At 40.1% G+C, this 72,089-nt stretch overlaps 2 protein-coding genes across 2 annotated transcripts; both read left to right on the top strand.

Annotated features, from left to right (window-relative positions):
- Positions 1-14,831: 14,831 nt before the first annotated feature.
- On the top strand, positions 14,832-41,041 carry LOC149846065 (serine/threonine-protein kinase PEPKR2-like). Its single transcript, XM_089997836.1, has 5 exons — positions 14,832-15,289; positions 15,446-15,557; positions 15,790-16,858; positions 39,690-39,986; positions 40,358-41,041. The coding sequence occupies exons 3-5, from the start codon at positions 16,078-16,080 to the stop codon at positions 40,786-40,788; spliced, it is 1,509 nt and encodes a 502-aa protein (XP_089853962.1). The 5' UTR covers positions 14,832-15,289; positions 15,446-15,557; positions 15,790-16,077; the 3' UTR covers positions 40,789-41,041.
- A 9,090-nt stretch (positions 41,042-50,131) lies between these two features.
- Positions 50,132-52,209, top strand: LOC149846064 (uncharacterized). The gene is made up of 6 exons (XM_089996147.1): positions 50,132-50,476; positions 50,607-50,705; positions 50,852-50,893; positions 51,070-51,199; positions 51,781-51,882; positions 51,971-52,209. Exons 1-6 carry the CDS (start codon positions 50,228-50,230, stop codon positions 52,066-52,068), a joined length of 720 nt encoding a protein of 239 aa, XP_089852273.1. The 5' UTR covers positions 50,132-50,227; the 3' UTR covers positions 52,069-52,209.
- Positions 52,210-72,089: the final 19,880 nt, after the last annotated feature.

Genomic DNA, 72,089 nt, shown 5'->3' with positions numbered 1-72,089 from the left:
CCAACTGCAACAAGACTCGACAAAGCTTCAGGTATTGTGGAGGTGAATCATAAATCCAGGTTTGTAACATATGAACCATTCATATTAGCCTCGCAAGCTCAACAAGTTTATTATACTTCATATTCGAGTATAAAAAAGTCAGATAGAAATGAATGGTGGGCAGTTTGCAAGGTGAAGTCCAAACTATACCCTGAGTATGATCAGTTACAGGAAGATGAGTTAGCTGAAGACAGCGATTACTATCAATCAGATGATGTCTATGACTTCGCTTATGGTCACGATGTTGCGCATGATATGCATGTCATATCTCCATTGGCCGATGAAACATTCATAGAGGAATGTGATACAAATGATGTACCAAGTGGATGGGCAAACAATGAACAAGAAGAAGAAGAAGAAAAAGAAAGTCAAACTAGTGACGAGGAAGAATTCTCAAGCTAGTGAGCAAAATCTTATACTACAAACCTCTATTTAAATGCATTGTAATACTTGATGTGAGTTGTATTGCAATACTTGGTGTGAATGATTAAAAATTGTATTTAAATGTATTGTAATACTTGATACGAATGATTCGAATGCATTGTAATACTTGATGTGAATGATTTCAATTATCTGAATGTATTATAATTTATGCAACGAATGATTTGAATTAGTGCAATACTTGATGTGAATGACTTGAATGCATTGTAATACTTGATGTGAATTATTTGAATGTATTGTATGACATATGTTATTTGTTAGAATATGGTTTGTGGAGGTTATAGTGGTCGCTCATCCAGTAGTAGCCAGGCTCAGCCTTCATCTTCACGGGCTCCTGTGATAGGTATATCATATAACTAATTGGATGCTTGATTAGTTCAAATGCGCATTCTGAGAAGTTCTAATATATTTTTTTACAAATGATGTTGCGTTTGTACACGACCCACCTACACCAGTTGATCACACAAGTCAACAGCCAACACAGGAAACAGGGTCTTCTTAGGCTGGCACAGGAAGACTCATTCGAATAGTGTATATCGATAATCGACCGTAAGTATTTTGTTTTCAATTATTGCATATCTTTTAAATATTTTATATTGATATTTACTGTGTAACAATTCATGTGCAGCACGAGGTTTGAGCCATAAGAAGTAGTACGGGAGATTAGGAATTCACTTCTTCAATATCTACCAGGACCAGTTGCTCAATGAAAAGAGTATCCAAAGGAGGTGTTAGACAGATTGTGGTCCTTATTCATGGTATATAGTTGTTCCTCATAGTTAATGTGTTTCATATTTAATTTATTTAAGCAATGTCTACTAACTTTCTGAAAATATTTGTAGGCTTCGAATCGCTTCGCAACTACGGTGGAAGAAAATGATGCAAGGAAGGTGTGGCAGAAGGTGGCTGTCAATCGATTTGCAGACATGCTGCACACTATGAAGATTGCAGCAAAAAAAGCATCTGGCGTAGTAGATGATCCATTACTGTGGAAGGGCCATGGTCCTATTACTATCAGGAGAGATTACTGGGATGAAATGTGCGATAAGTGGGCGGAAGATGCATTTAGAAATCGCTCTGCGAAGGCTGCACAAAATCGATCGAAGATGCCCGAAGCCCATCTACACATAGGTGGATCTAAAACATTTGGGAGCCACCTAAAGAAAATGGTAACTCATCAATATATAATATTAATTTTATAAGTATTGTTGCAAACTTGTGTACTAAATCTTTTGTCATTTAACTTCGCAGGAAGCAGAAAAAGGAGGCAGTATACCATATAAGGCTGTGTTTGTAAAAACACATAAACGGAAGACCACGGAAGTCTTCGTATCAGAGAAGGCGAGAACGACAATGGTATGTATTAATTCTATTAATAATCATTGCAATATATATGCAAGTTATCATAATGTTATCATTAATTATTAATGAATACTTTAAACATTATTTTGTAGGAGGCATATGAGCAACAGATGGTAGAGCGATATGGCGATGACGCTACTCAACATCCATCATTTGATCCTATAGCATGAGTGACTGCAGCAGGTGAACCCAAAAAAGGTCACGTGTTCGGGTTTGGGAGTAATATGAACACTTCACCAGTTATTGGTTCTTCCAGTTACGGCTCACCGACTTCTTGCGCCGACATAAGCTCCAAGCAGCCGACTATTCTTTCCGGTGATGATGTACGCCATATCATTAATGAATCACTGAATAACTACTTCCAATACACCGTCGCCCCCTTTCTCCGAAATGAGATCAAGGCCGCTGTTCAGGATAGGCGATCTTCGATTCCAGGTCCCTCTGAGGTATAATCACATATTCAGTTTTTTGTCTGCCTTAGAACAATATGAGCATAATCGAATCACATATATAACTTTTTGCCTGCCTAAGAACACATATGAGCATGTTATAATCACATATTCAGTTTTTTGACTGCCTTAGAGCACATATGAGCATGCGATAATAACATATAGAGTTTTTTTATTGCATTAGAGCACATATGAGCATGCTATAATCACATATAAAGTTTTTTTGCCTGCCTAAGAACACATATGAGCATGATAGAAACACATATAAAGTTTTTTTTACTGCATTAGAACACATATGAGCATGCTATAATCACATATTCAGTTTTTTGACTGCCTAAGAACACATATGAGCATGTTATAATCACATATTCAGTTTTTTGACTGCCTTAGAGCACATATGAGCATGCTATAATAACATATAGAGTTTTTTTATTGCATTAGAGCACATATGAGCATGCTATAATTATATATAAAATTTTTTTGTCTGCCTTAGATCAAATATGAGCATGATAGAATCACATATAAAGTTTTTTTGACTGCATTAGAACACATATGAGCATGCTATAATCACATATTCAGTTTTTTGACTGCCTAAGAACACATATGAGCATGTTATAATCACATATTCAGTTTTTTGACTGCCTTAGAGCACATATGAGCATGCTATAATAACATATAGAGTTTTTTTATTGCATTAAAGCACATATGAGTATGCTATAATCACATATAAAGTTTTTTTGCCTGCCTAAGAACACATATGGGCATGATAGAATCACATATAAAGTTTTTTTTACTGCATTAGAACACATATGAGAATGCTATAATCACATATTCAATTTTTTTACTGCCTAAGAACACATATGAGCATATTATAATCACATATTCAGTTTTTTGACTGCCTTAGCACATATATGAGCATGCTATAATAACATATAGAGTTTTTTTACTGCCTTAGAACACATATGAACATGCTATATATCATTTATGATAGAATCACATATAATTTTTTTTGCTTTGCCTGCCTTAGAGCACATATGAGCATGCTATATTCACATATTCAATTTTTTGACTGCCTTAGCACACATACGAGCATGATCGAATCACATATATAGTTTTTTGCCTGCCTTAAAGCACATCTGAGCATGGTAGAATCACATATAGAGTTTTTCTAAATGCCTTAGAACACATATGAACATGCTATAATCACATATTCAATTTTTTGACTGCCTTAGCACACATATGAGCATGATAGAATCATATATATATATATATATATAAAACTTTTTGTCTGCCTTAGAGCACATATGAGCATGATAGAATCACATATAGAGTTTTTTTATTGCCTTAGATCACACATGAGCACATGATAGAATCACATATAGTGTGTAATTTATTTCATTATATTTTGTTTATCAATACTGACTGTTCTTTTCTTGTGTAGGCTGCTAGCGATAATCAACGTAGTGGAGCTGAAGGGACAGATAAAGACAATGAACAAGAAGACACACAAAATCTTGGTGATGATTAGAGGACTGCGTTGAAGAATATCTATTTTTTTATGTTTCCTAATTGTAATTGTTGAATTGTAAATAATTAAACTTCTTAATTTTAAGGCGGAACGATTAATTGTTGTAGATTCTTGTTATATGAAATTTTTTGTGTGGTTTGTTTTTTATTTACAGGAAATATAAATTGTACAGGAAATAGAAATTGCTCGGTATTTAATTTTTAAATAATTTTTTTTTAATTTTTTTTCGTGTTTGCGACGGAACCATCCGTCGCTATTCATATTAATCTAGCGACGACATAGCGACGGAAGTAAATCCGTTGCCAAGACGTGGTCGCCGTTTAGTACCGGCGGATTGGCGACGGAATATATCGCTCGTTATTCCGTCGCAATTAGCGACAGACCTGGCGACAGAATAATTCCGTCACCAGTTAGCGTCGAAATATTCGCGACGTAAGTATACTGTCGCCTCGTTGTCGCTAATCCGTCGCTAACCATGTTAGCGACGGATTAGCGACGGAATGTGGTCGTCGCTAATCTACTGCTTTGTTGTAGTGATAATGTCTTCTTTGAATTTCATGCTAATCGGTGTTTTGTGAAGGATCTTTGCACCATGAACTGTCTTCTTCAAGGAACAAGTAAAGAGGGCCTTTAGAGGATCAATATTAATAAAGCAACTAAAGAATCTCATGTTGGTAAGAAAGCATCTGTTGGTCAGTGCCACAGATGATTCAGGCACCTAGTTTTACGTGTGGTTCAATACATTTTAGCTAAGTTTGATTTGTCATATGATTTTTTTTTTAATAATGATGTTTGTGAGGCATGTGTAAGAGGCAAAGTTCATAAATTACCTTTTAAACAAGCCTCTAACATTTGTTTTGGACCTTTAGATATTATTTATGTGTGGGGTCGAGTCTCGATGACTGGTAATAATGGTGCTAGATATTATGTTACTTTTATTGGTAGTTATTCGAAATTCATTTGACTTTATCTACTTAAGCATAAATCTGACATTGCTAATGTTTTCAATTTTTTCAAAATGCTTGTTGAAAATCCTGGAAAAAAAAGTATTTTCATACTGATTGGGATAGAGAATATCAGGCACTCTCCAAAATTTAAGTTCAGTATGGAATCAATCATAAAATATCTTGTCCACATACTCATGAGCAAAATGGGGTTGCTGAACGAAAACATCAACAATATTATCAATATTGGATTGGCTATGATGGCCCAAGCTAAAATACCAAACAAGTACTGGATATTTACTTTTAATACTACAATTTATCTCATAAATTGAATTCCCTCTAAGACTGTTTCTGGTATTTCACCTTTGAAGGAATTGTTCAATCATGATCCTGATTATATTTTTTTTTTACTTTTTTGATATGCTTGTTATCCCAATCTCAGGCCCTACAAGAAGCATAAGTTAGACTTTAAGTCTAAAAAACGTGTGTTTATGGGTTATGCTCCTCCTCCTCATGGATATTATTTTCTTAGTTTAACCTTTGACAAAATGTATACATCACACCATGTTATATTTGATGAAAATTTGTATCATTTTTTGACATATAAATCCAATATATCTCAAAAAAAAAGAGTTCAATTGTGTGTACCCATTCTCAGAATCCCATTATTATTTCATCACCAAATCCTATATATATAAACGTCCCACTATAGTCCTTTATAGGTGAACCACTACCTAGTTCAGACCAACAGGCTCTCGTGCCCCTATCCTCTCCTTACTCAAGTCATCAACCTTAGTGCCCTAGTCCTAAACCAATCCCACAAGACCAAACAATTAAAACTCACCTAATGATCACCAGGTTTCAAGATGGAACGTTAAAACCTAAATTTTTTCATGCCTCTAAATACCCTATACCATTTTCTCTCCTTACTCTCGTACAAGATCAAGAACCTATTTCATTTAAACAAACTTTTTAAAATACCAAATGGTGTGATGCTATGAAAAAAGAATATGATGCCCTCATAAAAAACAATATGTGAAATCTAGTGTCGACAGATAGAGCTCTGCATATTGTAGGATGAAAATGAATTTATAAAACTAAACATAGATTTGATGGTACTTTGAAACAATATAAAGCTAGACTTGTTGCAAAAAGCTTCAGTCAAGAAGAAGGTATAGACTATTTTGAAACCTTCAGCCATATCATTAAGTCTATTACCATTAGATTGATCTACTTGCTTGCTATTCATCATGGCTGTCAGACAATTGGATGTGCAAAAGGCCTTTTTATATGGCTATTTTTTTGAAGATGTTTATATGCAACAACCACCTAGGTTTGAAAGTTACAAAATTTTTAGATATGTTTGCAAACTTCAAAAGGCCTTGTACGACTTTAAGCAGGCTCTTAGGGCCTAAATTGCCAGGTTGAGTTATTGTCTTTAGGTATTTGGATTCAATGGTGCCAAGACAGATACATCCTTATTTTTTTGCATGACTGATGAGGGTACAATCTATGTTCTAATATATATAGATGGCATTATTGTTACGAACAACTATTCAGTTATGGTTTAAGGTCTTATCTCTAAACTTAGTGATGAATTTGCTGTCAAAGATTTAGTACCTCTCCATTATTTTTTGGGCATTGAAGATATGTTTGGTAAGTATGAACTCATTTTATCTCAATGAAAGTATATCCATGATCTTCTCATTAAGACATCTATGCAGGCTGCCAAACCGGTTTCCATGCCTATGGCCCTCTCTCCTATTTTGTTTGCTAACACTGGTGTAAAATTCCATAAGCTTACTATTTACACAAGTATTGTCGGAGCATTACAATATGCTATCCTGATTCGTCCGTATATATCATTTGTTGTTAACAAAGTTTGTCAGTTTATGCACGATCTATCAGATATTCATTGGGCATTAGTTAAACGGATCCTGCGATATTTAAAGAGGACCATCCATTACATCTTCCTATCTTCTTTGGATCAAATTTAATTCCAAATATAAAGCCATTGTTAATGCCACCATCGAGCTAACCTGGATCATATATCAGCTGCAAGAACTTCATTTACTATGCAAGTATCCACCCACAAGGATGCACATGAGTCGGGTTTGAGCCGAGCTTGGGCTGGCTTGACTCGGCTCGTGAAGGAAAACAGGTTGTTCAAGCTTGACTCGAGCTGAAAACCTTTAATTTAAAAATATTTGAAAGAGATGCAAACAATGAGATTTGAAATCACGTCTCTTCCAAAGATGACAAATGAGTTGTCTACTAAGGTAAGACACATCTTTGTGTTTAGATTGTGCACAAAATATATAAATATATAAATCTAATTTTTTGTATAACTATATGAACCGAGCCTAATCGAGCTTACAGAGTTGGACTGCGAGTTCTAAGCACGTCTTGTTTATGTGTTTCGAGTCTGAAACCATGTTCAAGCTTAGCTCATTTATTTTTTAAACGAGTTTGAGCCGAGCTTAAACAGGTCGAGCTAGAGCTAGCTTGGCTCGTTGTGCATCTCTATCTGCCCACACTAAGGTGTAAAAACATTGAAGCCACATATTTATCCACTTATCCGATCGTTCATACTAGCATTAAATACATTGAAATTAATCTCCATTTTGTTCCAAAAAAGGATTGCTTAAAAGACTCTTTGTATTAAGTATATTTCTACTTAATTAGGATCAAATTGCATACATTTTGACTAAACCTCTTTCTTCACTACATCATCAATAGTTGTGCTGCAAGCTCAATGTGCTCTCTGCCCCCGTTGAACTTGAGGAGGGCTGTTAAGATACAAGATCAGGACTCTCTCAGAAGAATTGACTTGGAGAAGATAAACGGAGTCCATCAGGACTCTCTCATGAGAATTGACAGAAAAGGAAAAAAACCAAGTCCATCAAGACTTTCTAAAGAGTCAGCATCAATAATGCAAGACCCTATCAGGAGACCCATCCTAAAGAGTCCTCAATTATTATCTTGTAATCATTCCAAATAATATCTATGAAATTCATGGCTCTCACGTTCGGTGTGAGAGTGATAGCCTTTTTTGCCCATGGACGTAGGCACCTCAAGTAACCCAACCACATCCCGTGTGATTATGTGTTCTTTTACACAGAAAACAAGTAAATTTGAGGCTTTGTCAACCATGTACGAGGAAAAATCAGGAGGTAGCAGGGAAGGGAGTTCACGTGATGTTGGAGATGTGGTGTTCTCTCAAGGAGGCCAGCAGGGCACAAGCAGGTTTGAATGGGGGTTAGACATCAGGGAGGGGTCAGGGTGTGACCAAGAAGGAGGTGGGAAGTGCTAGTGAGCTAGGGAACAAGACATACTAGACGGATAAGGTGAGGGATGTGACCTAAGAGCAGGAAGTAGGCTGGTGGTTCTGATTCAGCCTCTCACGAGGGAGCTTTGTGGTTAGGGAAGATGATTCAAGGCAAAAAACCGCGAGGGATGGACTTGACAGATCCGAGTCTTGAGATGGGGGCTCCTCACCCGAAGAACATTACACCTGGAGACGTTATGTGCACTTTGGCAAACATGTAGAACGGACTTGGGGCCTTCCAGACGAAGCAGGTTAACACACACCACCCTCTTCCAGACTGCTGAGCAATGATGAAGGTACGAGTCTGGCAACAACCTATTTTGATGGAACCTCAAGCTCCTGTAACCCGCATACAGAGGAAAACATGAGAGGGGGAACCTTAAGAGACCAGGAACTAACAGAGAAAATTGCCCCCCCGCTCCCTCCCAAACGCCCCTCCTTAAGGGAATTGAACTCGAATATGAGACATGGTGACAGCCATATCTAACAGTCACCTTCTCAAAAATGGCGCAACCAAGGTGCAAGCACGAGTGACAAGAAGGCTCAAAAGTAAATACTAAACCTCAAGAGGAAGGAGATGGAGGTGGGTAGAATTATATGGAAGTCAGAGAAGGCTCTGGACGATAGCGGCGTCCTGCTGGTCGGCTTGGCCCAGTGAAGGTCATAGTATGAAACACACGTGGATTGATGTGTACAACAACCCAAAGGGAGCATAGAGGGATTTTACAGGTACATAATCTGGAGTTTTTTTTGTGTTTGACTCGATGATCAGAGTGGAGATTCTCTCATCTGCGATAGTGGAAGTCACATCTTCAGTTGCTTGTCCAATGTGGAGGCATCAGAAGGCATAGCCGATTTTTTTTGCTACTGAGACGTTGATCGCATTTTTTTGAGGCTGATCTGCAATGACAGATGTTGGATCTTGGCCCATTTTTTGTTGTGAGGATTCAAGAGAGAGGAGTTTGCCATTGTAGGTACGTACGTACCCTGTTGTTGGCATGAATTCCCATGTGCAGTCTTGCCTAAATTTTTAGAGTTCTATCTCGACATGCAGACTAAGTGAAGTTCGGGACTCGTCATGCCCTTTCACATGGTCCAATTATAGGAAAAGATAAGAGTTGGTTCCAAGTAAAATAGACTCCTGCTTTGTCAACTAGGATTGGAGGGAGAGGTTTGGGAACTCGAGTCTACGAATATTGTTGAAGGGTACTTCTGATCACATCAACCACGTCCCTTTTGATTTTTGAATATGTGGACCCTTCAAACATATCACAGGCGCATTGTTAAAGAGAATTGGGCAATTCCAACGTTGGGTGCTCCATGCTTAGAGTACCGCAAAAGCTTGCAGAAGTCAGGAGGAGAATTTCTCGTTTGAATAAGAGGTCAGTTGATAACATAAATCAAAGGGTGGCTCGTCTAACCAGCAGCCTTCAAACATTCCAGTCCGAGCTGAATATGGGCATATCAGAATTAGCAGAGGATGAAAATGGAGCTTAAGCTGGAACTAGCAGAGAGGCACTTAGATTAATGGACGAGGTTCTATGACAACAAAAATCCACATTGATCTGGATGAGAGAAGGAGATGTGAATACAAAGGTTATTTCATGCCTCTGTAAATGAAAGACTAAACCGGAACACCATTTATCACCTGCTCTATGAGGGGCATAGCCTAGAGGACTTCCACAACATTCAGGAAGTGTACGTATCGATTACTTTGGTAGATTGCCAAAGAGAACTTTGGAGGAGCTGCCCACTGGTCTAGCTAATGAGTCGGTAGTGTCGAAGGAGGAGAACAATGCTATGCTTGTGTCAGTGAGGACTGAGGAGGTGAGACAAACCATGTTCAGTGCTCAAGGGAACAAAAGCCCAGGGCCAAATGGGTTCCCTGAGACATTCTATCAGGAATACTGGGACATTGTAGGATAAGATATCTCAAAAGTGGTAGCTGATTTCTTTAGGAAAAGGGAAGATCGTCAAGAAGACCAATGAAACTCACATAGTTATGATCCCAAAGGCGGAATCTTCATCTAGTTTCTCTCAATTTCTACCAATATCTCTATGTAATTTCCTGTTTAAGATCATCAGCACGATTAGCAACGAGAATTCAAGCGATCTTAGCTCGCATTATAGCATTGAATCAAGGAGCTTTCTTCAAAGGGAGAAATATCCAAGAATCAATTGTTCTAGTGCCGCTAGCAGGAGGTGGTCAGCTCTTGTGTGTATGCTTCTCTTGCATCCTCTATGTAGGAGTCAAGCTCTAATACGGAGGAACATGCCTCCAGACTGGGACCCAAATCCTGATTTTGTATGATTGTAGTTTTTCCTTTATGAAACTTTGGGGATGATGTGAACTTTTGTTTAACCAAACTGCTTACTAGCAGCTATTGATCGTCTACAAGAAAATATGTGAATTTGTTCGATAAAGCCATGATATTTCGCATTCGGATCTATAAGATTGCCTTGCCTTGCATAACAATGTCACCATCATAGAAAACTGCTTTCGTAACCTATAAACACGTCAATTAAGAGTACTAATTCCGTGAGTCGAGCCTAAGTTGCATTCATCTGTTGTTATTGTTACAATGGTACAAGCCACTCACTTCAAAATATAATTAAATTTTATTTATTTTTCTAAAAATAACATTCTAAGCAAATTGTGAATAGTCCAAATAATAAAAACAACCATTAAGCAGGACGTACAAAAGAAATCGAAAAGAGAGAGGGAGCAATAGGAAGATTTACTTATATAACAACCTTGCCAAAACGATGCTTATGAAGGGCGATGATATCTTAGATGTTGGTGTTTGTGTCTTTCTTTTTTTTTCGAAAAAGTTACATCAAAGTGGCTGGCTTCTTTTCTTTTCCTTCTTTGAAAAAAATGTTCAATTAAAAACATACTAACAACTTGATGGGTGGAAGGGGTGAACAATCACCCGACTAGCATAAGAAACCATACCCGGTTTCTAAAACATACATTTAAAGGATCACATAGTTGTTACATGTCAGATCAGGTGCAATGTGGTTGCACATTTTTGGTGTAATGTTGCTGCTGCTCATCCACCATCTGCTGCTGGGCCTCCACATCTGACTGGTTGTATCGTGGGTGATCAGGTGCACATCAAAAGTGTGAGTTGCACTTGATCATCCCTAAAGTTGTCATGTTCCTTACCCCTAGAGGTTGCTGTCTGGGTTTTTCCTTGTGATCAGGTGCAATGTTCCTGCCCCCAAGGGTTGCTCACATGGCCTTGCATATATATTTGAATAAATAAATGTTGGTTTGTTTATGAACAATTTCATATTATTACAAGTGATTGTGATTTATACAATATTATCTGGTTGTTTACAAGATGAAAATGAAATATGAATTATATCAATTTGACATGTGAAAACCCAACTCAGAATTTTAGATATACCTCCATGTTGTTTGCTCGTTTTATCAATTAGAATGCACATGGATATCAACCTAAAATCCCATTGGAATTGGATTTCCTAAAGTATTTGCTTATTGGACTAGCTTGGGTACATGAGTCTCATGGCGGTTGACAATGCATAAGATTTTGAAGTACAAGGTAGTTAGATGAGAGCTTTTTTATTTAAGACGACGTTCTCCTATCTCATATACTAAAAAAAAAAAAGAGCTGGAGATTACCTACTACACACCGGGTGCCTTTCATTGGTGGACTTCATAAGGGCTTTTTTTTTTTGAGATACCGCAAAAAGGATAGACATATGATAGATCCTAGAATTAAGTGGTGGGCACTGAAAGAAGCTAAACAATGAATGTTTGTAGAGCGGGTAGTTAAGGAAGTTGATTGGTGTCTCGAGGGGGATTCAGAATCTATGTGGAATAAGATAGCGGGTGGCATGAGAAAGGTGGTTAAGGAGGTATTAGGTGAGTCTAAAGGCGGTGCACCGCTAGGTAAGGGTACATCGTGGTGGAACGAGGATGTCAAATTAGCTATTAAGGTTAAAAGAGAGTGTTATAGAAATCTAAGTAAAAATCGTGATAATGAGAATTTGGAGAAGTATATAATAGCAAAGAAGGAAGCTAAAAAAGTAGTTCGAAACGCGAGGGATAAGGTATATAAGGAGGTTTATGACAAGTTGGATACCAAAGAGGGTGAGAAGGATATTTATAGGCTTGCAAAGATAAGATATAGGAAATCGAGGGATCTGGGTATGGTTAGATGTATCAAAGATGAAACACAAAGGGTTTTAGTCAAAGATGAGGAGATTAAGGAGAGATGGAAAGATTATTTTGATAAGCTATTTAATGAAAGTCATGCTCAGGATCTTGGAGACTTTTCAATTCCTTTTCATGAGATGAATCGTGACTTCATGTGCAAGATTCAAAAGAAAGAAATTGCAGAGGCTTTGAAGAAAATGAAATCAAGAAGGGCAGTTGGCCCAGATGGTATATCTATCAAGGCTTGGAAATGCTTGAGAGAGAAAGGTTTAGAATAATTGACAAATCTTTTTAACAAGATTTGGCGGACAAATAAGATGCATAATGAGTGGAGGAAGAATACTTTGGTGCCTCTATATAAGAATAAGGGTGATATACAAGATTGCACAAACTATCATGGTATAAAACTCATGAGTCATACTATGAAACTTTGGGAGAGGGTGATTGAGTCTAGGTTGAGGAAGATTGTCATGATATCGGAGAATCAATTTGGTTTTATGCTTGGAAGATCAACTATGGAAGCTATACATCTTCTTAGACAACTTATTGAGAGAAATAGAGAGAGGAACAAAGATTTGCATATGATTTTTATTGATTTGGAGAAGGCTTACGATAGAGTACCTAGGGACGTTCTCTGGTGGACAATGATGAAGAAAGGTGTTTCTCTCAAGTACATTAGTATAATTAAAGATATCTATGAAGGAGTAGTAACCAATGTCCGCACTTGTGGAGGGGTGACAACCAATTTTCCTATAACGGTTGGGTTACATCAAGGATCTGCTTTAAGCCCTTTCCTATTTGCTATATTGATGGATGAGCTTACGAGATCAATTCAAGAAAATGTGCCGTGGTGTATGTTGTTTGCTGATGATATTGTTTTGATTGATGAGTCTAGAGCTGGGGTTAATGCTAAGTTAGAATTATGGAGACAGACATTTGAAGCAAGAGGTTTTAAGTTGAGTAAGAGTAAGACAGAATACATGGAATGTCGATTTAGTAAGCAATGAAGTAGTGATGGGAGTGTAGTGAAGCTTGATGAGCACGAAATACTGGTGGATGATTCTTTCAAATATTTGGGATCTATCATTCAAAAGTATAGAGAAATTGATGGAGATGTAAATCATAGGATAAATGTTGGGTGGATGAAATGGAAGAGTGCAACTGGAGTGTTGTGCGATCGTAAAATGCCATTGCAGTTGAAGGGAAAGTTTTATAGGACGACTATTAGGCCCGCTTTACTTTATAGTACAGAATGTTGGGTTGCCAAGAGACATCATATTCAAAAACTGAGTGTAGCTGAGATGCATATGCTGAGATGGATGTGTGAAAATACAATAAAAGATAAGATTCAGAACAAAGAGATACGTAAGAAGGTAGGCGTTGCACCCATTGAAAATAAGATGAGAGAGAATCGTTTACGGTGGTTTGGACATATTCGACGAAGGCCTAATGATGCTCCAGTTAGAAGGATGGAGAAATGGGAAATATATTAGTTAAAAGAGTTCGGGGTAGGCCTAGGAAGACATGGATGGAGGTGATAAGAAAGGATATGAATGCTTTGAACCTCACCGAGGACATAGCATTGGATAGAAATGAATGGAGAAGAAGGATTCATGTGGAAGACCCATAATGATTTTCTTTGTTGGTTCATATCGCCGACCCCAATTGTTTTGGGATGAAGGCGTAGTTGTTGTTGTACATAAGATAGGAGAACCACAATAAATCATTGGTTGGAATGATTTTTGTGTCAACGTAGATTTTGGCAAGTCAATTGATTTACTAATTGAATAGTGAATATAGAGTTGATAACCAACCATATGTATCATCTACATGTTCACGAAGTCAATTGATTTACTAATTGATTAGTGAATATAGAGTTGATAACCAACCATATGTATCATCTACGTGTTCAGGAAGTCAATTGATTAGTAAATATAGAGTTGATAAATACGTTGTTGATGCATTCGCTGTGGTAGCAAGCACTTTGGAAAGGATTGATATGGAACAAAACAACACTTAAATGAGTGTGGAATTCATGCAAACAACTTGTTATGCTTGGCGCAGTAGTCGTTGAAAGATATTTCTTTGGCTAACCCATCACGTCTTGTTGCAAATATCAGTGCAACACTTGGAATTTGTACTCAGATGTGTCATATGATTCTCTGATACGTATCGATCGTTCCAAATAGAAAGTGATCTGTTATTGTATTTATGAGTATTGGTAATATAATGATGTTATTTTCTTTTTGCCCGCTCCGCTAGGCTACATTGCCAACGTCAATGTGAGGGTGTGGGTGGTTCTCTAGTAAGATGCTGAACGGCCCGTATCAGTAAGACCATGAATACATTTGTTCTAAAGATTTAAAAAAAAATGGTTTCTTTTTTATATTATCTAGAAACTAAATAGCGAGTTCTTATGCTTAATCATTTGTAAAATAGCATGACCCGACCCCATGATAACTCATGCTTCAATCGGAGCTGAACTCGACCCGACCCATTGCCAGCTCGCTACCAGTACCAGCAGCCTAGAGTCCTGGACTAGAGGACATCACTTGCGTAAAACTCAAGGAAATTGAGGTGCAAAATCCTTTTAGTGTGAGAGAGAAGCACTGACTCGGGATCTTGATTCTTGGCTGATGTTATGATATCTGCTTCTTCCTCACTCCAGTGTCATGTCGGGACTCAGGGGGATAGGGTAGGACGATGATGCATGTGTGTGTATGTGTTGTTTGGCAGCTTTTGAGTTGTGATGGCGGTGGAGAGTGAATCATAACCTTCCAGTTCCAGCTTGTGCCAGGGCAGGCCAGAATCTGTGAGGCGAAGGGAAGGGCTGCCGTTGTCTTGTCATCTGCGAAACAAAAGAACACCGAAGCGGGGGATCATGTTGGTCGACGGCGATCTAACTCTCTGTTATTGATGCCAACTAAGAAAGGAAGAAAGGGCCTGCGACCGTGAATGATGATGATGTTTTGTTCCTTCCGCTCGCCGCTGAATCATCCACATTAGATGAAGGTAGGCATCGACCCCAACAAACTCTCCTCACATCCGATCTCTAAAGTTTCACCGTTTCTATATGAGTGTGAGGTCTGCTTCTATCTAGGTTTGGTTAGGGCTTTTGGAGCGCGACGGTGATTTTTTTTTTATCCTCTGTTGTTGTGCCGTTGTTAGGGTTTTCACCAGATCTTTGCGACAAGGGGCGAATCGGTCACAGGAACTTGCAGCGCTGTAGTTGTTAGGATGGGAAGAAAGAAGAAGAACAAGAGGATTGTTCCGTCGACAGGTATGGGTTCCTTCCTTTCTTGCCCCCCTCCCCACTTCCCCATCTCAGCACCTTCCTTTTTCCTCCCTATCGTATATGATCACGAATGGGGTGATTCTGGGGGTGCTTTCTTTCTCTTATGATTCCCCCCCCCCCCCCCCCCTGCCGAGGGGGTTTCCTTGCGTTCGTCTTGATCAGGGACGGTATGCAGTTTCCTGATTTCTCTTTTATTGTTTCCATTGGTTTTCTTCAGAACCAGATCGATGAAACTGTTGCGGAGATGGGTGTTTCTTTCAATCGCTAAAGTGGCGAAGTTTGGTTGGTTTAATGAGTCCCTGCTTGTCTTTTGCTTGTGAATGCTGAGGCAGGAATTGTAAAATTCTGTGGATATGCGAGAGTGCACTTTAATGGTACTTAGTTGTTCTGTAAAGTAGTATAGATAATTTAGTTGATCCATTGGAGGAAGAGGGTTCTCTTTGGTTTGACTGGAGAGGAAGCGAAAGGGCTTCGTATTACTGACACAACAGATTTTTCAAGCAGTATGGTGCAATGCTTGAGAAGGAAGAGAAAAGGAAATGGGTCCTTCGTGCGCTCAGAAATCATAGAAATTTTATCCGTTGGCCACAATTCTTCATCCTCCTTTGTTGCTGAGTCCCATTTATCTTTGGAGGAGCATTCACGCCTAAGAAAGAAGTGCAAGGAGCATCCCCCAGTAGAAGCTGGTGCTTCTAGTACCATTAAGCTGACATGTTTTGTTACTGCCCCGATTTGCAGATGGTCTCGGACTTGTGCTTCCGATCCTCTTGGGAGGGGGCTCAAGAGGAAGTTGGGGTGCATTGACTCTGCCACACAAATAGGAAGGAAGAAGAAACTTGAACAGGAGTACATATTGGGCCCTGAAATTGGACAGGGAAAATTTGGATTGGTCAGATTGTGTTGGAGTAAGGCAAGCGGTGAAGAGTTTGCGTGCAAGACTCTGATGAAAAATGGAGAAGAAACTGTTCACAGAGAAGTTGAAATAATGCAGCATCTGTCGGGCCACCCTAGTGTGGTAACACTGAAGGCAGTTTATGAGGATCTGGAGTCTTTCCACCTTGTGATGGAGTTTTGCCCTGGTGGTCGCTTGCTCGATTCGATGGTAAAACAAGGCCGCTATTCGGAGCGACAAGCTGCTACTCTGCTGAAGGAACTAGTTTTAGTTATCAAGTATTGTCATGAGATGGGGGTTGTTCATCGCGATATAAAGCCTGAGAATATCCTTCTTACTGTGTCAGGAAAGATAAAGCTTGCTGATTTTGGTTTAGCCATGAGAGTTTCAAATGGTAACAATGCTGAACCTTTTTAAATAGTATTCCTCGTTTGGATTTTGTCCATCTCATTTTTGACTCTAATGCTGAAGATGTTGGTTTCCAAATCAACGATTGTCTCATCTGCTGAATGCTACTTGTGTGGCATCTGACTTCCTTAGTTCAACTGTTCTTGCTGCTATGATCCGTCTAACAACTGCTGCTCAAATGGTATCAGCTACCATATTTCACAAAGTGTGTAAATCTGGATGGCTCGACAAGTTGTCTTATCTATTTTTTTTTTTCTGGTAGTAACTAAGTGGAAATTGGAAATTACCATCTTACATCATATATGTTCTGTCTTCTGTTACCCTGCATGTAGGAATGCTGAGTAGAATTCTTCTAACCGATTGTTTGAAACTTGATTGAACCCACCAGAACAACTGATTTCATTTAGTGAACCAGATTGAAGAGTCACAGAGCCAGCATTTTTTTTCTTTTGGTCAAAATGAGAAGAATGAAACTTTCTTGGTTTGGTGTAGCAGAAATCATAATGTTCAAATGATTTTTCATCCTGTAATCTAGAAGAAGGGGTTAAGTTTAGTCTGGACATCATATAATTGTTTACATATATGCTTCTTTGGGGAGAAAAGGAGAAAAAAGTAGAGGCTGCATGGATTTCTCAGATTCTATTCTTTTTGGTTCTTATGCTTCATCCCTGCCATGCCATCATTGTCATTTTTTATTTTTTCCTTCAGATATCAAGTCCCATCTTGTTTGAACTTCAGAAATCTGTAAGCCTTGCCCTCAAGTGAATCTGTGGTCCAGTTTGGATAGAGTGAGATAAACCTGAATAGTACATTCACTTCTATGGACTAGGGTTCACTAACCTTTTTGGCCAAATGGCTGTGCTTCTCGAAGGATATTTGCATTACCCTTTCAACAAACAAATCATTTGGTTTATTTGTTCTATATTTTTTAAGTCTTTCCCATCGGTTCCACCCATCTTGTTCATGTCATCTCTTTTTTAAGATTTCTAATCTAAGGTTTTTGAGATTCAATATTTTAAAATTTCCTTTATCTTCCCAAATTCCAACAAACTTCTTGGTGAAAATGAAGAGCTATTGCTCCTTTTCAATTATTCACCTTTTGTTTTCCTAAAGAAGGTTAAATAGAGAAATGTGCAGGAATCTATTTGGCATAGGGCTGGCCATTGGTCCGGGCTGGTCCGATAAGGGACTGACAGGCCCGAGCCAGGCCTGATCCAGTTACAATCGGGCTTGGGTCAGTCTGGGACCTTTAAGCCCGACCCAGTTAACAGGTCGGGGTTGTGGGGCCCTGTGCATTTTGCACATGGGCCCGGCCCGATTATCTGATCGGGTCAGGCCTGGACCAACATCATTCTTGCCTGGGCTATAAACTGCAGCCCGAGCCTGACCAGATACGGGCCGGTACCCGACAGCCTGTCTGGCACGGCCTGATGGCCACACTTAATTTGGCATTTATGTTTGCATTGAATTATTGTGACCTTTGGGCACATTAATATTAGCTACTACCTTTTCATCTGTTATTTGAGCTAAACTGGTGGCGGCTCTAGGCCACTTGTTTTGATTGGCTTGAGACCCTGCAACTAGTTCATTACTTCAGTCCAACTTCCTCTTCTTGTTATTGTTATTGCTACCATTATGTTGCTATAGTTGGTTTTGTTTTTTCAACACTAGCAACAGTGGCAGCTAAATGAAAATTTCCTTTTGAAATTGCATAGGGCACAAGTAATGCTGATGACTCTTTTGCCAAACTGTTGCTTGAACAACTCAGTGAATAGTCTCAAGTGAAGTTAGAAATACCATTGCCCTTATTATTGTCATCAAGGCTTAGCATTTCTAAAACCTTGATTGCTATGAATATTGTGTATAGAGTGGTTTTGGTGTGTGCGTGCATGCCAACACACGTGTTTGCATGCACGTGTTGCATATTCATTTGCTTGCACATGTGTGCAAGTGTATGTTCGAGGCTTGGCATAGATTAGAGGCATTGCTGGTGGTGATTCCCACCAATATTGTGTATGGGAGTGGCATGTGTTGTATTCCCTTTGAATGATTATATTGCTCTTCCTATATTAGATAAAAAAACAAAGACAAAGTCAACTGGGAAGATAAATGGAATGTGATTGATTACTGGTTGTGTAGCTGAGAAAACAACTAAAAGTGGGAAACATGATATTTTGCGGTTGACATGAAGTTGAATGCATAGGTACATGAAACATCAATCAGTTATGAAGATTCATGTTGAGTGGGTGGCAAGTATACTCGTTCTGGTATTGGCTGAGGTTAGGTAAGTCTCTTTCCTATTGGATATAGAGTTAAAGAGCCTTTGTTAGCAACTTGGCAACAGTCTAAAGCAGTTACTGAAAAAATGAGGAGAGATCTGTGAGAAGGTGAATCTGAAAGTAGCATCACTTAGTGCAATGGAGATATATGAAATTCTGGATGAAACCATTTATTGCTAGGCAAGGCATTGTTCTTGGAGATGGCAAGTTGAGCTCAAGGGAGTTGGTTGACTGAGGCTTCTCGTGACATGTTTAGAAATGTGTTGAAGAATGAGAGTGGATGATGATCAAGGTGATGGTTTTTCTATCAGTTTGATGTTCTCTACTTATTTCTAAGGGAAAGGGAAGATTATTGCATGGGATCTTTAAAGTAAAGAGTTCAAATGGGCGTGAATAATGCATTCTTGCATGGGGATCTTAAAGAAGATGTGTACACGAAACCATGGTTCGAAAACCCAGTGACTCGGGAATTGGCTCATCCCCTAGTGGCTTGTGATTCAGGCGGGTCAACTTGGTGACTCGCCCCAGTTTTGTTAACTTTTGACTTTGTATAAAATTAATGTATTATTAGTCAACTAAATACAAAAAATGCTAGAAAGTGACATGATTTCTTCTAAACTCACTAAATAAATCAAATAACATCATGCTAAGTTACAACTAAGCTACATCTAGTCATTTACTAACAAAAAATTGAAGTACCGAACAACTAAACTAGTCTCTAACTATAGATTCTATGACATAGTTGATGTAATCTGTCTGACAATATCAATGAATTAAAACAAAAACAAAAACAAAAACAAAAACAGGCATTGAACTTCAAGATCTTCAATAAATTGAAATTGACTAGTAAAGTTGAAAAAAATTAGGCAAAATGAAAGCCTAAAATAATCAGCGAAAAGGAGTCCAAAAGACTGCAAATTCTGAGCAAAATTTCAAATAAAAAAGAGACTGCACTTGCAAATTTCAAATTCCCTCATAGCATTCCCAAGAATTATTAATCTGATATTTGAACTTCCACTTTACTTTGCACTCTCTAAACTTCCAAACATCAGCACGTTCCCAATTGCCATTTTAGAGCAATCTTACATATATATTATATACCGCTTTGAAGCCATAACTCAAACAAAACAAGCACCAAGAAATAGAGGTCTGAACATCCACCCTTACAAGAACAACAGATCACAAATTACAACCAATTAATAGAGCTCTGAGCATCCAGCTTTACAAAAGAAACAATATCATTTCAAGGTGCATGCTCTTTATCATGCAACAAAGCTGTCATGATTAAGTGGGAGGAGGGAATTGAAAAAAGAGAAATAAAAGAAAACAAAAATGATCTAAATCCAACAATATCAAGTTAGATTAAATGTTTCTTGATGCATGTCAATTTTTTGTTCTATAAATGGTTTCAAGAAAAAGGCTCGAAAAGCAGAATTCCAAGCTACTCTACCTCGTTACATGATCCATCCAACAACTCAGCCAATAACAACAAGCCAACCCCAATATCCCCTCATTCAATACTCCCAAATTCAAAATAAGCCAGACCAACATTAACCCAAATGTGAGCCCTCTTTCAAGAAGCCAAACAAACCAAGAGGGGCCCCTTAAAATTGCAAGAATAACACCACCACCAAACGTGAACCTTCTTTCGGTTCACGTTTCAGAGAGAGAGAGAGGTTTCCCTTCCCCCTTCCCCTCCTCCATGACCCCATCAGAGTCGGACAGATGTCACACCGTCACCGTCACAACCCTCATGACCCTCATGTTTGAGAGAGAGAGAGAGAGAGAGAGTTCACCGGTCATCGTTGTGCCATTGGTGGGTTGAGTGCTGTGGTGTTGCCGTTGTCTCTGGGAGGATGGAGGAAATTGGGATTCAGGAGGAAAACCAAAAACGAAGGGAACATGAAACCTAATGTCGGGTTTCCTGATTCCCAATGTTTGAAACTTAAAACAAGTTAACATAAAAACTACAAGTAAAACAATAAAACTCATTTTTTTTTTCATGTTTTTAAAACTTTAAAACTCATATTTTTTTTTCAAGTGATCTTTGCTTGACTCGCTCGAGTCAACCGAGTCTAGGACGAGTCAAGGCGAGTCCCTGGTCAGAACTAGTCTAACATCATTTTTGACCCAGTTACTGGGCGATCAGGGCTGAGTCACCAAGTTGACCCAGTGAGTTTTCAAACTTTGCATGGAAGCACTGCCCGACTATGCTTAGGGTGACCAACAAAGGAAAATTCTTCAATTAAAGAAATCAATTTATGGGCTGAGGCAAGCTTCAAGGGCCTGGTTTGATAGCTTTATGAAGTAGGATGAAACATTTTTTGAGTTCATCTGCAACAGTGTTGATTGTCTGTTTTTGAGACTCATGACATAACTATTATGTCATTTTATAGTGATTACTAGTAGTAGTGAAGCTCATATTTCTCATTGTAGAATATTTGCATAAAGTAATTGAGATGAAGGATTTGAGGCCATTGCCTTATTTCTTGGTCATTTAAATTGATAAGGGGGACCTGATTTCATGACTGTAACACTTCATAAATATGCAATTGATCTACTCAAGTGCACATGTATGATTGATTGCAAACTGATGGGGACACTTGTGGCCTTGGAGGCTAGATTGGGAGATGATGGAGCACTACTATCACATCTTGAAGAATATTGGAGCACAATGAGTGCCTTAAATATCTTATCTTTACAAAGTCCAATATAGTATAATCAGTACCGAGAACATCACTCGATGAGTGATGCAGTTAAAATAATGCTGCATTATATGAAAGGGGCATCTACTAAGGGGTTCATGTATAAGAGATTTCAATTCACTCTAAATCCAGAATCGCCATTACGGCATATTCACATGTAGGTTGTGCTAGAGATTCCAATAGAAGGTGTCGGTTTCAGGGTAATGTGTCTATTTGAATAGACACTTGGTCTTATGTAGTAATAGAAAATAAGGTGTGTCTAAGTCTAGTGTAGAAATTGAATATTGTGCTGTGGCATCTATGACAACTGAGGTTACTTGGATACATCTTTTGATTGCTCTCCATCACAATCCATTGTTAAAATATCTATGTACAAATATATATATATATATATATATATATATATATATATTCCATTTTATTGTTTTTTGTTTTATGTAAACTGAAATACCCATCAAGGGTATTTCAGTCATTTCACCAATGTATAAGTGTCAGCCTATTAGAGTTTTGTGTATCTTTTTCTATTTTTTTTCTTTTCTTTTTATTATTATTGTGTACTTTATGGCTGTTGGGCCAGCCCAACTAGACGTTGGGCTGCTCGGTCATAAATATGACTGTCGAGGGCTAGCCCAATGCCTAGTTGGGCTGCCCCCTTTACTCTCTCTTGTATTATAAATAGGGGTTGAAACCCCTTGTAAATGCTATGCTTTTCTAAGCATTTCTTAAGTGAATCCTATATTTTTACATTGTGTTGTGTGTGCCTTAGTAGCTATTGAGTATGCTCTTAGTGACTAGTGTTTGTGTGTTATGTTCTTGAGATTGTTCTCACTTTGTATCATCTTTAGATGAATTGGTGCTTCTGCACTTCATTTGTATTTGTGTTGATCCTTATTAGGATCCCTTTGTTATTTTTGCATGTTTCATTACATGGTATTATAGCTTAAGGCTCTTGTATTTGTGTACCTCTTCTCCAAAAGTTCGTGATTGCAAAGGAAGATCCATTCACATGCAAAGTCTTACTTGATCCAAATGGGTGAAAAATAATCCATTACAATGATTGCCTTCAAGCTAAATGACAACTGTTTGATGTGGGTGCCGCTATGGAGCACCACATTAAGGAGAATAAATTATGAGGGTACTTGAGTGGTACCACATGTGAACCACAACTCATACTCACCAAAAAGGATGGTGACCAAGTGAAGATTCTCAATGATGAAGAAAGAGAGGTTGCACTTAAAGAACACTACGTCAAATTTAAAAAGGCAAGTGAGGCATGGCTTTCTATTAGATGTATGTTCATGCAAAAAGACTTGGCACGAAAATACTTTTTACAAGAAAAGATTTGAGGTGTTATACAAGGAGATAAGAGTGTGAGCGACTATTGTGGTACTTTCTCACCTCCGTACGATGAATTAGTCTTGCTTGAACCCATATGGGAAGGTTCTGCCATTAAAAAGAGGCAAAAGCAACTTGCGGAGAAACATTTGTTTTCCTTCCTATTTTGGTTAAGACTCGAATTTGAGCAAGTTAAGTCCAATATCTTGCATAGGACCGAAACTATCTCAATTGATGATGCACTTGGGGAAATATACCACGCTGAGACTCGACTTGGCATGACAAAAGGAAGTGAAGAGGTTCTTGCCGTGTGAAGACCCAGTAATAATGTCAAAGTATGTAAACCTCCTCAATTTTGGAAAAACAACAATGGAGGAGGAACATATAACAATGGAGGAAGAGGAGGAGTGATTTGTCATTTTTGTCAACAGTTGAGACACATTAGACCGGATTGTCCTAATTTAAAAAGAAAGGTAGCAACCGTTGATGAAATGCCACCCCAAAAGGTGGTGGAGGTATCATGAGAGAAGAAAAACTTAAGGATTCTATTAAACATCTAACAGAAGCATTTCAACAATTTCTTAAGACTTCCTCCGCATCCACTTTCGGTGCCGCCGCTCCATGTATGCTTTCTTGGATTCTTGACATCTTTTGACATGACCCCTTTAGAATCTCTCTTATCTGAATGCACAAAATCTTTTTGTAACTCTTGTGTTTCTTCGGTCGATGGAACTAACCTTGAAATCAAAAGTATTGGAATATTTTCAAACATTTCAAAAAGTTTTCAAGTACCTAAAGTTAGAGTTGTTCCAAAACTTAATTTAAATCTTTTATCCGTCTCTCAAATCTCAGATTTTGGGTAAAAAAAAATGCTGGGTGCAGGATCGCTAGCAAGTGTAGTTGATTAGGGAAAGCTATAGGAAGGGAAACCTCTACTACATGGATTTTCTTCATCTTTCTAAAGAATCATTTTGTAATTTTGTCAAGGAAAAATATATTTCTTTATGACATCAAAGATTAGGTCCTCCTAATGTTTCTAAGTTATCTGTTTTTTCTGTTTTTGAAAAACTCTTGGAATAAAGAGTTTATATGTAACAAATGTATTCTTGGAAAGATCCCTTAGACTCATTACATTCAAACTTATTACTTATCCTCCATGTGCACTTGATAGATACTGACAAAACCAAAATCTAGGAGAATCTAGTATTAGGAAATCTATTAGACCCTTTAGACATCCTGAAAGATTTGTCTTATGAGACTTTCTCCTAGATATAGAGCTTGTCTTTTGTCTATTCACTCTTTTTATAAACCTGCAACCTACAAAGTGGCTAAGGAAATTCTCGAATGGATTGATGTTATGAGCTTAGAAATAGGTGCCCCTGAGAAAGCCAAGATTTAAGAAATTCAACAATTATCTATAGGAACAAAGACTTTAAGATGTAGGTGGGTCTATAAGGTCAAAACAAAAGGGGATGGATCCTTGTGTTGAAGTGACTTACCTCAGTTTTCTAAGGTATTTTCTAGGTATTGAAGTGACTTATTGTCCTTGTGTTGTCTCAAATGAAACTGTTTGCATATATTATTGCCAAATATGAAATCTTTGATGATAAAAGGGTTGATACGTCAGAAGTTTTAAATGCAAAATTAAGATTGGAGGATGAAACTCTACTTGACGATCCAACTGAAAAATGCGCAAAAGGATCCGACCCAAGATCCGACCCGATCCATGTAAAGATTGTGTACAATATACGTTATACCTCTTTTCTTTTTAATCGGGTCTGGATACACCAGACCCGAATCCATACCTGTGTAAAGTAAAGTTATAAATGAATTAATTTAGGTCACGATTTCATATAGAAATCGTGACAGCCGCAGACCCCTTCTTGCTTTCTTCTCTTCGTCTCTCCCTCTCTCTTTCTCAATGCAGGTACAAGTGGATTTCTAACATGGTATCAGAGCAAAGATCTGGCTAAGGGCAAAAAAAGGTTCCGGCAGGTGCGGCAATCGGAGTTTTGTGGTTTTTCGTTCCTCCCCTTTTCTACTCTTCTTCATTTTCTTTCTTCTCTCGTTTTTCCCTTCTTTTCTGAAATTTTCCCATCTCACGTGGGCTTGCTTCTCTCTTGGATCTGGGATTCACGTGAACCCAAACTGTGAAAAACGAGTGGCTGTATTTCACGTGAATCGTTGAAATCGATTCACGTGAAACATCAGACCAATCACGTGCCCCATTTCAGTTTTGTTTGATATTGCTTGCTTGACCCCTTTATTGCTATCGTCTATTCGATCTCCCTTTGTCCAATCCCCTCCATGCATCTATTTCTACATATTCAAATATACACCTGTCGTGTAGTTTTCTTCTTGTTTCTCTTTTTGCTATTTGTTTGAAAATATATTTAACGTGGGAAAGTTTTTTTACATCAATATCAGTTTTTTGGAGTGCATAGAAAAAGGTTCAGTCTCTCTATTCTCTGAATCTGACAGCTGAGCATTTCGTGAAAACTCTTGCACTTCGTGAACACTCTTGCTGAATTTCACTCTCTATGGATCCTTATTCCTCTCAATCAAATATTTCTTTAAGTTTTCAACCAACTCGTTTTTGAAAAGTTGAATACCTCAAACTTCTTGATTTGGAAGAGACAAATCATTCCTTTTATAAGGAGCCAAGGTCTCTTAGGTCACCTGGATGAAACCACCCCAGTCCCACCAGAATTTGTTCCGAGAGAAGAGAAAGATGATCAAGGGGCGAGTTCGATCGTGTATGTCAAAAATATAGAATTTCTCAATTGGGAAAGGAAAGATCAATTAGTTGTTGTATACATCACCTCAACTCTGTCTCAAGAGGTCCTTGTTGCCATTCCCGACAATTGTACAACACTACAACTCTGAGAACGACTGGTTCAGACATATTCGCAGGTTTCTCAAGCAAGGATGGTTTTTCTGAAAAGGGAATTTCAGTTGTTAAGAAAAGACTCCATGACCATAATAGAATATTTAAACAAAATAATGATCATCACAGATCAACTTGCAGTTATAGGATGTGCCGTAAGTGACAATGACATGGTGCAACAAACTCTGAGTGGATTGGGATCTGACTACAATATGATAGTCACTTCACTATTGTGCCTTCCTGTTCTTCCTACCTTTGATGAGCTACGAGCCAAATTGATCCAGTATGAAATGACTTTGAAAGGATTCTCTGAAGAAACGCACATTCACCCAAATTCTCAAGAAGTTTTTGCCACATGCCTGATTCATGGTAGAGGACGGGGATGAGGAGGACAAGGGCAAAGTGGATACGGAGCGCGTGGTCTACTTCCCACTCCAAACATGTTAACCCACGCGCAGGGACCAAGATCCATCCCTACTTGCTTCCTTTGTAACAAAAAGAGTCATATCAAGGCGAACTGTTGGCATAATCCAGAGAATAAAGGAAATGGTCCACAGACAAAAACCAAAAGAAGATTCATAAATACCAGAAACAGTGGAGAGATTAAAGATCTGATGATATCTGCCTTGTCAGAGTTGAAATTGAAGCAGAGTGACGAAGGCACTTGGTTTGTCGACTTAGGGGCAATGACTCATGTGACAGGCGATGCAGGTAAAATTTCTAACCCTATTCCTTATTTTGGAAAAAGTAAGATTTCACTAGAAATGGATCCCACCATCTTGTTTCTCATGTTGGAAAAACTGTCATTCCCATGTCATATTCCACTCTTACTCTTTTTGACGTTCTTTATGCTCCTGACATCAGGAAAAATATTGTCTCTGTTTCCAAACTTATTGATGATAATAATGCTTCAGTTGAATTCACCCCCTCCTCTGTGCAGGTCAAGGACCTATGCACGAGAGAAACATTCGTTAAAGGAAAGAGACGAGGTAATATGTATGTCTTTGAAGAAGCTCCATGTCATGCTGTCCGCCCTGTTCATCTGAATTCGAAGCCTTCATTAGAGTCATGTTCATCCTCTTATGCTAATGTTTTTAGTATTTCTGAATGTAATAAGCCATTCTTATGGCATAGTTGATTAGGACATTGTGGGAGTCATTTTATTGAAAAACTTGTCTCTATAATCTCATTCCAAAAGAAAGTTTCAATGGGGATGAGAGCAGTCATAAGTGTTTCAGTTGTCTTTCATGCAAGAGTCATGTATTGCCTTTCCATTCCATTAATAAGAGAGCTTCAAAACCTTTTGAAATAATTTGTTCTGATGTATGGAGACCCGCCCCAATTGCCTTTGGATCTGGGAGCAGATACTATCTAATTTTTGTTGATAACTATTCTCGATACACTTGGATATATTTCATAAAAAATAAATCGGTAGTCTTCTCTTTGTTTCAAAATTTTCTTTTCTTGGTCAAAAATCAATTTTCTGAGTCCATTCAATTTTTCCAATGTGATGGAGGTGGGGAATTCTCATCCCGTGATTTTATTTCTTTTCTTCGAAATAACGGAATAGGAAAGAAGGGTGTTCTGCCCTCACACCCCTCAACAAAATGGGATTGGTGAGCGAAAACATAGGTATATCGTTGAAAGTGCTATGAGTATGCTTCATGACAGTAATCTTCCCATCAACCTATGGACAAAAGCTTTCCATTCTGCCGTACATGTGGTAAATAGATTGTCTATGGTTCTGGTTATCACTGTATTTTTGGAGCTCATCCTAGTTATCATGATCTGCGTGCTTTTGGATGTGTTTGCTATATGCATTTTGATCAGTCCCTGAGAAATAAGTTTCAGGACAAGGCCCAAAAAATGTAGGTTTGTGGGATATGCAGATGACTACAAAGGATATAGGTGTTATGATCCCACCAACAAACACATCAGAACCTTAAGAAATGTTGTCTTTGATGAACAAAATTTTGATTACGAAGCTGACACAACGAACATGCCTACTGAAGTTTACTATCCTTGGCTGAGTTCAGAACTTTTTGCTAGCTCCAATAAAGCATGTTCCTCAGATTGCGTGCAACAAGAAGAAGAAATGTTTGAGAACCCTGGGACGTCGGGATCACAGAATGCAGAGGAAGTACCAGGCATATACAAAGGCATTGTCTATTCTAGACAGAGACCGACAACATCAAGCCATTCAGATCATGTTTCAGTCGCCAATCCGACTCCTTCTCATACTCTTGAGGTCAGAAAATCAAACCGCATACGACATCCTATTGACAGGTGAGTTAGCTATAACAACTTCTCCTTGGATCTTCAACTCTTTTTAACTGCCCTCAATAAGGAAGATGAGCCCGTTATGTACCATCAGACAGCCACTTCTACCAAATGGGTAGAAGCCATGAATGATAAAATGCAAGCCTTGCATGAATGTGGAACCTGGGAAGTTGTTTCCAGACCACCTGACAAAAATGTTGTCGGATGTAAATGGGTCTACAAAATAAAGTACAAGCCAGATGGAACCATTGAACGATATAAGGCAAGGCTTGTGGCAAAAGGATTCACTCGAGAAGCAGTGCAAGACTATGATGAGACCTTTAGTCCGGTTGTAAGAATGAGAACAATTCAAATTATTATTTCTCTGGTTGTTGAACATGGATGAAAGTTGAGTCAGCTTGATGTGAAAAATGCATTCTTGCATGGAGATTTGAAGAAGGAAGTATACATGGAACAACCCCCTGGATATCAAGAACAAAATTGTAAAACCCATGTGTGCAGGTTAAACAAAGCTATCTATGGTCCGAAGCAAGCATCTCGCTCTTGGTTTGATAGCTTCTCGCTAGAGATTCAGAAACATGGATTTTCACGTTCCATGCTGGACCACTCATTATTTATTTTTAAAAGTCAGACTATGACTACTCTATTATTAATTTATTTCGATGATATTATCATCACAGGAAACTCTGCAGCCCACATTCAAGAAGTAAAAGCATTACTAGGTCAGTGGTTCAAATGAAAGATCTTGGAGTTCTACGTTATTTTCTTGGTGTAGAAGTTGATAACCAGGCTCATGGCTTGACACTCACTCAGCATAAGTACACCGTAGACGTTCTCAGCAAGGCAGGCATGAAAGACTGCAAACCTCTAGGAACTCCGAGTGCGTTTCATAAAAAACTTAGCGCTGATGATGGAGATCTGTGTGATGACCCCACCAGGTATCGAAGCATAATAGGAATGTTACAGTACCTCACATTTACTAGACCTGACATCGTTTAAGTGTCTCAATTTATGCATGCGCCATGTATTGGACATATGGAAGCAATCAAGAGGATCCTTAGATATCTGAAAGAGACTATTGGGGATGAATTGATATATTCACCACAGTCATATGGCAAAGATGAACACAAACTTACTGTATATTGTGATGCAGACTGGGCAGGAGATCCTGACGAACAAAGATCTACATCAGGATATTGTGTCTTCATTGAAAAAAAATTTAGTCTCTTGGAGCAGTAGAAAACAAAAGGCTATCGCTAGATCAAGCACTGAGGCTGAGTATAGATCCATGGCTGCTGCTACTGCCGAAGTCACATGGATCAGGCATCTACTAACTAAAGTAAGAGAAAAGATCTCCCACACTACCTTGCTATGTGACAACCAAAGTGCTATCAACATGTCATTCAATCCAGTACATCACAGTCGTGCTAAGCACATTGAGATTGACCAACACTTTGTGAGACAGAAGGTTGAAGAAAAAGAGATTGAGCCTGAATTCATCTCTACTGAAAGACAAGTTGCAGACATATTTACCAAAGGGTTAACAAATGATCGTTTTTGGATGCTTAAAGGCAAGTTGTTCATGGTCCAAAACCATGATCAACTTGAGGGGGGGGGTGAAAAAGGTGCAAAAGGATCCGACCTAGGATCCGACCCAGGATCCGACCCGATCCATGTAAAGATTGTAAAGATGGTGTACAGTATATGTTATACCTCTTTTCTTTTTAATCGGGTCTGGATACACCAGACCCGGATCCATACCTGTGTAAAGTAAAGTTATAAATGAATTAATTTAGGTCACGATTTCATATAGAAATCGTGACAGCCGCAGACCCCTTCTTGCTTTCTTCTCTTCGTCTCTCCCTCCCTCTCTTTCTCAATGCAGGTCCAGGTGGATTTCTAACACCAACTCCATATTGACAATTGGTTGGATCCTTGACTTTTCCATCACCAGGCCAGACATCTCTCATGCGGTTTAATCAGCCAGTCAGTTTTAGCATGCACCAACTACGGTGCATATGAGTGTTATTCTCAGAATTGTCGAATATATCAGAGGCCCTATCACCAAAGGGCTACTTATATCATCTTTCTCTTCTTTAGAGTTAATTCCTTATACTGATGTTGATTGGAGAGGTAATCTTTATGATAGAGTCTCAGCTATGGGTTCATATTTTTTTAGGTGAATCTCTTATATCTTGGAGGTGCAAGAAGCAACCTGTCATCCACCGAAGTTGAATATAGAGTCATGACAATCAAAGAAAATCATTTGGTTGAGATTTTTAAAGATATGGGCCTAATCATCTCTAGTCCTTCGAAGATGTGAAACAACAATAAGAGTGCTATCTATATTACAAGCAACCACACCTTCCATTAATGCAGCAAGTATGTAGAGATGGATTGCCACTATGTCTGAGAAGATTTTTTGTGAGAAATTATTGAATTACCTTATGTAAATTCAGAATGTTAGAAGTCTGACTTCTTCGCTAAGGCCTTGCTTTCACCTCGTTTTTTGTACCTTAACAAACTTTTGGTGATCACACCGTAAGTTTGAGGGGAAGTGTTAAAATATCTATGTACATATATATTCCATTTTATTGTTTTCTGTTTTATGTAAACTGAAATACCCATCAAGGGTATTTCAGTCATTTTACCAATGTATAGGTGTCAGCCTATTAGAGGCTTGTGTATCTTTTTCTATTTTTTTTCTTTTCTTTTTATTATTGTTGTGTACTTTATGGCTGTTGGGCCTGCCCAACTAGACATTGGGCTGCTCCCAACGCTCATAAATATGACCGTTGGGGGCTAGCCCAATGCCTAGTTGGGCTGCCTCCTTTACTCTCTTGTATTATAAATAGGGGTTGAAACCCCGTGTAAATGCTATGCTTTTCTAAGCATTTCTTAAGTGAATCCTATACTTTTACATTGTGTTGTGTGTGCCTTTAGTGGCTAGTTGTGCTTGTGTTAGGATCCCTTTGGTATTTCTGCTTGTTTCATTACATCCGTATTGTATTGTAATAATTGCAGTCCATTTTCTATCTATGAACTCCATACAACTTAATAAAATCAAACACATTACTAGACAAGCATCTTGTTTGGGAAAAGTGGAGGATCTAAACCGAGGCTTGTTGGACCAAATTCTAAGATGTGTATGCTTGGTTTGACAGGTGTGAAAGTCGTGATTTTCATATTTCATTATGTGTATTATAGTCATAACTTGGGTTTTACTAGTTTTATATTCCTTCCTTACAACATAGTTATTTTTGTCCTTTGATTTATTGGGCATACAGATTTCTTAGTATAAATAACCTCACATCCCCTAATGGTTCATGCTAGGAACTTTCACAAACAACTATCCCTTGCTTTCTCTTGTTCTCTTTCCCTTCTCAATTCTCTTTATGTGTACACATTGCAAGGTGCACACCAATATCTGATAGTGCTAGGTCATTAAAGGCCTAGGTGTCAATGGGGGAATTGAAAAGAAAGAAGGAGGAGAAGGAGAGGAAAAAAGAAGAAAACAAGGGGTGAGATAGAGGAGAAGAGGAGGAAGAGGTGGAGATGAAAAAAAAAATTGAAATAAAGGAGAAAGGTTCTTCTTCTTAGAGTCCATGTTGTGGGGTTAGGGCCTGGACTCTAGTCCCTAGGGCATAGTCTTTTGCTTTGCTGGTATGTATGAAAGAATTCCCAAATTCAGAGCAATAAAAGCACAAAGGGTTTCAACTTCCAAGTATTTTTATTTTGTAAGTATTTGTATTTTGTATCATCGTCGTGTTGAGACCTCTATCAATATGTTTTTTGAGATTGCCCCTTCATTGATGTCTTGCAAATGGCTTGGGAAGACTAGATAGAAGAGTACCTTAGACTGCTTCCCTGAGAGAAGTTTTGATGGTCCCTTGGGCTGTTAAAATGGGAAATAAATGGTTTGTGGTGCAGAAAGGATAACTGTCCTTAGCTTGGTAGTGTACTTGGAAGGTGCATAAGAAGTGGGTTTTCAAATATATGTATTATAGTTCTATGCAGGGATGCAAACAGATCATATGTACTTGTATATCTGATCTGAATCTGGCATTTTATTTCTGGATTCAGATCCTTACTGTGAGACCCAACTGTGTTTCAGTTAGGATTCAAATTTACTAAATTTATTTTCTCACACTCGGGTTAGTATTTTAGGTCGGATCTAATTTAGACTCATCAAAATCTGATGAGCTTAGTTTTTTACCGGTAATACCACATGTTTCGGATCTGGAGTCAACCCTACCATATTGGATCTGGTTCCAGATTCTGATCTGCATTGTGTATTTCAGATTCTGATTTGGATCTAACATGGTTTGTCTTATATCCAATCCATTTGGTGCCGTAGTCCTTTGGCTATTCACTCGTATATCAAAATTCCTTTTGTGGGCAATAGTTAACTGGCCTGCCATGTCACAGGGATACTTCAACTTAGACAATGATGATAGAAAAATTATGAGTCCCATTTCCTTTTGCCGTGTCTATGCGGCATAGGTGGGCAGCTTGTGACCTGACTGGGGGCATGCTATATTAGTTCTCTAGTCTAGGGTCGACTTATTTTGGCGTTGTGCTTTTTTTGATGATGACACCTTATCATCAAAATATAATTATTTAGAAATTCATCCTTTCTTTCTCTTCGGGAAAAAAAGGAGAGACAGAGAGAGAGGTACCACTTCTCTTAAGTTAATTTGAATAAGAAAACAAAAGTTGCCTATGTTAACTGTTTAACCGGCCTAGTCAGTTGACTAGGTCTTGATCTACTAGAAGGCATGGGCCTAGTCGACAGGCTACTTGCAGCTATGGACTAGATTTTCTATTAAGATGACATCCTTGCTTTGAGTATCAAACTTGTAGTCTGGGTTAATGTTGTTGACTACATGATGCCTCTATAAGAGCACTTATGTAACACATCCAGTCTTTGTTTCGTGTCCTTTATGCATTTAATATGGTACACGATGTCACAGGCCTATTTCTTTTAATAGGCCAGCCCGGCACGACGGTCCTTCCTTACCGTCGCAAGCCTACTTATAGCTCACTTACAATCGCACAATCTTGTAATTTGAGTGCAAGAGAGCAAGAGAGAATGGAGGGAGAAGAATTGCATTCACAAGAAGCAATCACAACGAGGGTGAACAAAAGAAATCTCAACGCATTTAATTCATTCACAATTTAGCCCGTAGGCCTCTTACAATTCAAGTATACGGGCTGCCCCTTCGGGGTATTGATTAACCTAAACCGGGCAACTTACATCAGACTCAACTAAAGCAAAACAGACTCTAGATGCAACTTTACAATGTAAGTCACAAGGGAACATGCTCCCCCCTTTAAATCATGCATCGTCTTCAGCGCCATTTGCTTCATGTTTAGCCCTGACTTTAGCCGGGTAGCAACTGTTCATCCGGAAAGTTGGCTCCCATGTAGGTTCTGTTGTTTCCTCCCACTGCACTCGGTATTTCTTCGCTTCGCTCAAGTAGTTGACCTTATAGTGAAGGATCTAACTGAGGTGCTTCTTGTTCCGTTGTGTTGCTGGGGCACTCTGCATGATGGGAGCGCGTTGTGGCACGTTACGTTCCAGATCTCCGTGATCTGTATGGAACTGTTTGAGGTTGCACACGTGGAACACCGGGTGCACCTTGAAATCTGGGGGCAACTCCAGCTTGTATGCCAGTTTGCCCACCTTCTTTGTGATGGTAAATGATCCTTCATACTTTCTAATCAGTCCGTGGTGCCGCTCGCGGAAGATGCTTGTGCAATCAGGATAAAGCTTCACCAACACTTGGTCTCCAACTTGGAACCCAGCGGGCCGACGATGCTTGTCCGCCTACTTCTTCGTTCTCTTTGTCGCCTTATGTAGGAATGCCTTCGCCAACTCATTGTACTTGTGCCAGCCTCAAATAAATTGATAGGCGAAGGATGACCTTCCCTTTTCTTGCGCGACAAGAGTGTGCGGGGTCAGCGACTGCTGTCCCGTGACTATTTCAAACGGGTTATGTCCTGAAGACTTGCTTTTATGTAGATTGTAACATAATTGCGCCACGTCAAGGAGCTTAACCCAATTTTTCTGATTAGCACTAACAAAGTGCCTAAGGTACTGCTCAAGTATCCCGTTGATGCGCTCTGTTTGCTCATCGGTTTGCTGATGGAAGTTTGTTGAAAACAACAAATCATTGCTAAATAGACGAAATACTTCACGCCAGAACTTGCCCTTGAAGCGAGCATTGCGATAACTCACAATGCTCCCTGGTATGCCCCAGTGCTTCACCACGTGCTTTACAAACTCTGCAATCTTCTCTGCAGGGCACTTCTTTGAAGCTCGGATGAAGGTGGCATAATTTGAGAAACAATCAACCACCACAATGATGGAGTTGGTGCCATCTACCTTTGGTAGACTAACAATGAAGTCCATGGAGATGCTTTCTCAAGGACGTTCTGGAATCGGTAGAGGCTCAAGAAGACCGACTGACTTCTGGTTGATTTCCTTGTCTTGCTGGCAGACGAGGCACGTTTGCACGTACCTCTCCACGTCATCTCTCATCTGCGACCAATAGTAGCTGCACTCAAAGAGTGCTAAGTTCTGCTCCTGACCAGGATGGTCAGCCCATAATGTATCATGACACTTTTTAAGTAATTCTCGATGGAGGCTTCCTCACCGCGGCACGAAGATGCGTTTCCCTTTTGTCACGAGGAGGCCGTCTTGTAGCCAAAATTGTCGAGTCTTCCTTGCTTGCATCAGAGAAACAAGGTGTTGCGCCGTCGGATCCTGCTGCGTACCTTCGCGAATGCGGCTCAGCAAAACGCCCTCCAAATGCACTACAGAAGGCTCTGCACGCGCAACAGTCAGTTTAGCTCTGCGGCTCAAGGCGTCCGCAACTACATTGGTCTTCCCAACCTTGTACTCTAAGGCAAAGTCGAACTCAGCCAAAAACATCTACCACCAATCTTGCTTAGGCATCAACTTCTTCTGTGTCTCAAAATAGCTCGTGGCAACATTGTCTGTCTTGACGATGAACTGAACACCCAGAAGGTAGTGCTGCCAAGTCCTGAGGCAATACACGATGGTTGTCATCTCACTTTCATGCATCGTGTAACGCCTCTCTGCACCCTTTAGCTTACAACTCTCATATGCGATCGAATGACCGTCTTGCATAATAACTCCGTCGATGACAAGGTCTGTGTGGACCTCAAAGGGTCTTGTGTGGTCCGGCAATCGCAACACATCTTCCCTCACCAAGGCTTTCTTCAAGCCATTGAAGGTATCTTGGCATGCTCCTGTCCAGAGCCATACCCGATTCTTCTTAAGCAAATCCGTGAGGGGCGCAACAATGAGGGATTAACCTTCGATGAACCGTCAATAGTAATTCGCCAAACCAAAGAATGATCGCAACTCTGACACTTTGTTTGGCGGAACCCATTCATGGATGACTCTTATCTTTTGCCCATCCATGCGCAACACACCACGCCCCGCAACGTGGTCGAGGAAGTTGATCTTCTCCTGATCGAAGAAACACTTCTCTTGTTTAACACAAATGACATTCATCTTTAGCACCTGAAATACTGTTCGCAAGTGCCCAACATGTTCCTCTATGTTGTTGCTGTAAATCACGATGTCATCCAAGTAGACTACCATAAACTTGTCTAAGGGTATAAAATCTGATTTATTAGGGCCGTGAACGTGGCTGGAGCATTCATCAATCCCAATGGCATTACTAAGAATTCGTAAGCACCATAGCGGGTGATGCAAGTTGTCTTCGACTCATCACCATCTGCAATTCTCACCTGCCAGTAACCCGATTTCAAGTCTAGCTTTGAAAAAGCTCGGGCACTGCCCAACTGATCGAATAATTCCACTATTAGTGGCAGTAGGTACTTATTTTTTACTGTGACCTTGTTTAACTCACGGTAGTCCAAACACAACCGCTTGAAGCCGTCATGTTTCATCTGAAATAGGGCTGGGGCGCCAAATGGTGCTTTTGATGGACAAACGATGCCTGCATCCAACATTTCGCCCAACTGCATGCACAACTCTTTTAGCTCCGCTGACTCCATGCGGTATAGAACCATTGCGGGAGGCTTCGCTCTCGGAGTCAACTCAATCTTATGGTCGACCTCGCGTCTTTGTGGTATACGCTTCAGCAATTCTGAAGGCATCACCCTCCGAAACTCCGCCAACAGTGGGGCTAGGGTCAGTAGCACTATTGCTTGCACCTTCTCTTCTCCTGCATGCACGACAACTAAGAATGTCTGCTCCTCACGCTTGACACCCTTCTTCATTTGCATTGCCGACAACACTGAAGTCTTGCCTTTCTGAGTAAGGCACTGAACTGTGTGACTGGTTTGGCTCCTTAATCGTCAACGAGTTAAACTTTGGCAGTATCATCACATTCTGGCTGCGTAGAAACTTCATACCCAAAATCATCTTAAAATCGTTCAGAGGTACTATAGAGGAGTTGGCCTTGCGGCCCAACTCTCAATTTAGATTGCACTTCCCTTGCTTCACTAAGGATGGGCTTGGCCTCAGAGTTCATTGTTTTGATCGTCCTCTGCTTTGGCCCGGACTTCAAGCCCAACTGCTCCTCCTCTTCCCGTGATAAGAAATTGTGTGCGGCCCCGGAGTCTACCATTGCTGAAGTAGACTTTTCATTCGTAATGATTTCTATGTACATGAGTTCCTTACTGACCTGCATGTTTTCAGTTGTGCAACTTCTAGCTGCGTTAATCGATAGCATGACCCCCATTCTTGGTTGCATGGTCTCAGTGTCACTGCATTTTACCTGCGCTGCATTGGCTTGCCCATCGCCTTTTACAGGACGCTTCGGATACCGCGTAGCGATATGCCTATCGCCATAGAATCAACAAGTAACAACTGCTCCCTTATTGCTGTTGCTATACTTCTTGAAGTTCTGTTTCTTATCAAATTGGTGGGATGTCGATGCCTCACTTTTGTTGTCGCGTCGCTCATCTTTCTTGCCTCTGTGGTCAGGCTTCTTTCCTACCTTTGTTGATGGGGTGAAGGGCTTGCCCTGAGTGTCAGCTAAGCGGTCGACTGTCACGTATGCATCTTTCAAAATACTGGGGTTGCTCCTTTCTCATGGCTAAAGTCCCACAATGAACCAATTGAGCTTGTCCTTATCTGGCATCTTAGGCACCTCAAGCATAAGCTTCAGGAACATTATGACATAGCCTTGCAACAAACCAGTATGTTTAAGATCCGACACCATCATATAGGCCTATCTTTGCACATTCATCGACATGAATTAGTTGGGCAATTCCATTTTAAAGTCGTCAAAGGTGTCTATTACGCATTGACCCCTCTTCATGTCACTGCGCTTCCGCCTCTACCAAGCGATGACATCTTCATCGAGTAGAGTTGCTGCAACCTTAATCCTGTGATCTTCAATTGTCACATTCTAAATATCCAATTTGTCTTCTACTTGGAACAAGAAGTTTTCAATGGCCTTGCTGTCGCGAGAACCATTGAAGCCTTGCTGTCGCGAGAACCATTGAACTTTGCTGGTCTTGGCACATCAATCTTTGATCACCATTTTCCCCATTTAGGGTCACTTTCCGCTGCAATGTACGACTCTTCAACTGAAACTCTCATACTTCAGTTTGCAAGTTGACCACTCTTGTCGTCAACGAAGTGACCTGTTCCATCAGTAAGATCACCTGCTCTTGCAGGCTCGCCACCACATCATTCAATCCATTGAATGATTCAACTGCGCGTGAAATCACTTCTTTGTGCGAAGTCACATCTTCCACCAACTTGTTGACAGTTGCAGCTATTTGCTCTTGGCCCTGAGGTGAACTCATATCCTCAGCTTCGGCAACTGTCTTGTTTTTGGTGTTACGCAAGTTTTGATAGGGTACCACGATGTCTTGCTCACAAATCGTAACTTGTCGGCGCGTCTGTCGACACCGACTCCGGAGTCCCTTTCTCAGCATGAGAACGAACTTTGATACCACTTGTCACGGGCCTATTTCCTTCAATAGGCTAGCACGACGCAATGGTTCTTCCTTACCGCCGCATGCCTACTTATCGCTCGTTTGTCAATCGTGGAAGCTTGTAATAAGAGTGCAAGAGAGAATGGAGGGAGAAAAATTGCAATCACAACGAGAGTGAACAAAAGAAATCTCAACGCATTTAATTCATTCACAATTTAGCCCGTAGGCCTCTTACCGTTCAAGTATACGGGCTGCCCCTTCGGGGGGGTATTGATTAACCTGAACTGGGCAACTTACATCAGACTCAACGAAAGCAAAACAGACTCTAGACGCAACTTTACACTGTAAGTCACAAGGGAACACTTGGATTATGTGCTCCAATTGAACATGGAGACATTATTTTAGTTAACAGGCCTCCACAGTTCTATGCCATGCATATATGAAGAATAATGGGTTTGAAGATTGTATTTACACTATAATATTAGTTTCTCAATGGCATGTCTAGTCAATGAAAACAAGCAGATGATAATTCAAGGAATATTTGCTTATGTTTTATGGCAGTCCACAGGTAATCACACAGTCGCATTCGCTAGATCATTCAACTAATTTTATTTGAGCAGTTTCACAAAGTTTTGAAGATGTCAACTTTTTAAAAATTCTACACTTTCTCTAGCGAAGAGAAAAAGGAAAAGTATCGAATGAATGGTAATGTTGGGAAAAAATGAATGAAGACTGAGGCAACTTCAGTTAACAATTCAATGTGGAAGTTCGTTATAGTACAAGTTACATTTTTACAAAAAATTCTTAGCCTCCTAGCATTGTTATGTGTTGCATTTTTCTCTTTAATCATACAATGCAGCATGGCAGCCATTCATGGATACTTTTCTAGAGCTTGTTTACTGTTTTATAGCTGTTGGGATAAAGCTCTATGATGGTGGTGGTTGTGGTGATGGTGATTTTTATTGTTTTACAGCCACAGAATGATTGCCTCTTTGGTGGGCTGGTAATTGAGCCAAATGAAACGAACAAGCCTAGCGTGCTTGCAACATTACAAAAACGAACATTGAACTTCTTGGTCCATGAATATAGCGTGTGTGTGCAATATAGTGGCTTTTGTTGCATGAATATATTGGAAAACTCTTGCAGCACTGAAATGCTTCGTCCATGAAACTTGGAACATTTTGTTGGATCTCTTGTTTTCTATGTTCTGGTGTTTTTGACTTTTTTGTTGATGTTTCCTTTGTGCTGGCTTCTATTACATGAATATAGTGCTCTTGCAATGTTACAGATACAAGTGTGGAACTTCTTTGTTTTCTTTTATTCGAAATCCAATTTGTTTTACTTGTAAAGTTTCGTTAATATTAGTTCTTTTTGCTCCAGGTCAGAGCTTGTCTGGTGTTGCTGGGAGTCCTGCATATGTTGCACCTGAAGTTCTGTTGGGGGATTATTCTGAAAAAGTGGATATTTGGGGTGCAGGTGTCCTCCTTCATGCTCTGTTGGTTGGTTTCCTGCCATTCCAGGGAAAATCATTGGAAGCCATTTTTGAAGCTATTAAAACTGTGAAACTGGATTTCCATCATGGGGTTTGGGATTCTGTTTCTGGGCTAGCACGGGATTTACTTTGCCGCATGCTGACAAGGGATGTAAAAACAAGAATAACTGCAGAGGAAGTATTATGTGAGTAAACATCCTCTCATTTTGGACACCTGAATTTTCTATTCCATTTTTTTAAGTTTCTTTAGGCTACCTTTTGGAGCATTCCACGGAAGTCTTCATTTTGCACTTGTACTCTTATGTTCATGTTAAATGTGCTAATATCCTAACAGGACACATCTATCATCAGGGTTCGTTTCATTGTTTCCTTCAATTTGAAAGTTGAAACTGTGCTGACGTCTGTTGCGATATCTTGCGAGTCCCAGTCTGAAACAATGTCATTGTTTTCAATCTTATATCACTGCCCTGGGCACTATAATATAGCTTCCTTCTATTTTCTTTTCTTTTCTTTTTTTTTTCATTTGGATGTTGGCTTGTCCTGATTCTGGTTTCAGGTCATCCATGGATACTGTTCTACACAGATCATGCACTAAAGCCCGTGTCATTCAAGTCAAAGATCAGAAATCAGGGTGCTACACTGTTTTGCACTGACCATGCACTAAATCGGCTGTCATTCAAGTCAAAGATCAGAAACCAGGGTGTGGCCCCCCTTGAACCAACTGATGTAATTGAGCCCAGGGGATCTTTTGGGGTTTGTGGATCAAGTGCAGGGCCTATAGATGTGTTGAGCCAAGTATGTTTGTCTGAAAGTTACAGTCAAAAACTGGAAGAGCAAGGAGATTGTGGATTGGTTGATGCACTTGCAGCTGCGATCTCACGTGTAAGGATATCTGAACCGAAACGAAGCAGACTTTGTGGGCCAACATTCCCGATCCAGTATGAATGCTCCTCTAACATGAAGGCTAACCTATGTACAGCATTTTGAAGGTTGACTTGGCATTCCTCCGGAGGACTCCAATATGGGGACTAAGATAATGTGACTGTGCTGGTGGACGGTGTCAAACCTACCACGAAGAAGAAATTACCTGGTTATTTTCTTTATAACCTGTAGGGTTTTTTTCTTAATTGACCTAACCAAAGTTTGGGTAAGCCGTGTAAATGTCTGTAAATTTGCAAGTGGGTTCGGACGCAGACGTGAACATGTTGTCTCGTGGATTAATAAACAAAGTCCTATTTCTGACCCTGCATATTGTGTACCAAAAGGTCGTCTCTGTAGTCTGCATCACATTGGATGCGGTTGTGTTTCTCGTCCTATTTCTTCTTACTGTCTTAACCAAGGTGTGTGGGGTAAGAATTCCAACATATTAAGATGATACCATGTGGCTAACCAAAGACTTTGGTTGGGCAATAGCTTCATCATCATCTCTAAGGTAGCCTTTGGACTTTTTTTTTTTAAATTTAGTTTTAACGGTTTCATGATCTATTTATTTTTCCAGTTTAAGAAAAAACAATATTTATAATCAGGGAACGACCTTTTTTATTTTGTTTTTCTTCTTGTAAAAGTTACCTACGGCTGCCTAATTTATTGTTATTTTAGGTTTACCAATTATACTGTAAAAATCCACAAATAGATCTTTTATTTATTGAGAAATTCCTCAAAAAGGTCTGTTTATTTAACTATGATTATCAATTTGGCACCTGGGGTGGTCATGTTATCACCCGGGGCCCGTTAATTGACCCAATTCTCGTTGAGGGTTCCTTGTTATTAAGGTTGAAAAACAAGCCAAGCTGCGTGAGGCTCAGCTTATAATGAGCTTTTTCAAACTCCCCGAACAGGCTTGATGCTGAACATGAACAATGGGTACTCTTCATCTCTACTCGTGTGAGCTCCAAAAATATATTTTACATCATAGTACATGTGAAACATATGATTCAACTATTTGGTTTGCAAAAAATAAGTTTAACGGTCATATCTTATTACTTCTAGCTCTAAAAGAATGCATTTTTTTTTTAATCCTATTCCTTCCAGCTCTAAAACAATGGATGTTTTTTGTAAATGAGTTAGTTGGGCTCATTATGAACTTGAACTTGGCTAGTTGGCTTGTCTTGCCACCAGAGTGAGCCAAGCTTGAACACTTCAAACTCTTGTTCGGCTAGTGTCCCAGCCCTACATTTCGTTAAAAAAAAGATTATCAATTAACCGTGCCTAACTAACCAACAAAAAATAACATATTTGTCCTTGATTTCACTGTAGACCCCGTGAACTTCCCAGTTATTAACTATTCCTAATCAAGGCCAAATTAGGTGCAATGTGATTGCACGGAAAACATGTGCCGCCCATCTCCCATCTTCTGAATGTCACCTGTTTTACTGTTGGAGAATAAGATTAAGGCTGGACAACGGGCTGGCTGGCCTATGGCCCAGCCCGACCCAAGCTGGGCTTAAACTCGACCCAACAAAATCTTCGATCAGGTCGGGCCAGCCAGTCCGCAGGCTAACGGGCTACCTATATTATTGTCAAGGGCTTATTTTGGAAGCCGTGTGCGGCACCTGGCAACCCAACCAGGTCAGCCTTTCGAGTTCATAAAGCACGCAAACACCCCTCACAAGGGTGTCCAATTACATCCGAGCATACACAATCTCAAAGAGAGAGAGAGATAGCAACAGAGACAAAGAAAGCAACTTCCATTCATAAGTTAGAAATTACAAGGGGGGGGGGGGGAGCAACAGAGAGAGAGAGAGGGGGGAGGGACCCGTTACTTTTCTTGGTTAATGGGGGATCTTAGGCCAAAGGCCATTTATAATACACCTACAGAGGTCCGAAGTGGTATTTACATCAGGGCAAGGAGGAATCAACATGGCAGGGTGGAACATACTCTCCCGCCCAAACTGGCGCCGTCCTCGGCGCCATCTTTTTTCTGGTAGTCTTCGATTACTTGCTGAAATTGACGAATATTTCGTGGAGTCTCCCAACTGGCATCACTCACTGGTAGACCTTTCCATTTCAGCAGATACTTCTTTACTTCTCCAAGATAGTTATGGACATGATCAATGATAAAATCAACTTCTCGTGAAACTAACACTGTTGTAGAGGGGGCTCGTTGAGGAATAGGAGCCCGTTGAGGCAGACTGCGACTCAGATCTTCTTCATCTTCGTTGAATGACTTCAGATTGCACACATGAAAGACAGGATGTACCTGAAAGTTGGGAGGGAGGTCTAGTCTATAAGCTAGTTTGCCGATCCTCTAAACAATGGGGAATGGTCCATCATACTTTCGAATGAGTCCCCGAAATATAGTTGTCCTTTTGAGGTATAATTTGACCAAAACTTTCTCCATGACTTGGAATTCAACGGCCCGTCATCCTTGATCTGCCACTTCTTCATTCGCTTAACTGCTTTGTGTAGGAATGCCTTTGCTAGTTCTGTCTGATCATGCCAGTTCTTAACAAAATTATAGGCAAAGGGCACCTTCTCTCGACCTCGAGCAGCTATGGAGTGCGGTGTCTAAGGCTGCTGTCCTGTCACAATCTCGAAGGGACTATGCCCTGACGATTCACTCTTTTGAAGATTATAAGAGAACTGAGCTATATCGAGTAAATCCTTCCAATTCTTTTGATTGGCATTCACAAAGTGTCTCAAGTAGTCCTCCAACATTCCGTTAATACGTTCGGTCTGGCCATCAGTTTGGGGATGAAAACTGGTAGAGAAGTACAATTCGGATCCCAACAACCGAAAGACTTCTCTCCAAAACTTACCTGTGAACCGAGCATCTCGATCACTAATAATGCTTTCCGGAATTCTCCAATACTTCACAACGTGCTTCACAAAGAGTCGAGCTGTGTCCTATGCTGAACAATGATTCAGGCCCGACGCGAATGTTGCATATTTTGAAAATCTATCAACCACGACAAAGATGATACTGCATCCCTCAACTGTTGGTAAGCTGACAATAAAATCCATCGAGATACTTTCCCAAGGTCGACTCGGCACGGACAAGGGCTCCAACAACCCCGCTGTCTTTTGATTCATGGCCTTGTCCTGCTGACAAACCAAGCAGGTGCGCACATACCCATCTACGTCATCGTGCATCTGCGGCCAGTAGTAAACTTGCTCTATCAGGGCAAAAGTTCTCTCTTGACCTGGGTGACCAGCCCATGGAGACTCGTGGCACTCCTTCAATATTTTTCGTCGCAGGGCCCCCCACCGGGGCATATAAACTCGGCCCCGACTGTCATCAGTAATCTGTCTTGTTCCCAAAATCGCCTGGTTTTCCCCTCTTTCACTAGGGAAAGCAGTTGTTGCGCCATAGGATCCTCTCGTAAGCCCTTCCGAATTCTATCAAGGAGGTCACTTCGAGGTCCAGTACCTCTACCAGCATCTTCCATCAAGGCCGCCAGTCTGGACTTCCTACTCAAGGCATCTGCCACTACATTAGTCCTTCCAGGTTTATACTCTAAAACCATGTCGAATTCTGCTAGGAACTTCTGCCATTGAGCTTGTTTTGGACTAAGCTTTTTCTGAGTTTGGAAGTAGCTCGTGGCTATATTGTCGGTGTAGGTAATGAATGCCGACCCCAATAAGTAGTGCCTTCAGGCACGTAAGCAATGGACTATGGCGGTCATTTTTCGTTCATGCACTATATATCGCTGCTCTGCACTGTTCAACTTTCGACTCTCGAAAGCTATTGGGTGACCATTTTGCATTAGTACACCTCCAATTGCAAAATCTGACGCATCTGTATAGACTTTGAATGGTTTTCCTTAGTTCGGTAATTGCAACACTGGTTCCTTGTCCATGGCGTCTTTTAGATCTTCGAAGGCTCGCTGACACTCTTCTGTCCACTCTCACTTTTTGTCTTTCTTCAATAATTCAGTTAGATGCACAACGATAGCTGAATATCCTTCGATAAAGCGCTGATAGTAGTTTGCCAGACCCAAGAAAGATCGGAGCTCCAGAACCTTGGTTGGACTTCCCCAATCCTAAATAGCTCTTATCTTCTGGCTATCCATCCTTAGGCAACCTTTCCCAATCACGTGACCCAAGAAACTTATCTCATCTTGGCTGAACATACACTTTTCCCTCTTTACACATAACTCATTGTCTTTTAGAATCTTGAACACTATGCGCAGGTGTCGCATGTGTTCTTCTATATCCTGGCTATATAAGACAATGTCATCGAGGTATGCAACCACAAAATGATCCAAGTGAAGATAGAATATCTGATTCATCAGTGTAGAGATTGTTGAAGGAGCATTCGTTAAGCCAAACGGCCACCAAAAACTTGAAGGCACCATACCTCGTCACACAAGTGGTTTTGGCTTCGTCTCCTTCGGCAATCCTGACTTGCCAATATCCCGAACACAAGTCCAATTTTGACAACACCCGAACTTTCCCTAATTTGTCAAACAAATCAACGATCAGGGGCAGATGATATTTGTTCTTGACAGTCAGCTTGTTCAGAGCCCGATAGTCCATGCATATCCTCTTGGACCCATCATGCTTGGACTGGAATAAGACAGGGGCTCCAAAAGGGGCTTTTGAGGGGCGAATGATTCCGACAACCAACATTTCGTCTAACTGCTTTCTGAGTTCAACCAGCTCGGGCGGGGTCATTCTGTAGGGCACCATGGCAGGGGGTCGTGCACCTGGCACTAACTCAATCTGATGATCTACTTCTCTTTGCGGTGGCAAATTTCTCGGCAACTCCTGGGGCATTACTCCTTGAAATTCTTCCAATATTGCAGCTATAGGTGGTGGCACTTCCGCAGGAAGTTTCTCACTGGCTTCCTCTCGCATTGTCACTAGAAATGTTTGATCACCTCATTGGAGGCCCCTCTTAATCTGCAGGGCAGAAACCAAACGAACATTCAGTGCCCCCAACGTCGAGGCAGGAATCATATAGGGGGATTCTTCACTCATAAAGCTGACAACATCCAAATGAGGCATAGGCACGGCCTTGCTTGCTCGTAAAAATTACATCCCCAAAATGACTTTGAAGTCGTCCAACGGAACAATAGAGAAGTCTGTTCTACCAACCCACTGATCAACCCCAACTGCCATATTTCGAGAGATTCCCATAATAGGTTGTGCTGCGGAGTTCACGACCTTCATGCATATAACTTTTTGTTGCCATTGTAGGCCCAACCTTTGAGCCTCATCTTGGGCCATGAAATTGTGAGTAGCCCCCGTATCTACCATTGCCTTCGTAGCTTTTCCGTTGATGGTCATCGCCAGGTACATTAGTTCCTTCTTAACCGTGGGGGTTGCATAAGAAGATCCGCCTAGCGCATTCACCCTTTATACCGCCCCCATTCTGACGTCCTCTTCCACCAGAGCTTATTCCATCTCAATGGCATTAGCCGCCCTTGTTCCTGCATTCCCCACGTTCTGATTAGGGCAATTCCGAGAAAAGTGATTTCCGCTGCAATACCAACATTGAAGATTTGGGGGTATCGGCCTGTTCCCTAGAATCCCCTCCTGCCGTGCTTGGGGCTGATTTCTCTGATCTCGAGGAGGAGGTCGATACTGGTTCCCGACTTGACCTCCAGCAACATTGCCTCGATTTGGCCATCCCTGAGGGCCCTCGTGATTTGGGTTCTTAACTATCTGTTCCGCTATAGTCATTGCACTTATCAAGTCTGTCGGTCTCATCTGAGTTAATTCCTGTTGAGCCCAGAACTGTAGGCCCTTTTTGAAGCAGTACATGCGACCCATTTCCGACATATCTTCTATATCAAGCATCATTGCAGAGAATGCCACTACGTATTTCAAAATACTTCCTGTATGCCTTAAAGCCATCAGTTTGTCACGAGCAAGTTCCTCGGCGTTGTATGGAAGGAAATGCCCTCTGATTTCCTTTTTAAAGTCATCCCATGATTCAATCAGGACCCTTCCATGTTCCATGCCACGATATTGCGTCCTCCACCATACAACGACACTCTCAATCAAGTACCTGGTTGTCGTGCGTATTCGATCAACATCGATGTCAATCTCTGCTTGATCGAAGAATTGTTCTACATCCCATAGCCAGTTCTGTACAATCCTAGCATCTCTTTCGCCTTTGAATTTTGCCGGTTCCACTGGTTTTAATTTCGGTCGTTTAGGATGAAACATCACTGTATTACCCCCTTGTGGATTATTACCACGATTCCCGACATTGGCCACACCACCAATCCCATTTCCCAATAGTCTTTCTAGGACTCCATATCATTTCCGAAGTTCCCGCATGTCAGTTTCTTGAGCATCCAACCGATCAGACAATTCCTGGACTGTGGCCCTTAGCTCTTTGGACTCAGCCCTCACATCTTCATTTAATTTTTCAAAATCGTCATGTGCACTTTCTAGTGCAGAGGAGCAACCATGAACGTCACTTGTCAAATTTGTCATTTTTTTCTCCATCTTGGTCACTCTTTTATCCAGAGGACTAACCGTTTCCTCGAGACGAGACATCTCTGTCGACTCTACGACAGATTTTTCCTTCTCCGCCTTTTTTCCTTTGTGAACTTTTTTGATGAATTCACCAAACTCCGCATCCATTCTTGAATGTCACGAGGGTTTCAACAAATACCCCTCATTTCTTCTCCCAAATTCTCAACTAGGCTCTGAGTACCAGTTATCACGGGCTTATTTTGGAAACCGCATGCAGCACCTGGCAACCCAACCAGGTTAGCCTTCCGTGTTCAGAAAACACGCAAACACCCCTCACAAGGGTGTCCAATCACATCCGAGCATACACAATCTCAAAGAGAGCAGCAAAGAGAGAGAGAGATAGCAGCAGAGACAAAGAAAGCAACTTTCATTCATAAGTTGGAAATTACTAAAGGGGGGGAGAGCAACAGAGAGAAAGAGGGGGGAGGGACCCATTACTTTTCTTGGTTAATGGGGATCTTAGGCCAAAGGCCATTTATAATGCACCTGCATAGGTCCGAAGTGGTATTTACACCAGGGCAAGGAGGAATCAACATGGCAGGGTGGAACAATTATAATGTCTGTGCTAAATAAGTTTTTTTGGACTTTTTTAGTTTTATTTTAAAATTTTGACAATACGAATGCAAAATGTATTTGATTTTATAGGGACCAGCTCTTGAAGCGTTCAATTCAGATACATGGAATATCATTTTTTTCATAAAAAATACAAGATCCAGATGTGGATTCCTAGTAAATCGACCATGCCCAACACATTTATGTGGTTAAAACTATGAAAAAAATATCAGAAAAGCCAAAAAAAACATTTAGCATGTTTCAATTAGCACAAAAGTAGTACCTTGTATATATAGACACGCATATAATTGAAGCCTTGAAAATTTACAAAGATTTTAGACAGTTGATTTTTTCAAACCTTATAAAAACCCTCTCATGCATTGGAATCGAACACTTAAAGAATTGATCCCTATAAAATCAAGTTCATAGATCACATCTATACGGTTAGAATCTAAAAATAAAAAAAAAAAGCCTGAAAACCCCATTTAGCATGTTTCATTTAGTATATTTCATTTATCCCATATGTATATATATAATCAGGTCAAGTATAGCATCCAAAAAATTGATTTATTCTTGGTATTCTTTTGCATTTTTTAATTTTTTTGTTAAAAGAACCTATAAATTCAAAAAAATAAATGAAAAATGTTGTGAATATAGAATGATTTGCAACCCGCCCCAAGTTCAATACCCGAGGTGTGTGTCATTCATTGTTAGATCCAAGTCAAATGAGAAAATATGTCGGGTGAATTAAAAAGTGAACTCATGAAGTCTTACACTACGGGCACCATCTCCGGTCCATGGTCAACGTGACACCTTTGGCGGACTGTAGTGGAAAGTCCAAACCAGTGGTTTCCCCATCTTGATTAAAAAACAATCAATGTTGTTGTGGGCTGTTGCACCTGTAATTTGAAGATCATCGGTACGAAAGCCCAAAATCTTTGAACGTGCTCAACAGTAGGGGTGGCAATTTCTGACCCGACCCGCCAACCCGCCTCTTAGGCAGGTTCGGGTTGGGCTTAAGCCAACCTGTTTAATAAACGGGTCGACCCGCGTAACCCGTTTATTAAACAGGTCGGGTTCGGGTTGGGGGTATGCCAACCCGGCTGACCCGTTTAATAAACGGGTTAGGCGGGTGGGTCGACCCGCCAACCCGACCCGCCAACCCGACCCGCCAACCTGCCTACCTGCCAACCCGATCCGTCAACCCGCCAACCTGACCCGCCAACCTGCCAACCCGATCCATCAACCCGCCAACCCGACCCGCCAACCTGACCCGCGAACCTGAAAACCCGTTTACCCGACCCAACCCATTTATTAAATGGGTTGGCGGGTCGTGTCGGGTTACCCGTTTATTAAACGGGTCGGGTTCGTGTTTGCCACAGCCGACCCGTTTAATAAACGGGTCGGGTTCGGGTTGAGGTATGCTGACACGCCAACCCGCCAACCCGACCCGATTGCCACCCCTACTCAACAGAATGTAACTGCGCTTGGAGATGGGGTGGGTGGGTGGGTGGGTGGGGGGGCATCTGTTTCCCTGCACTGGGTTCTCAATGTCCCTTTCATGATTCTCACGTCTGGGAACCTTCCAACCACATAAAGCATATGCATATTCGTGGAAAGCAGATCCCATGCCTTCAGTTTTGGTTTTACTCATCATCTCTTATGTCATTTCCCATCTGCATACCCCTCTGAATCTTATTGATTGAGGCTGACCTCATAGATGGATGTATCCTTGCATCATTTCAGCCGTTGATTTTTTTAATCACCAAAAAATCCTGCAAACAAGTTGGATTCTTGCGATTCAGGTGTTGAATTTTCACTAAATAGACTATGCAGTTAACATCTGTTGTGTCAGATTTGATCCAAACAACTTGCATCAATGAAATTCTAAAGAGGGATATGAAGATAGGGATGACTTAGGGTGAGTTTGATTGTGCATCCTGCTGGACACAAGTGCCCGCTATCAAACAAGGGGATTCGCAGAACGCTATTTTTTTGTACCGACCCCTCCCCTGGAAAGGTGAGAAAGGTACACTTTTAAAAAAAATAAAAATAAATAGAAAAGCCTGTCCAGAACAAACTGGATAGCGTGTCCTAAACAGGAACACTGTCCTGTTCGTTCTGTGCAAGTTGTTCTGTCATAACATGGACACAGTCAAACAATCTCTTTTCACCATCTCGACGTAAAGACCAAGGCAGCGTCAGCGCATACGACTAAAACAGGGACCAATAAAAAATAATTTCCTTTTCAGTTTTCCTGTTACTTCCTGTGGTTCTTGCGTTGACGGATCCTGGGTGATCCCTCATCTGCTATATATATACATGTGTTAGCTACTGCAATAGAGAGAGAGAGAGAGACAGAGAGAGACACAGAGAGAGATTGATCGGAAAGCACGCACCTCCCTCTACCTCTTATACCGATAACGATAATCGATCGATCGATATGGGGCTCAGTTATCCTTCTTCACGTCCTCCGAGTCCCAGGGAGGGGAAAATTAGACCGAAAGTGCTGTGCCTCCATGGCTTCCGAACCAGCGGTGCCATCATGAAGCAGCAGATCGATAAGTGGCCTCGGAACGTCCTCGACAAGCTCGATCTCGTATTTGTCGATGCCCCCTTCCCTGCTGAAGGCAAATCCGACGTCGAGCATATCTTCTCTCCTCCCTTTCACGAATGGTTCCAATTCAACCCTGTCAGTGTTCCTTTCTTCATCGCCTCCCTTCCATCTTGCTCTCCTGCTTTTCCCATTTATTTTCTTTTTAATTTAAATTAGATTGTTATATTCTCTTTCCTTATTTTCTTCTTCTTTCTACTTTAAATAGACATTCACCGAATATAGGAATTTTGACGAGTGCCTTTCCTACATAGAGGATTTCATGACACAGCACGGCCCTTTTGATGGACTTTTGGGATTCTCTCAGGTGTCTATTTACCTTCAATTTTTTTCTTTAATTAGGAATCTTTCTTTCTTATATATTTTTGTTCTTTGTCGGGAATTGGATTTTAGAGTGTTGCCGATCTCTTTTTGTGACGTTTTTTTTTTTTTGCTTTTGGTTTCAATCGAAAGGGTGCAATCCTCTCAGCTGCTTTGCCCGGCCTTCAAGCAAAGGTATGGCCATAATCTGGAGACCTTTACCACCGTCTCTTTCCTTCTTTTGTTTATCCTGGAAATTCTGGTGATCTTCATTGTTTGTGGTGTTCTTCAAAACCTTGAAAGGGGATTTCAATTGTGCTGACTGTTAAATGGTGGGTTTATGGGGTTGTGCTGGTGTTACCTGTGAGCAGGGGTTTTGTTTAAGGAAGGTACCCAAGATACGCTTCGTGGTGATAATCTCAGGAGCCAAGTTTGCAGATCCGCAGCTGGCGGAGCAGGCATATTCTCCAAAGATCGATTGCCCTTCTATACATTTTCTCGGTAAGCCATGAACAGTCCAGGCATGCCATCAATGACCGATATATTGATAACATGCCTATTTTTCACAGAGAGAAAGAGAGAGAGAGAGAGAGAGAGAGAGAGAGAGAGAGAGAGAGAATCGTGCACGCGGCTTTCAATGCGGAAGTGGTTGCGTGCGCCTTGCGGCCATTTTTTTTTGTGGGGGAGCCAGAGCCTTGTTAGACCTCCGACTCGCGGGGGATCCGAGTCGGTCGGTGAGGAGGCCCTTTCCAAATATCTCCGGATAATCGATTGGCCAAAAGGGTTCCGTATTCCATCTCAGCTTTGGTAATAAAACGAATCGAACCAGATCTTAAGGGGTTGGCTCCATGGTGCTCGTGGATAGGGAGGTGCGAACCTGCCCCGACCTAGAGCTAGAGTCCCCCCCGTATGGGCGCCAACCTTTCACAAGGGAACCAGCGCGTTTGTTAGCACGTGTTGCGGTTTGCCTTTCTGTTCATCCCTTTCTCAGGGAAACAAATTAGATCTAGCTGAATGATAGGAATTGTATCCTCTCCATAATCGATCGAACGATCTTTATTTGTGTGTGTGTTTGGTTTCAGGGGAAAATGATTTCTTAAAGCAGCATGGGGAGGTGCTACTAGAATCGTACGTGAATCCAAAGGTCATTCGCCACCCCGTGGGTCACACAATCCCCCGACTTGGTACGTGTCTTGGGCCTCAGAGGTCAGAAGGCTCTCTCTTTTCCCTCTTTTTTCCTTTTTACAATCTTCTTTCGTAATGTTTCTGCAGATGAAGAAGCACAAAACGTGTTGCTCAATTTTATGGAGAGCCTCAGCAATGGGGGGGACGACGTCATATCAGCCGAGGGAAACGCAGTAGCTAGCTAGTGGATGTTTCGATTCGGATGCACCTGATCTTCTCATCTTTTTGATATTCTATTGAACGATTCCCAACTTATTCTTCGTAGCGTTCGTAAAAGTGCGACAGTACCATTTGTTATATTCACTTTTTTTTTAAGGATTATTGAAGATTTTTTTTTTCTTGAGTGGTTTTTTGAAGAAGAAATCAGCATCTTGACTGTCAACCAACCGCGGAATTTTCCTTTGTAACTTCCCGGCTTCTAGAAAAACGGGGGGCTCCGTTTTCTAGAAACATCCGTGGCCTCATGTTCATGAATCACGTAGAAGGAACTTGAGCCCACCAATTATGCGGTCCACAATGCATTATCTCAAGACTCGGTTTCCTTTCGTGCCGGAACTAATTGTACGAGACCGAGCTGGCCATCGCCTGAATGGTGAATCCACGCATGCAATTCATATTTCACCTGTTCCCTCTCTCGTCTGCACACTCGATCACTTCAACCTCCGCAATACATATGGATGTTACAAAAATAAGGGGACAACGAACAAAGCTTGGGAAAAAAATTTAACAACTTCATTAATTACGCAAACAGACAGATAAAAAACCCCAACAGTGTGGGGAAAAGAAAAAGAAACCCATGTTCCTCTCAACTTCAATGACGAAGTACCAGGTGCTGCCTCAAAAAAGCTAGTATGGGCCAACTTCTTAAACGCTAAGTTCGTCCACATCGTCATCGGCTTTAATACGATCATCCTTTGGAGGAAGAGAATGATCTGACAAGTGGTGGGGCCTTAGTTTTAGGATTCATATTTGAAGGCAATTGACTTTGAGTTAGGTTCTCAAAAATCAAATGCCGAAGGATTGGTGTTCTTGATCTATTTGTCCAAGCTCCTTACATTTTTGAGCTCGGGTTTACGGTGCCACTCATGTAGTGTGTGCTTGTGGTGTGTCACGGGCTAATTTTCGCTCAATAAGCCCATGCGGCGCAACGGTCCTCCTTGCCGTCACAAGCTTCCTAATCGCTATCTCGTAGCCACTTTTGCCACAGACGTGGAATAGCTCGCAACCTGTAGCACGCTAGACTAGCCAATATGGCCAGACTAACGGCCACAAGCCACCCACCAACACTTTCAATGTACTGAATCAGAATATTGGCCCTGTGCGCTACCCCGCGCACAACTGCCTAGCGGAAGCTCTTCAAGCGCATCTTCAAATGCGTTCCATGTTATCAATGTCACTTTGTGCATAGTCGTCCCATACCAACTAAGCACTTCCGAGAAGGGCACCAACCTGTCTTAGCTTGGAATGCCATGGTGCACATCGCAGCTCCATGCGCAAGCCAGTTGAAACCTCGCCACTAAAGGATCCAAGACTTTCGACCCCCAGTCCAAAGACCAGTTGATGATTTCATGCCATAACGAAGAGCACCACCCAAACTCATTCGCTGGTGCATAGGCTCTCTCTTGCCTAGCCCCGTGTATCTTTACTCGGTTGGAATCACCTAATGTGACTCTTGGGGAAATTACTCCTAACCCACACGCACCCCCGTGCGTCCAATCGCCTCGCGTGGGACTTCCGCAAGTTGAGAGGTTCTTTAGCACTCTCCAAAGGCAACACCCTCTGGTCCGCTGGCACTGCTTAGCCAAACAACGCTCCACGTCTGTGTCGCCATACAACGATGCACTAATGACGATATCGTTGCCTATCGCATGCCATGCTACCACCGCACGTCACCGATCAAGGTGACGCATACCGCGCGTTCTTACGCTCGATGCATTTTCCACTCAGTAGAGCTCCGCACTGCTCATGCCCCATTCCAAACTCGGCCCGAGACATGCTCCCCCACCCAAGCCATTATACGTCCTCGATAATGTTGGTGTAGGTAAGAACGCAGTTAGCTTGATCTGTGAGTTCCCTTTTGTGTTAACTTTTGGCTAACTTCTTTTTCTTCCAACTCAACTTGTTCTGGTGTCCATCCACCATCTCCACAATCTTCAATATGCCAAGTCCCATACCTTAGCGCATCTCTGATCGCTTAGACAACAGTCTTCCGCTTTCTCACAACGAGCATTCCATGCTCGTGGAATCCCAGTGTAGTTCCAACTCAAGCAGGGCATTTTTGCCTGCACGACAAGCTTGTCGTCATGAAGCTCATGGCTGAGTTGCCTTCCAACCTCAGCAAGGGCACTTTGAGCCCTTTGTGATCCTTTCAGAGAAAGATGACCACCAATGTTTCCCGCAGAGATCTCTATCCCTTTAGGACAACATTTACGGTTTTTCAATGATCCATCTGAGTCCTCAAGTGGGAAATGCTTTGCTGGAGCATTAACCCAATGTGATCCTTCAGAGTGTCTTCGTGGCACTCGTCCTCCTCACATAGGCACTTTCGGCCCAATGCTGCTGCGTCCTCCTCACATAGGCACCTTCAGCCCAATGCTGCTGCTCCCCTCTCGAAGTCCGCATGTTGCAACTCTCTTCTAGAGTCAGCAGAGAATTTCCGCAGGGATCAATGATCCAAGAACAACAACTCTTTCTGCACACACACTTCTCAGAGAACTTTCAATTTAAGGGATCAAACCGATGAGCATCTTTGCTCAACGTGGGCACTCCGCTAACCCACAAACTTGGGAGAGAGCACAAGTTTTATCAAGTCTCCCCGACCCAAAGGTGCAAATCCTTCCAGCCGAATCCAACATGCATTCTCCGCATGCACAAGGCAAATGCTACGCTCCACCTGTGAGCCTAACGCACAACTTGTGAGAATCTTTTTGATTTATTTGCGTTCCCTTAGCCAACAACTGAACAACAACCTTACGCTTCAGAATATCATGGTAAAGATGTCCCATACCATCCAACCACTACTTTGCTTCAACATTTCGATTCACCAATCTTCAGTTACGTAATTTTGCATCGCAAGAATAAACCATCTTTGTTCCTTTCAGTGTCGCACATGAATAACAAGGTCTCCGTGAACCTTTTCTTTTTTAGTGTATCTTGCTCAAGATATCGATCTGCTCTGATGCCAATTGTCACGGGTTAATTTTCGCTCAATAAGCCCATGCGGCGCAACGGTCCTCCTTGCCGTTACAAGCCTTCTAATCGCTATCTCATAGCCACTTTTGCCACAGACATGGAATAGCTCGCAACCTGTAGCACGCTAGACTAGCCAATATGGCCAGACTAACGGTCACAAGCCACCCACCAACACTTTCAATGTACTGAATCAGAATATTGGCCCTGTGCGCTACCCCGCGCACAACTGCCTAGCGGAAGCTCTTCAAGCGCATCTTCAAATGCGTTCCATGTTATCAATGTCACTTTGTGCATAGTCGTCCCATACCAACTAAGCACTTCCGAGAAGGGCACCAACCTGTCTTAGCTTGGAATGCCATGGTGCACACCGCAGCTCCATGCGCAAGCCAGTTGAAACCTCGCCACTGAAGGATCCAAGTCTTTCGACCCCTAGTCCAAAGACCAGTTGATGATTTCATGCCATAGCGAAGAGCACCACCCAAACTCATTCGCTGGCGCATAGGCTGTCTCTTGCCTAGCCCCAAGTATCTTTACTCGGTTGGAATCACCTAGTGTGACTTCTGGGGGAATTACTCCTAACCCACACGCACCCCCGTGCGTCCAATCGCCTCGCGTGGGGCTTCCGCAAGTTGAGAGGTTCTTTAGCACTCTCCAAAGGCAACACCCTTTGGTCCGCTGACACTGCTTAGCCAAACAACGCTCCACGTCTGTGCCGCCATACAACGATGCACTAACGACGATATCGTTGCCTATCGCATGCCATGCTACCACCGCACGTCACCGATCAAGCTGACGCATACCACGCGTTCTTACGCTCGATGCATTTTCCACTCAGTAGAGCTCCGCACTGCTCATGCCCCATTCCAAACTCGGCCCGGGACATGGTGAGTCTTTTACTAAATTCACTACACTATTACAAGGCTTAAGAGAGGTTTTGTCTATCCCGTGGCTAGTTTACAAGCTTCAAGTAAACAAAATTAATTAAGCTAGCTTCAACACACAAGGAAAGACTCAATGGCTTGCTTCGGCTAACACTCAGTCGATTACACTATTCTGCCGCATGATAGAATACAAGAGCTCGGGGGAGGTTCTTCGGTTGATACACTCAAGCAGAGTGTGTAGCTCCTACAGAAGACTGGCGCAAAAGCTGTGCTGCACTGATGTGAGGCGCACTGACATGTGCAACACTCATGCGCACGAGGATGTGCACTGTAGGGAAATCTTGCACGAAATGTGCAGTAGCTGTGATGCACAAGAGTGCACTGATGCACTGGCACACAGGAGTGCACTACTGGAATCAGCGGCTGCGTCGATCTGGTGCGCGGAATGCGGATTGCGCATGGATGTGCAGAGATGCAACGACCTATGCCAAGGGGAGGTTGTGCGGCACTGAAGCACGCGTTGTGCGTGGCACGATGGAAGATGAGGTGTACGGTAGCACACGATGTTGAGACACGACAATGATGCTACGGTGATGTGCTGCACAAGAGAAATGCATGGCAGCAAGGGCCCGACACAGTCTGGCTTGCGCACGAGCAGAGTGCGATAAGTCTTTGCTGAGATCTAACTCGATCCTGGTCTGTGAATCTAGTCCACTCAGCCTGCGCACTTTGATGTAGAAGACGCACAATCTTCACTCATTAAGCGGCAGAGTGTTCTTCGACGGCAAAAAACTTCCCTTTGCCTAATGTAAATAGTGAAAGGTCTTGCCGCAAACATAACGTTGTTCACTGATTTGCGGGAGCCGTCGACTCTCAATCCAAGCATATACGACACTCGACAGGATGCAAGAGTAAGTATGTGCTTCAAATGGAAATTAGATCAAGTTGCAAAGGAGTTAAGTACTCACCACGTAGTGAAAACTGCGCTCTTGACGTCTTCGCAGGTGCGTTGAAGTTGAAAGTGATCTGCGGTGGTTTGCCGGATGTGTGATGATCACGATTAAGGCAATTCGCCCGATCAATACTCGAATTCAAGTCGGTTAGTCTTAAGCTAGCCGGCGTTGGCCGAAAGGAGCTTGCATAAGCAAACACCTCCAATATTTTCAATGGAGATCCTAATGCCCGAGGTACAAAGAGAAAATTCCTCTCTCAAAAGACTAAAGTCTTATTCAATTCTCAAAGATTCAAAGATTACAAAAAATGAGCTGAAGTCACCTATTTATAGGCTTTACAAACCCACAAACCAGCAAAATAGAAACCCGTCAATTCGGTTGAAAATCACTCGGTTTTCCAACTGCCCAAGCCCACTTGCGCAAGTAGTCCCCAAGGTGACGTGCTCATGGACTAAATCTAGACACCTAAATGACGCATTCTGTTAGTGCGCTGTTGGCTGCCCTGTCACATGCTTAGCTAATGGTGCTGCTGAGCTCAAGTGTTGCGCTGGCTGAACTGGCCTAGCTGTCGCCGTGCTTGTTGGCCGACCTAGTGCGGCTGCGCCCTGCGTGGCTGTGCCTGGCTGACACTACCCGAATGGTGCAATCCTTCGGTTTGCATCACAAGGCATGCCAATGGATGTAGTGCAAAACCAACTCAAATAGTTGTATGAACCTTTTACAAAACTTATTAAATAAACTTACTACCTACAAGACTTAGAGTAACTCCATGTGTCACCGGGAACTAATCCACGGACCCCTAGATAGCAATTTGATCATAACTTAAAAGAAGTCACTTTCTACCTACAAGACTTTGGAGTACATTTTATATATATTTATGGTTGGCAGGTGTGCAATAATATGCACTCAGGTCCAAAACCTAACTCAATCTAATTTCCTTACACGTGTTCAACATGGCTTGTTTGTTAGAGATCCAAGAAACTCGTTTCTAAATGCGTATGAATAAGAATAATGAAAACCGGTCCCTTAAAAAAAAATGAAACCAGCACCAAAACTGGTTTCATCTGTGGTGGTGGTGGTACTCATTCTCAAATAAGGTGGATGGTAGGACCTCCACAACCCCTCGTAAGCCGTTCTTATATATGTACAACTATCATGCTTTCATTGAAACAATCGGCTGGCTTCTCTCACTTTCCATTGAGGCTATCATGAAAGGTTATTTATTTTTCTTTAATCTAAACCTCATTTTTGTACTTTTTTACATAAATTACATGGTTGTGATTTGAGAAGACACAAGAGATATCATGCTCATAGCCGCATGTACTTTTATAAAATCTTGCAAGAGGCAGCTAAGATTGTTTGATTATTGTCTTAAAATTTAATACATTTTGCTTTTACATGTAGCTTGCTATTACGTGATATTTTGATTTTAAAAGTTAGTATTTTTGCTTTTATTCTTAGCATTTATTTTATCACAACATATATGATGTCATTATTCTTACAATACAAATGTTGAGACCTAATTTTCCCAAACTTGCATCAATTTAATTAGAAACTCGTACCATCATCAAAGAAACTAAGTGCCAAAATCTCGTATCAATATTGTCTATTAGAAACTCGTACCAAAATTTTTAGATACCTGTTTCAATGAAAATGTAACCAAAATGTTTGAGGGTCTTACGCACCCATACTTGTACCCGTATCAGTACCCATACCCATCTCTGGTAACTATGAATTGGCATCCAAAGAATTTTAAAAGATTAGTATCACTACAAGAATGAGAGTAGCAGTGACTCTTTAACAGCGACATAAAAAGTCACCGCTATTGGCTCAGTAATAACAGTGACTTTAGATATCCCCGTGAATACCTTGGCCCTGAACAAATGTTGGCATTATGGATATGTCTATAATGGTGCCTTAAGATATCACCATCATAAGTATGTTTATAACGGCGACATTATATGGCCGTTACGAGAATGAGGGTCAATTGCGGTGATGCTTTAACGGTGATAATAAAAGTCACCACGATTGATCAACTACGACACACATGTCACCGTTATAAACATACCTATAACAATGACTTTATATATCCCGTTAAAGATACATCTTTAATGGTGACATTATTTGGCCGTTAAATATTTTTGTTAAAAATACTTTAATGGTTGATAATCTCATCGTTAAAGATGAATATTGATGATGTAGAAATGTCATTGTTATAAGGTTATAGACTCAATAGCAGCGACCTTGTATATCACTGTTATGTGGTATACTTATAGACTCTATAACGTAGCCATAAATGTCACCGTTATTGAGTCTACAATTAGGGCCCGATTGACCCTTTTGAATCTTTTTTGCTCTTTCTCTCTTCGGCCTCCCTTTTCCTTGCTCGAGTTATGCTGCTAAACCCTGACCTCACTCTCTAACGTATCTCTCTCTCTTCTATTTCCGCCTTCTCTTCCCTTCTTCTTTTTCTTCTCCCCTCGTTGTCGTAGGTTATAAACCACTCTCTCTGGCCTTACTCGAGAGCCCTCTCCCGCCACTGCAGCCCTCTGCCTCCAGGTACGCCTCTTCTTCTTCTTCTCTCCCCCTTCCTCTCTCTCTCTCTCCCTTCCTTCCACTGCCTCTTCTTCTTCTTCTTTTTCTCTCCCCCTTCCTCCACTTATTCTTCTTCTTCTATCTCTATGCGACGCCCCCAGATTTTTCGACTTGTAAAATCCTTTAAAATCCTTTGGATTTTTGAGTAAATTTTTTTTTTTTGAAAACCAAAAGCGCAAGTGCGGAAGAGACCAAAAAGGAAAACAAGCGGCGAACTCCGGAGCGGGTCGCAGAAGTGAAACAACAGTTAATTGAAACATCTTTTATTAATTCATTTACAAATAATACAACAATCTCTCTTTTACAAAACAACAATTGCCAAGATCTCAAAGTTTCCAGAAGTGTGGGTTCAGAGTCCGCTGCAGCACATCGAGCTTCATCGCACGCCTAAGCAACACCTGTATCCCCATAAAACGGGGTCAGTACTCTTTCGAGCTGGTGAGACAAACCAAATCACAATATACCATATGTGGAAATCGAGAGCACATGCTAACAAGGACACATAACATGCTTAACTAATTGAACAGTTACATCCTATGCAAGTGTACAAAGCTACACATGGATCTATAACAGAATGTAACTAGCATGAATCAATGCAATTAAGCAAAGCATGACATTTCATTTCATAATTAATATCAATTAGCAAAGTATGCATCAAAGAACATAATCTAACACAGTTCTTAACATTTATAACATGGTATGCATCACAGAACATGAATTACTAATGTAACAATACAAGAGACTGTGATGTGCAAATAGATGTGTTATCGTGAACGGTGCACAGATACAAGTGGACAAGTATGTGCAACGTACCATAAGTGCGAGAACTAACCAAGTGACATTACCAAGCATTGCACATTACGATGAGACAGTTAAAAGCATTTTGCCACGGTAAAGCGTGACTCACAAGCTGTGCCAAAGTTCTTAAACCATGTATTACAACCATAAGCGAGCTCATCTCGCCAAGTGGGGCCATCGTCCACAAACAACTCTCCAATGAGTTCTATTGTTGCACAAGTCTCATAAGATTGCGATTTCCATAAGTGTGCCTCAAGCTCCTTTCATACATAGGAAAAATACATGTAATTTGCCAATGTGATTATACATTAAAAAATCACCAATATGAGCATACGATTGCATTCATTAGTGCAAAGCTTACGTGTTAAAGTGTGTGTGGCCGTTTACATACTGTTCAAACACCTTCAAAATCACCACGCCACAAACACATGTTAATACTCTTAAATAATTATATATAATTTGTGTTGTGCCTTGTAAGACAAGGGAAAAGTCATATGCATTATTTACAATTGACCTACGCCATAGATTCCTTGATAGGGTGTCATAACCAAGTAAAACCTTATTTTTATGAAAAGACATTTAATGAGGTACCATTGCAAGCCTTGCGAATATTTTGCGTTCTATGCTAAGGTGGGCATATCCACAACGAGGGTGGAACCATACTTCTTCAATAGGCAGTTTACCATATCATTGCGCTTTACGCAACCATTTTCGTAACTTCGCATCGAACAATGCATACTCGCAACACGGTTCATAGCTAGCCAAAACACTTATGGGTTCATTGGGATATTGGATCTCGCATCAACCATACTTGCAGCCCCATAGGCTGCAGCTCGGAGGTCGCCAACAAGGCTAAAAACACGGTGATGGAGATAGAAAAGTACATATGATGCAACTGTTGTGACCACCGGCCGCCCGCTGCCATGTGGCACCAAGCGCACACATGCAGGCTCGATTGTGCAACGCTGCTGGACTAGAGCAGAGACAGCTAGGCTGTCACAAAAACATAGGGGTCGAACCAAAGATGAAGTCAGCAGGCTATGTTGTCATGCGGCGCCCAAGAAGACCCTGCTGCAACTAGCAAGGGAAAAAGCCCAGGTTTGAACAAACTGGTCCAGACCAACTAACGGACTGCTCCAACTAGAGTAGGGTCTGGACTGAATGTCCAGACCCAAACTGTGGCACCACTGCCACCAAACAAAGGGGCGCAGGCCCACGGCCTGCACCCAGCTGCATCCACTCGCTGCAGCAACCCCAAACCACACCAGCTCTTGGATGGGCACAAAACGAAGAGCCCTTAATCGAAACTAGGTTCGGTTAGGGGCTTCTAACAGGTCATCAGAAAGTTCCACCCACCCAAAATGGGTGCTGGCCCGAGACTGTGGAAAAACCGAAGTGGGAAAGAAAGAACGCTTCACCAATCATGCGTGAGACAGACCTTTGACAGGTCTGGACCGGTCGGTCCAGACCATGTTAGGCCAGGCAAGGACTGAAACTCCACCAATCAACCAAGGGTTCGGCTGAAGGAAGTTTCAGACCACAAAAAGAGAGGGAATCGTCCCGGCTGGTGGTCGATCCAAGGTCAAAAAGCTGCTGGACACGTCCAGCAGTCTGGACCAAATTCGGCTGGGTCAAATCGAAAGGCTCATGGCGACAATAGCCAAGCGAAACAGAAACAAAAAGACATTAAATCAAAGGGAAGAAAGGGAGCCGATGGTGCATGAATCTGAAATGGAAAACAAGGCAAAACAAATACTACAATGGCCTCGTGACTTGACTACAACATGGCGCCACAAGAATGAATGCATGTATACTCATGGAAATCAACAAATGGAAGATAAAAACCGTGATGCTCTCAAGCTAACCACGACCATGATATGACGAAGAAACAAGTGCATGAAGGCATGTTCAAATGAAGAATCACATTCTCAATGCATGCAGCCTATTCGTTAGATGTTTAAATGAGAAAATAAAAACTCAAAGGCTCAACCGAAATCCACAACCGTGGTTTTGTGAAGGAGCGTCTCACCTTCGCGTCTTTGATAGTGAAGATGGAGATTGAAGGCTACGGTTTTTCAGCTAGACACCACACCACAACACATACCCGGTTTAGAGAAGAAGGGAATGAGAGAGAGAGAAGAACAAGAGAGGAAAGTGGGTCTCTCAAGAAAATCGCCAAAGAGGAATGACCCCTTTCTCTCTCTTAATGCCTTAATTACATAGGGTTTACAAAAAGGAACGGCTGGGATTAAAGTTAATAAGATGGAGGGCTGGGGTGCTCCACGCCCCCCCATAGCCACCTCACGCCCAATGCATGTTGAGCTTTTAAAACATTCAAAAAGGTTTTACAAAAATGCCATTGAACACTCTTTAAAAAGGCCATTAAAACTTGAAAGATTTACAAGGGGGCGCCCTTGGCTGCCACCCCTTATGCCCAACCGGTTTTAGCCATTTGAATGGTTTCAAAAATCTTTCAAAAATACCATGGGGCGCCAGCTCCATGCCTCCCTTTGTTGGAATGCGCCCCTCATGATGAAGCTCTAGGCTTCATCATGAGGTTTTGAAAAGAACAAGGGCCAATCATGGCCTTCTTTTTCAAACCCATGCAAAAAATTTCAAATATGCCATCTAGCTGGTCAAACCCATCAGCTGGTCAACCAAAGCCAAAAACGTCCTCTAGAGAGGACGCCCAATGGGTTTGGGTCCTTTTCTAGTGATCCAGATACAAATCCAAAAATCGTTAATTGTATTAATTCAAAACAATGCTTAATTAATGCATTAAAACATTAAATTAATTCCAATAAATTATTTAATTCTCTTTAAAGCCTTAATTAACATGGAATGCTCAATGCCTTTCAAGAAAAGTGCTTTTCGTTCTCAAGAATTAAGCATATTATGATTCATGTCCAATCGTTAAGCAAAACTCATAATTCACATGCACTGACGGGGTTTTTACATCGTATGGGTCCCAAATTCGGGGACAAGCTATAAAAATATATTATAAATTAACCCTTAAAATTTCAAAGATTAATTGATTCAGAATTAGACACTTCTTACTTACATAGTATATCTACGCGATTCTCGGGTCGCGCACACAAAGCAGAAATACAAAGCACAATCAATTTACATCAAATTACGTGCTATAAACTCATGAACACGTGAAAGCATACAATTCAATATTAATTAAGCAGTAAATTCCTCAAAAAATTTGCGGGTCTTACACTCTATCTCTATCTCTCCCTTCTTTAATCAAATTTGTGATTTTCTGAAAAGGTTAATATGTGAGGTTGTATTGAACAATGGTGATTATTCAAATTTTATTGTTGTTATGCTGATTTTTTTTTGTTTCTATAAGTTTTGTAATTGCTCTATTCCTATTTTTGTTGTTGTTGATTTTGTGACCATATGAATTGAACTGTTATTACTTATTAGTAATTTAGTATCCATGTAATATGTATATGTTTCTTTGATTTTTTTTCTTCTAAATTATATATTTTTTATTAACTTTTTTAATTGGGTGGGTTTAATATGACTCATTATATATATATATATATATATATATATATATATATATATATATATATATATTAGTATTACTCATTCACCAATATCTTATGCTTTGTGCATTTTTTGTTGATTAATTTTATGTTAGATACATGTTTGTTGTTAGTTTTAGCACTTTATTTTAAGAATTTAGATTATTTTTAAATTATTTGGTATTTGTTGATAGTTGTTTTCTTTGCTTATTTAATTGTTTTTAATATTTGGGTAGGTTTTGTAATGTTTAATATTTTTTTTTATCTTTGGCTTATTGTTGATTGATTTTGTGTTGCATACATGTTTGTTACTAATTTTAGTAGTACATTTGCATATTTTTATATATTTTTAATTAAGCTACTGACTAGTCCACCTAGTTTCGCATAGTCTCCAACTAGTCTTTTTAGGGGTCCACCGACTAGGCACCACCTAGCGCTTTTGGCTACATAGGGCATGCCTTCCCGAACCGTATGATGCTCATTTCAGTTTGATGTTTGTTTAATAGAAGTGATAAAAATAAGAAACATGTATATGACCTGGCTTAATAAATCATACATCAATTAGGAAAAGCAAATACATTCTCTTAAAAAAGGGAAAAAATATGAAACACAAAGTGCACTTCATGTTTGTTTTTTACTACTAAAGTTAAGAAATACATTTACCATCCACTATTCGATTGCAATACATTTAAGGATGTTTGGATATTTATTATGGATCATCTTGTGATATATATGAAATACAAAGTGCACTTCATGTTTGTTTTTTACTACTAAATGTTTGTGTCTGTTTTGATGATTGGTGGGTCATCTTTACTACTTTTTTGTAGAAGTTAATTATTGTTCTAGCTGAGAAGTAATTAGATATGAAAAGTCTTAGGTGTATCTTTGTAGGTTAGTCAGAGGCATTAAAAGTTTGTAAGATCTACTATTAGAATAAATGTTGGGCAGAAAGTCAAGATGTTGGCTTTATAGAATATCTTAGAGAACTTATGATTTCAGTCAATGAATGTATATTGGTTATTGCAGCATGTCTGCATCACAAGCGAAGAAGAAAGACCCTGTGTTGCTAGAAAGTCAGAATTGGTTGGTGGACTCATTGCTAGACCTAGAATTTGACATAAATGCAGTTGAACATCTACCTATTGAAGCGTTGACAAAGCATCTAGGGTCACAAAGAAAGTGTATTGTAAGTGCATGTATTATTGATTTGTCTTCTTCCTTTGTGTTTTTTTTTCTATTGAAAACAAGTTCAAAAATGTATATCGGTTCTTCATAATATATATGTATGATGGTAAATATTCTTATATGATTTAATTTTATACAATATAGTTTGATCTAATAATGTTTGCATGAAATTAACAAATATCGATATGTAGTCATTCACGATGATGATGTACCCGTTCTTCCTCCCTGTAGAATGGTTCACCATCCGCCAGTCAAGGTGAACACCTAGACCAAATCCACTTCATATCACATGTAGGCGATACTTCAAGGAAGGAAGAGATGCCCTCCCAAACACCATTGGCCATTGAGAGCCATCCATGATAGCCTCAGGTAAATATTAATCCAGCATTTTTTGTACAATTAAGAATTTATTATTATCATTCTTATTAATATATATTTGTTTCTTACAACAAATTAGCAACGGTAGAATCTTTTCAGTACAAATATGAGAAGAACAAATGTGTAGCCCACTAGAAACAAATCAAGCAATAAAAGACTTCAATAAGTATTAAGCTTGAGGCACAAGAAGTTGTGGGTGAGGACGCCTCCACACTCTCTAAGAGGCTTTCATGTATCTTTAAGGAGCATGCCAACATGACTCACAAGTCATGGATAAAGGTCCTAGAGGTTGAGAAAATGGTGGTGTGAGACCGTTTATGTAAGTATATTGCCTACCTTTTTTTTGATATACAAATTAATCCATAAAAAAAAGTATTACTAACTATATTATGATAATTTTATACAGGCGAAGTTTGATTTAGAAAAGAATATAGCTTAACATTGTGCTATCATGGATAAACAACTTCAACTATCATACTCAAAAGTGCAAAAATATTTTTACAAACATTACAAGAGGTTTGAAAACTATGACAAATCAACAAAACATTCTCCCGAGGAGTTGACTCTAAAGTGTGGAAAAAAATTTACAACTTTTTCACTGAAGACTCTTGAGCAGTAAATATTGGATATATATTCATAAGTAAATAAATGTTTAAATTTTTAGATTTTTGTGAACTAATTGATCTTTCTTTGGTTAACAACGAACATCAGAGAATTTTTTTGTGAATAGAGCAAAACAGATGGTCCAACATAGCAGTGGATTCTCTTCACACATCCAAAGATTTTACATGAGGGTAAGATTCATATTTCTTAACTTTATTTTTTTTATATAGTAGTATAATGTTAAATATGTTAAATTTAATAGATTCTAAATTTGTTATTTGCAGAGTGAAATAGATGGGTAAGAATCGATGGTGAGTGTGTTCTATAAAGAGACGCATACCCATTCAGATCACATGACATTTATCTGCAGGAAAGCAGAAGACACCTTTGTAAGTAACTCACACATTGTAGCAGCGAAGCATAATCCATATTCATTCATTCTATTTTATACATTATCATTGTTACTGATAACCAAATATTAATGTTGTGTTGAACAAGCTACACTCTGTGGAAATTGAAAGTGATTAAACATGTTCTTCACAAGAAAGTTTGTCGATATCGCAACGAGACGTCTTTGCCAAAGTTCTCAAGAAGCGGTTTGGACATGTTAGAGGGATGAGTGCATTTGTCATTCCATCCAAAGGCAAAACTCATGTTTTAGAGTTATCTTCTCAGTTGGGTGTGATGCAGCCAGAGCTCCAACAATTAAGAGAACAACTAGAGCGAGAGAAAAAAGACCTGGAGGGAGAAAGAAAATAAAACAAGAAGTTTAGAGAGCAGATGCAAACTTTCATGGATTCTCTTACCATCCTAGATTTTTCTTATTTTCTCGTAGATAAAACCGCCAGATATATATTTGTTGGATGAACATGTCATAGTTTTTTATGTCATGTTATGTTTTAAGAACATGTATTTGTTTATAGTTTCTTTTTCTGTTTGGCCTGTATTAATTTTTTTTTTGTAGTTAGTGTGAAACTGATTATATATATAAATTGATTTTAAATATATATAAACTGCTATATATATATATTGAATTGAAGTTGATATCCTCTTGAATGTGAAAAGATGTTCTGTTATTATTATCTTTATATTTTTTCAGATTCTCAGGTATGTGCAGGAAAATGTGAAAACATTATCGAGTCTTCAATCGTAATGTGATTAGAATATTTGTAAGTTATGAGACTGAATTTTTATACTGCTATCATTAGCATTAACATTGTCATAATTGAATTGACAGATTATAGTCCTTGAAATGTGTTTCTTGTAGGTTTGGAGACGATGTAAGCGAGGGGTTTGAAGATGATGTATGTTTATTTTTTGAAGTGTATGTTTATATTTGAATGTATGTTTGAGGGAGTTGGAGAGGATGAATGTTTGAGGAGGTTGCAGAAGTATATTTATTTTTTAAAGTGTATATTTATATTTGAATATATATTTGAAGTCGAATATTTGAGGAGCTTGGTGAGGATGAATGTTTGAGGAGGTTGGAGAGGTATGTTTATGTTTTGAAGTATATGCTTATATTTGAATGTATGTTTGCAATTGAATGTTTGAGGGGGGTTGGAGAGGATAAATGTTTGAGGGGGTTAAAAAATGTGTTTATTTTTGAAGTATATGTTTATATTTGAATGCATGTTTGAGGGGGTTGGAGAGGATGAATGTTTGAGAAGGTTGGAGAAGTGTGTTTGTTTTTTGAAGTGTATGTGTATATTTGAATGTATGTTTGAAGTTGAATGTTTGAGGAGGTTGGAGAAGTGTATGTTTATATTTGAATGAATGTATGTTTTAGAATGTTTGAAGTGTATATTTGAAGTGCATTTCTTGTTTTGTTTAATGTAATGTAAAAAAAAGTTTAAACTAATATAAAAATTTATTTTTGTAGGTTTAAGGCCTATAACAATGACATTTTTGTGTCGTCGTTATGAGCCTTAACACTGTGTCACCATTACAACCTATAACGATGATGTAATTGTCAGCATCATTGCCTAAAACAGAGACTTATTTCTTGATGTTATAGACTATAATGTCAAGTTAATTCTCCCTGTTATAGCCTAAAATGATGACACAAAAATATCACTATTATAGATATGTCTCTGTTATAGGTTGTGTTGCTGCTAGTGGTGTTACTTGTTTCGGCGAGATTCATCATCGGTGTTGGGTCACACATTAATAGCAACCTATAAATGCCACCGTTATTACTCAACTAAGGGAAAAAATTGGCGGCCGTTATTTGTCGTTATTATAGACCTATAGCAGTGATAAATAGGCCAATAGCAGCGAGAAATGTCGCTGCTATTGATCTTCATCATTGTAGTGTATTAAGTGTAGTTATATATAGTGACTGAATGTTCCATTCATAGTTTAGAACTTCAGATAAATATTTAATATTGTTAATGGATACTTAAAAAATGTCCCTATAAGTTTTTTCTTGTGTTACATATGGAGGGGATTTGATGATAACCATGAATGACAAAAAAACAACAACGGCATAACAGGTTGCAATATTAACAAGTAATTTCTTGATTTTAATCTTACTAGTAGAGTGGTATCTAAGAGAAATGGTGCCACAACCTCTGCTCTTGCCAAAATAGATCTGGGTTCAGGCATACAAAATTTCATTAAAACCTTAGTATTGTGTTTGATATTAATTAAGCAAGGGCACATGTAGGTTATGCACTCATGTTCCTATATATTTGAGTGAGTAGGATCACTCGCAAGTGCTTGAAAGATTACTGGTGGCTGCAGCCCATGTTTCTAAAGCAACCTTGTCCCATTGCCATGATATCAACACTTAAGGTGAGGTCTTAGTTTTTTCTTAGCCTGTTTGTCAATTTAGACTTGAGAATACTAGCTATGTGTGAACAAGTGCACAAAAAAGTAGTGATTTTCTTGAAGAAAAAACCAAATAAAGAATGGGGAAAATTTTTATTGATTTCTTCTTATAGAAAAACACTACCTTTTTCTGCACTTGTTCACACACATTTTGCTAGTATTCTTAAGTCTAAAAGGTGGCCAAATATGGATGTGTTGATTTTTTACAAAAAAAATTGTTTAAAAAAAGATAAACAAGGTTTTTAAATTAGATTTTACAAAAATATGGGTGTTTAATTTGCAAGTTGATCACCTTTCCCATCCAAGTGGCAAAAAGATCAACTCCAACAGGATCACAACTTCTTGGATCGGATATTCACGTATTCAAAGTGTGCATACCTTTCATTGGACTCTTGAAAATGAGATAGGAGACCTTCGGAGCTCGTGAAAACATGAAAAACACAATGGAATGCGAGAAGTAAGACAAAACCAAACTTAAAATAATAAATGCAATAAAAACACAAAAATAACGAAAATGGGAGAGTGAATGCTCCCCACGGGCATGGGCAGTCCTCTTAAAAGGCTTGGCGAATGTGAGATGAATCTGGCAAGGCTTCTATAAGGGTAAGACTTTGTGGACCTGAGCTCGGTAGGGTGGACCCAATAGGTTAGGTTCGGGAATTAGGGATAAGTCAAATAAGCAACTAGGCTAGAATGTGCTCTCAGTGTCGTAAGGCGAAATAGATTTTGGACTCAATTATCTAAATCCAACCATTGCACAACAATTGTGAACTGATTGGCTGGCTATTCGAGGTGTCAATTCCTACTTGGCCAAAGTTGTGTGGCTTATCTTAAGGTTTTTTTTGACAAATGAGTATAATATGTTTAAGGCAGGCTAAGTGGGCTTGTTTTGTTTTAAAAATGCCCAAATCATGATTTTTTTTGGTAAATGAAATATGTCTTATACTTGTTTTCATGCATATTCCAGGCCAAAAAGAATAACTTTCTATATAACAAGTAGGGGTGTCAACGGGTCGAGTTTAGTTTGGACCCAGGTGGAACCAGACCTGGCCCCAATTTTAGGGTATGGTATCAGGCCCAGACTTGAGTCTAATCAAACCCATCATAAGAGAAACCATACCTGAATTCGATAAGAACTACATGAACCAGACTCAGATAATACCCGATAAAAGAATATTTTTATCATTTTTACATTGAAAATTTGTGGGTCTTAATCAGAACGCGGGTCAGGCCCGGGTCTAGTATAAATTTCAGAAACTATACTCAGATCCATGTATTAATCAGACCTTTGGGTCCGGATTCGGGTCTTAACTAGGTCTTCTTATTTATCGCCATACTCGGACCCTATAGGGTTTGGTTCGGGTCGGGTCTGAGTATACCTGACCCGTTGACACCCCTACTAACAAGTAAAAAATGTTTAATGACAAGTCAAGGTTTTAGATCCCTATCAGATGATAGTTTATCTTGTCTAACGACAATTCAAGGTTGTCCAATGTTAGGTATGACAATGTTTAATGACAAGTTGAGTTTTCAGAATTGCTATCAGACAGAACATAAAAAAATTGCTATGATAGACTGAACTATTTCGGTCATAACTCTCTATTTGTGAATCCTTTTAAGGTGCAATTTTGGTGCATTGAAAAACTAACATCCTCTACTTTAATCCATGTTTTTGGTAAAAAATCAATTTTGATCGATTTAATAGTCAAAATTAGACTTAAAATGAATCCTACTTGAAAACACATTTTTTTACTGGATAAATCAACTAGTTTTTTGTTATAACTTTGTATTCTGGTATCAAAATGAATTGGTTTTATCATGTTTGAAAGATAAGTCTCTTTAGTTTGAACTCACTTTTGGACAAAATTCTCAAATGTGTTTTTTTATAGGCCAAAAAATGTAGTAAAATTTAAGAGTGTGTCATGAAAGACTCGGGGCAATTGGCTTTTTGAAATATGGCTTTTGACTCAAAACAACTAGGTCAAAATTAGAGTGTCTATACCAAATTACTTTTCTTTTTTGAAAATGCATGTTGCTGAAGTCTAAACGCCATTTGCTCACGAAAAAGTGAGCTACTTTTTTTTTTCTTTTTTTCAGTTCCTTGTTTTGTTAGTGAATTTAGTGACAACAGTTAAAATAATCAAGCTTTGAGATGGCTTGTCTGTTTGATTAATAAGTCAATACAATCAAATCAAGCATATAAAGCACACCAAACATCATTTTTATATGTTGGTAAAGTACAAAGTTACATGCATTTTATCCAGATGATTCTTTTTTGTTTTTCTTTAAAATACCTTTGAAATTGTTTAGTCTCATATCTAAGAGGGAGAAAAATGATTAAGGGTTTAAACAAACACTTTTTCTATATTTTTATACTTTGAAAACTCTTGTGTATTAGGATGGCTTGGGAACGTTGTTGCACACCATATAGGAGCAAATGAGCCGACAATGCCCATGTGTGCATTAGGGAGCTTGAGGCACAATGTGGTGCACTTTGCACTTTACACACTTGCTTCTGTACGAGGCACATTCAGAGGTCCCTAGATCCTTTTTGACAGAACTAAGCTTACCTTGGCTATTTTGATCAAGCCAACTTTGATTGCATTGTTTTTTGGTTTCTACTTATTATTTGGCATATTTAAGAGCATTTAAAGCTTTTTATGAGCCTTTGTGATTATTAGGCAGTTTTGGAGGTCCTTGACCGTTGGTTAAAAGGTAATGATCGTTCAGGGTCATTTTCATTCAAATTTTGAAAAGTTAGATTTATGACCATTTAAAACAATTTATCACCCAAAAACATTAAATCTTTCTATCTATAAAAACTTCATTTCTGAGTTGTTGATAATCAAATTTTCTTATTCTCAAGTTTTTCAAATTCCGTCCTTTTGGCTATCGTTTGGCTTGCAAGTTTGTGTGTAGAAGATGTCACATGATCTTACCAAGCAACGATTCTCTTGAGGTCCAAGCCTAGTTGTATCTTGAGACTTAGTTGCACTAATACCGAGTTCAAATCTTGAAGTGGAGCAATTGAAGTTCTAAAAATAGCAATCTTAAGAACATGCTTCTGGATTTGGGATCTCAAATTTCTAAAATTCTGTTTTTGGCCAATGTCTTCCAACAATTACAACATTAGAATATAAGTGACATGATATTTGTTTATATGAGTCACTAAAAGGAAAATAAAAAAATGACACATCATTTATCTTTGAAAAAATAGACACAATACAACAAATTAAACAGCTCTATCAGGTCC

Source organism: Nuphar pumila, chromosome 2 (genome assembly GCF_984573655.1).
Source record: "Nuphar pumila chromosome 2, dmNupPumi1.hap1.1, whole genome shotgun sequence".
In the NCBI taxonomy this organism is placed as follows: Eukaryota; Viridiplantae; Streptophyta; class Magnoliopsida; order Nymphaeales; family Nymphaeaceae; genus Nuphar; species Nuphar pumila.
The sequence above is the reverse complement of the archived record's forward strand: the minus strand, read 5'-3'. Positions and strand labels throughout refer to the sequence as shown.

Excerpts from the sequence above, each read along its gene's own strand:
- LOC149846065 (XM_089997836.1), top strand. The coding sequence starts at position 16,078 with ATGGTGCAATGCTTGAGAAGGAAGAGAAAAGGAAATGGGTCCTTCGTG. Across the intron at positions 16,859-39,689 it reads AGCCATGAGAGTTTCAAATG|GTCAGAGCTTGTCTGGTGTT; the intron begins GTAACAATGCTG and ends TTTTTGCTCCAG. Across the intron at positions 39,987-40,357 it reads AACTGCAGAGGAAGTATTAT|GTCATCCATGGATACTGTTC; the intron begins GTGAGTAAACAT and ends TTCTGGTTTCAG.
- LOC149846064 (XM_089996147.1), top strand. The coding sequence starts at position 50,228 with ATGGGGCTCAGTTATCCTTCTTCACGTCCTCCGAGTCCCAGGGAGGGG. Across the intron at positions 50,706-50,851 it reads GACTTTTGGGATTCTCTCAG|GGTGCAATCCTCTCAGCTGC; the intron begins GTGTCTATTTAC and ends TTCAATCGAAAG. Across the intron at positions 51,883-51,970 it reads TCACACAATCCCCCGACTTG|ATGAAGAAGCACAAAACGTG; the intron begins GTACGTGTCTTG and ends ATGTTTCTGCAG.